At 39.4% G+C, this 72,089-nt stretch overlaps 4 protein-coding genes and 1 long non-coding RNA gene across 6 annotated transcripts; 3 read left to right on the forward strand and 2 right to left on the reverse strand.

Annotated features, from left to right (window-relative positions):
- Positions 1 to 25,528: 25,528 nt before the first annotated feature.
- LOC121969709 lies at positions 25,529 to 29,818 on the forward strand. Its single transcript, XM_042519937.1, has 2 exons — positions 25,529 to 25,752; positions 27,575 to 29,818. The coding sequence occupies exon 2, from the start codon at positions 27,634 to 27,636 to the stop codon at positions 29,539 to 29,541; it is 1,908 nt and encodes a 635-aa protein (XP_042375871.1). The 5' UTR covers positions 25,529 to 25,752; positions 27,575 to 27,633; the 3' UTR covers positions 29,542 to 29,818.
- A 1,955-nt stretch (positions 29,819 to 31,773) lies between these two features.
- On the forward strand, positions 31,774 to 38,407 carry LOC121969718 (transmembrane protein 147-like). Its single transcript, XM_042519945.1, has 7 exons — positions 31,774 to 31,931; positions 32,843 to 32,912; positions 33,749 to 33,808; positions 33,919 to 34,033; positions 35,295 to 35,410; positions 36,574 to 36,698; positions 37,965 to 38,407. Exons 1-7 carry the CDS (start codon positions 31,855 to 31,857, stop codon positions 38,083 to 38,085), a joined length of 684 nt encoding a protein of 227 aa, XP_042375879.1. The 5' UTR covers positions 31,774 to 31,854; the 3' UTR covers positions 38,086 to 38,407.
- Positions 38,408 to 39,863: 1,456 nt separating this feature from the next.
- LOC121969738 lies at positions 39,864 to 51,108 on the reverse strand. The gene is made up of 2 exons (XM_042519967.1): positions 50,402 to 51,108; positions 39,864 to 40,148 (listed from the first exon to the last, which is right to left on the reverse strand). Exons 1-2 carry the CDS (start codon positions 50,984 to 50,986, stop codon positions 40,038 to 40,040), a joined length of 696 nt encoding a protein of 231 aa, XP_042375901.1. The 5' UTR covers positions 50,987 to 51,108; the 3' UTR covers positions 39,864 to 40,037.
- Positions 51,109 to 51,197: 89 nt separating this feature from the next.
- On the forward strand, positions 51,198 to 55,562 carry LOC121969729 (disease resistance protein RGA2-like). Its single transcript, XM_042519955.1, has one exon. It carries the CDS (start codon positions 51,198 to 51,200, stop codon positions 55,527 to 55,529), a length of 4,332 nt encoding a protein of 1,443 aa, XP_042375889.1. The 3' UTR covers positions 55,530 to 55,562.
- Positions 55,563 to 67,041: 11,479 nt separating this feature from the next.
- LOC121978700 lies at positions 67,042 to 68,654 on the reverse strand. Of its 2 annotated transcripts, XR_006111137.1 has the most exons (3): positions 68,344 to 68,635; positions 68,146 to 68,250; positions 67,042 to 67,521 (listed from the first exon to the last, which is right to left on the reverse strand). It is a non-coding gene; the product is annotated as an uncharacterized LOC121978700 (long non-coding RNA). The 2 variants fall into 2 exon arrangements; XR_006111136.1 differs by having other exon boundaries at positions 68,146 to 68,654.
- Positions 68,655 to 72,089: the final 3,435 nt, after the last annotated feature.

Below are 72,089 nucleotides of genomic sequence, written 5' to 3' on the forward strand. Positions count from 1 at the left end.
TCCTGCTAGTAGGTCTAGCCACTGCAATCTCAACTAACAAAGGCATCTCCACTGCGGTATTACCTGATGCTCAATATGTTAGCTTAGTAGAGATTCAGTCACTAATATGTTAGCTTTCTGTTTAAATATGTATACTACAAGAGAAGCTGTAGCACCTACGCTTGTCAACTTTGCATGTAGTTTAGTTTGAAGTATGCAATTAAGATTTTGGATTTGAGAAAGATTTCACATAATCTTCTATATATCTATAATGAAGACATTAATAATTTATATGATTTCCTTTTCTGCAAAATTGATGTTGTACCTTTTGTTACGAGCAACTTTTGGTTCAATTTGTTAGATTATATATTTACTTGTTTATAGTTTTTAGGATAATTTGGACTTTTTTTTATAGAATTTAGAGTTTTTTTAACTTAGCTATATAAGACCTTATACTCTATATTTCTAAGTATCAATTTTAGTATAAGGTTGGACCTTATACTATGTATTTCTAAGTATCAATTTTAGATTCAATAATATGGTTAATTTTTTCCTTCGCTTAATTTTTACATGGTATCAGAGCGATTCTCATTTTCTGACCTAATTTTTTCTACTGCCCCTGTTGTCATTGTCGTCTCCTACTGCTGCTGTCACGCCCCGGGGGAGTCCCTGTCCGAAGAAATTTCGGCGGCACCTCCCTTGTATGGGTGACAATCTGAAACTTTCTACAATGCCCTCTGGGCCACATATACCTCGACCAACACAGCCGGAATAATAACAGAAAATAAAAACACAACACAGAAACATCCACACAGTATAATAGTTGAACAACTAAAGCAATGATAAGAAGACTCAAAATCAACCCTACTCAACTACACCCACAAAGCTCAAAACATATTTTCTACTCCACTACACCCATAAAGCACGAATCCGACGATAAAATCAACTTACCTCTTCTGCCATCCAGGCAGGCATGTAGCAAAACATATCCAATCCAAACCCCTCGACAATAAAAATCCATACAAGATCCAAATGTATCAAAGTAGAACAAGTCTAAACATAGTCTAGTAAATAAAACCAAAAGACAAATAAACATCCTCGTGGACTGCAGGGGACTAGAGACTGGAACTCTCCGGACAGCATCAACCTGAAAATAACAACGGAGGAGGGTGTGAGTCCAACACTCAGCGGGTATCAACTGATATGCATAATAAAGAAAATAACAATCAGCACAAATCATGCGTACAGTCTCCTGATGCAAGAAGGATAAATGCAACTGAAACAAACAGGAGAAAACTGTACTAATCAGGACCAAGGTATAAGTACAACAGGGTCGTCAGACCGAGAGTGTCATAAATCCTGTATGCATGTTAATCATATGCATCCATATAAATGCAGCAAACACAAGCAATAAATGCATCATGCATATGATGCAAATGTACGTCATGGTCACCCCTGACGCCAGTCAGCCATGTCACACACAATGGTGAAACCGAGTGGGTAGGGCTATGACAACCGTGCACTCTATCATCACTGCTCCTGATGAGTGACCGAGTGGACGGGATGTTGTCGGAGTACACACATACTCCTACCCCAAATCATAAATGGGGGAGTGCAATGCTCTCATCTCCCGGTACACCATGACGGGGAGGGATCCCTGACGTGCTACCACGCTGCGTCACACTACCCATAAGCGGACCAACGGAGCACCAAACAGAGCAAAACTGACGTGCTACCACGCTGCGTCACGCTACCCATGAGCGGACCAACGGAGCACCGACAGAGATGAAACTGGCGATGTGCTCAACAATAATGGAGCAGACGATCGCGCAGCATGCAATCATGCAAATGGTGCATGACACTAAGCATGGCAAAAATCCTGAACAGCATAACAATATTCATACATAAATATAAAATGTGTACCATAGGAAAATGAATCAAATCAAGGTACACAGACCAAATAAGATATCAAAAACCCTAGGCCCTGAACATGATAAATAACATGGTTGTGTCACTACCTCTATAAATATGCATAATCAGGTAAATACTAACATGAGGTGCATGACAAATAAACAAACAAGCATGTAACAGGTCAAGTAGTGATCAACCGAAACAGATAAGAAAACACAATCGTTGCTATTTGTTAAAGACATTATTATGCATATCAAGTGACATAAAGTCAAAGTACTCGCCTCCAATGTAGATCGAGCTAATCAACCTCTATGTCGATGTGCTCGTCCTGAATCTGAATCATGTAATAATCGTACATGTATAGTTTTATTTAGCTAAATTCAAATGAATTAAGTAGCTAAAGAAAATGCCCAACCTAATTAGGGAGAACCCTAATCAACATAAACATAATTCCACTAATTAGGAATCCTTATAGTAATATACCAAAATCTACATCTACATCACTGTTGTAGGTAAAAGGATCATTACCTGACCTTCTTCTCCGGCGATGACAGAAAGCAACAGTAGCTAAAACTGGTGAAGTTGCTGTCCACCAAACCATATGCTCTAAATTAACAATCACACACCCAACCAGGTACCCAAATCAACCATTCCACATCCACTTACCTAAATCAGTAGTCAGGGCTGGTGATTACCTCGAACTCGGCCGCAAGGAGCGTGTGGGAAGCTTAGCTCCGTGAGTGTGACCAAGGACAGAGGGATGAGGTCAATAGGAGATCCCTAATTTCCTTCGACAACTCCTCCCTTCTAGTGACAACAGCCCCCGGCAGCAGTTGTTTCCACAGCGATCGAATGGAAGGCAGTGTGTACGCAAGACTAGGGCACGGGCGACTCCGGCTAGGGCACAACAAGCACGACAACACCACTGCTCCGGTGAGGGGAAACGCTGCCCAGATGTCAATCGGCGCAGGGAGGAGATGGCGCGATGCTGCTCAGCACGATTTGGGGATCTCCGGGACAACCAAAAGAAGGGCAGAGGATGCTAGGGCATAGGGGACTGTCGGCGGCGCCACTGGGATCTCCACGGCGAGGGGCAACGGTGTCGGTGGCGTCGTCGGGCAGTGATGAGAGGTAGGCGGACGGCGGCGCGATGAATCGAGCTAGGGCTCGGCTCCAGGTCGGAGTGGCGGCGATGCGAGGGGAAGGGAAAACAGGAGCTTGGCCGGCGTCGAGACTCGGCTTTAACCGCGAGAAACCGTCGCGCACGGCGGTTAGGGCAGATCGGCACCAGGGACGGCTCGGCGTGAGGAGGCATTGAGTGAGGGGCTCAGGCACGTGAGACACGCGAGGAGGAAAAGAAAACGAAGGAAAGAAAAGAATAAAATGTTGGAGCAATCCCAATGGTTCGTGGGACCATGTGTTTTGGTGTTTGGGCAAAGGGTTTAAGTTAGGTTTGTTGGTGCAACCTTAGGTCAAGGTTGACCTGGTTGACCCGACTCGAGTTGACTTGACTCGAGTTGTATTTTGATGTTTGACTTGGGAAGATTGTTGATGCAACCTTAGGTCAAGATTGACCTAGTTGAGTTGCATGTTGATGTTTGACTCTTGTGAGAGAGTTCTATTCTTGATATGGGACAAGAATAGATGTTTGGGAGATTATTGGTGCAACCGTAGGTCAAGGTTGACCTGGTTGACCTGATTCGGGAAAAAGTCCAAGTATAGAGACTTGGCAACGGAAAAGTCCAAGCAGGGAGCTTGGCACTAGAAAAGTCCAAGTATGGAGACTTGGCACGGGAAAAGTCCAAGTATGGAGACTTGGCACTGGAAAAGTCCAAGCAGGGAGCTTGGCACGAGAAAGTCCTAACTGGGATGTTAGGCGGTTTGGAAAGTCCGGTGAGTGAAGCCGAGCGGTGGGAAAGTCCTAAGCGGGATGTTAGGCGATGGAAAGTCCGGTGAGTGAAGCTGGGAAATGATGGGATGTTAGGCGGTTGGAAAGTCTGGTGAGTGAAACCAGGCAAGGGAAAATCAGATGGATCGGGGATGATCGGACTTCGGTGTTGGAAAGTCAAGTAGGTCAAGAGTGATCGGATACTTGGCACGAAGAGGAAAATCCGGATGGATCGGGGATGATCGGACGTCTGGGTGGGTCAAAGGGATTGACCGGACACTTGGGGAGTGCTAGCGAGTCAAGGGAGTGACCGGATGCTAGGTATGATATACCAACAGGTCAAGGTTGACCGGATGTTGGTGTGGAAGCCTTAGGTTTAGGGTGAGAAGTTTGGATCGGTCGGTGACCGATCCGGTGATCTGCGTTTGCGATCGGTCAGTGACCGATCGAATCGAATCGAGGCAGGCGGCGATCGAGCGGAGAAAAGCTCACGATCGGTCCTGGACCGATCAGGGTATGCTGATCGGTCTCCTGACCGATCAAGAGGCGAGTGCGATTCTGCATGCGTGAGAGGCGGGATCGGTCCGGGACCGATCGAGAGATCGGTCCACGATCGCAAGGTTACGTAGGCTGTCGGTCTAGGGACCGATCGCGAAGGGCCTGATCGGTCCGCCGATCGAGCTCGATCGCGACACTGATCGGTCTGCCGATCGATCCAGCCGTTGCATTGCAACGGCTAGTTTTCTCGTTGTCTTCTTCGCGGTATAAAGGATCGAGGGCATCTTCCGTGCGATTGCTCTTCTTCCTCCTTCCTGTTGCGTGCTTGAGTTTTGTTGAGCTCGTCCAAAGCTTCGCGTGAGCTTCCCGACAGTTTGAAGTTGATGCTTCATCCGGACTCCAGTCGACGAGAAAGCAAGATTGGTAGAGTGCTTGTGTATTCTTATTGTATTTCTTGCTTACTCTTTGTTCTTGTACTCTTTGTTTGCTGTTGCAAACATTTGTGGCGAGGTTTCTCCACCCACAAGGAGTATAGTGTATTAGCCGGTTCTCCGGGGACTCATCCACCGACGGATTGACTGGACTCGTCCACCTTACGGACACGCCGAGGAGTAGGAGCCCTAATCTCCGAACCTCGTTACATCCTCGTGTTAAGGTTTGGTTTTCTTCTCTTTCGTTTCTTTGTATTTTCCGCTGCGCTAACGAATTGTAGGAAGAAACGCGAGAGATTTGGGGCCGTACGACGGATCCTAACAAGTGGTATCAGAGCGAGGCCGCTCTTCATCGGATCAACACCCGTGGGAGCAAAGCTAGAGATGGATCAATTCGGAGAAGACATCACGATTCCACCCTTCTACAACGACAACTTCACATATTGGAAGGTAAGGATGATGTATTTTCTTAGGACTAATATGTTGAACTGGTTTTGTGTACAAGAAGGGTTTTCTCCTCCAATGGATAAAGAAGGAGAGCCTCTAGAGAAGAACAAGTGGACGAAGGAACAAGTCCACCAATCCACGATCAACAATGAGGTAACTAAAACAATTGAATTTTCATTACCTACTAATATTTTGTGTAAGATAGGTAAATACAACAATGCCAAGGAATTATGGGATAACTTGGCCAAGTACCATGAGGAGAGCTCCACTTCAAGCCATGAAGAGGAGCCTAGTGAGCCAAGTAGCTCACATCATGGAGGGAGCGAATTGGGAGTTGAGGGCTACTCAACATCCAAGGAAGAAGAGGAGGAGAGTTCCTCTTGCTCAAGTTCGGAGCAAGAAGAGGAAGTTTCCACCTCCGGAAGGGTTGAAGAAGAAAGCTCATCTCCATCCACAACCCTAGGTAACTCAAACACTGTGATTTCAAGCAAATTACACATAATGTGTTTTGAGTGTAGGAAACATGGGCACTACAAGAGTAAGTGTCCAAGGAGGGTTAAGAAGACTCCACCGGCACCAAAAGTCAAGGGAGCCGGAGTCCCAACACGCAAAGGCAAGAAGCACGTGGTGTGCTTTCAATGCAAGCGAAGGGGACATTATCGGAGTCAATGTCCAAGGAGGAGGCAACCTCACAAGGACAAGGGATGCACATCGATAGGGGGAGCTAAGGCAAACCCTAAGGTACCTTTTAAGGCACACTATTGCAATTCAAATAAGAAACATGCTAGTAGTTTTATTGCTATTGCAAATAATGATGAGCATGTTAACACTAGAAATCAACACATGTGCTTAGGTGCTAAACATGTTAGCCTAGGTAAGGATAACACTAGAAATACCAACCCTAGGTTTAACGCTTCTAAAATTAAGGAAAACCTAGGTAGAAATCCCAAGAAGACTAGACACATGCCTAGGAATATCTCAAGAGAAAATGACAAATTAAAACTTGAGGTATTAGAGAGGGAAAATCAAGTCTTGAGGTCAAGACTTGATAATTTAGAAAAGGCTCTTAAAAACATGGAGAAGTCATCTCTAGGGTTTAAGGGTCAAAAACCAATGTCCAAGGACAAAAAGGGTTTGGGTCACAAACCTAAGTCCCAAATGGTCAAGCCCACTTATCACAATGTTCCATTCGATTATGGAACAAAACCTAGGGCTAGGAAGACCATTACCAAGGTTACAAGGGGAGTCACCCCTATAGTTGACCTTGATGAGACCCAAATGACCAAGGCTTTAAAGCCTAAGAGGGTCATTAGGAGGGTTGCTAGGGAAGTTATCCCTAGTGAATATTTAGTGAACCCAATGAGCTCTAATAGGTATTGGGTTCCTAGGAGCATTTTCTCTACCCCATAGATGGGTTAGAGAGTGTCAACTCCAATAAGAAGGGTAGTTAACTCAACTTTGAGGAAATTGACACTCAAGGAACATTTTCAAAGTTTTTTTTGGAACCTTTGAAAATGAAATGGAATAATCTTTATCATTCACTCCTTGGAAGAGTAAAGTGTGCCAAAGTGAGAATATTTTAATCTTATTTGGCACAATTTAAGAAAACCTAGAGAAATACCATAATTGGGATTTTGGTTTTCTCTTAGGGATATATGGGCAATCTAGGGTTAGGTTTTAAGTTAGCTAAGGCTAAGGATACTTAGATAGGGAATTTAGGTATTTTATTTGTGCTAACTTGCCATGATTGGTTGCCATATGCCATGCCATGACATCATATTTATTTTATTATCATTTGAAATGCCATGATATGATAATGCTTAGGTTATCTATATGTCATGTGTTAGTTCAGTTTCAAACTTTATGCCATGACATCATGACATTGGCACATGTTTTCATTTATGATACCATTTTATGTCATGTCATCATCTCTTGCATTAATAATCAATTGAATTGATTTAAGGATGAAAAACACATTTTGATATTGAGATCAAATTTGTGTTTAGAAAATGCATGAGACCTTAGTCTAAGATACCTAAACCCATATCTCACATCAAATTGACTTGAATGTGGTTTGATACACCTTAGATGTGTGTGAGATATTAGGATCATGAGTTAGGATCAAGGTGCATAGTCCTTGTACCTAGATGAGCCTAATTCAAGAAATGGGGATCATAGGGAACGCTTGTGTACAAGTCATGTACATCTAGCCCTAAGATTATGGTCCTAAATTCAAATGGTTTTAAAAGCATTTTAAAATTGATTTGAAAAACCTTGATGAAGCTTTCCTAGTGATAGCATTCATCATTGGACATTGTGATACAAAATTGACTTAACTTTGAACTATTTCAAAGTTTTGAATTTTGTATCAAGATTAAAATAGAAACTATTTTCATAGAAAACTATTTTTCCATGATAGTGTATGTTATGAAATGTATCCTCAAAATTTCACGATTTTGGAATTTTATGGAATTTATTAGGAGTTTCGAATTTCGGAAGGAAATCGAAATTCGATTCGATGTTGGATCGGTCCGGGACCGATCCGGAAAATCTGATGGTTGCGAACCGATCCGGAGGATTGTGGATCGGTGCGGACCGATCGGTGAATCCGGGGCTTGGTGCGATCGGCGAAGGCTGATCGGTGCGGTGACCGATCGGTGGCGATCGAAGCATGGATCGGTCGGGGACCGATCCATGGGGTTCTGATCGGTCCGGGACCGATCGGTGCGTGCCGATTCGATTTTCAGCTGTTGGTCTGAAATTTCAACTGGAAGTTGGGTTTTGTGGATTTCTAAGGTTTGAAACTCTCCAAGACATTGTTGGTGCAATGGTCAAGGGGGAGTTGACCTTTAGGGGGAGTTTTTACCTAATTGTCAAGGGGAGTTGACTTTTAGGGGGAGTTTTTACTCCTAAAGACTTGAGTGATATGGAATTATCACTAAGTTGGTTGTTGAGTTTAGTATCAAGGGGGAAATTAAGAGTTTCAATGAAAGGTATGAGACTTTCATTAGGAAGAAACTCTTGACCCTGATATCCTCCTTTTCTTTTTGATGTGTGTCAAAAAGGGGAGAGTGTTCATTGGAGAATTATTGGAGGACCCAAGCTAGGTTATCGGGTTAACCTAAGCTAAGGGAAGAATGTCAAGGAATATTCGAGGAAGAACATTGGAATACTTTTTGATGTGTGTCAAAAAGGGGGAGAATTATTGGAGAACCCAAGTTAGGTTATCGGGTTAACCTAAGGGGAGAATGTCCAGAGAATGTTCAAGGAAAGAACATTGGACATTGGAAGATGGTTGGAAAACCTAAGTTAGGTTATCGGGTTAACCTAACTTGATTATGGTTTTGTCAAACATCAAAAAGGGGGAGATTGTTGGTGCAACCTTAGGTCAAGGTTGACCTGGTTGACCCGACTCGAGTTGACTTGACTCGAGTTGTATTTTGATGTTTGACTTGGGAAGATTGTTGATGCAACCTTAGGTCAAGATTGACCTAGTTGAGTTGCATGTTGATGTTTGACTCTTGTGAGAGAGTTCTATTCTTGATATGGGACAAGAATAGATGTTTGGGAGATTATTGGTGCAACCGTAGGTCAAGGTTGACCTGGTTGACCTGATTCGGGAAAAAGTCCAAGTATGGAGACTTGGCAACGGAAAAGTCCAAGCAGGGAGCTTGGCACTAGAAAAGTCCAAGTATGGAGACTTGGCACGGGAAAAGTCCAAGTATGGAGACTTGGCACTGGAAAAGTCCAAGCAGGGAGCTTGGCACGAGGGAAAGTCCTAACTGGGATGTTAGGCGGTTGGAAAGTCCTGGTGAGTGAAGCCAGGCAGTGGGAAAGTCCTAACTGGATGTTAGGCAAGGTTGAAAGTCCGTGAGTGAAGTAGGCAGAAGGAAAGTCCTAACTGGGATGTTAGGCGGTTGGAAAGTCCTGGTGAGTGAAACCAGGCAAGGGAAAATCCAGATGGATCGGGGATGATCGGACTTCCGGTGTTGGAAAGTCCAAGTAGGTCAAGAGAGTGATCGGATACTTGGCACGAAGAGGAAAATCCAGATGGATCGGGGATGATCGGACGTCCGGGTGGGTCAAAGGATTGGCCGGACACTTAGCGGGAGTGCTAGCGAGGGAGTGACCGGATGCTAGGTATGATATACCAACAGGTCAAGGTTGACGGATGTTGGTGTGGAAGCCTTAGGTTTAGGGCGAGAAGTTTGGATCGGTCGGTGACCGATCGGTATCTGCGTTGCCACGATCGGTCAGTGACCGATCGAATCGGTCGAGGCAACGCGATCGAGCGGAGAAAAGCTCCGATCGGTCCTGGACCGATCGGTGTATGCTGATCGGTCTCCGACCGATCAAGAGGCGAGTGCGATTCTCGCGTGAGAGAGGGAGGCGGGATCGATGCGGGGACCGATCGAGACTGATCGGTCCACGGCCGATCGAGTACGCAAAGGTTACGTACGCCGATCGGTCGGGGACCCGATCGGCCTGATCGGTCCGCAGGCCGATCAGATCGATCACACTGATCGGTCTGCGGACCGATCGGGGTTCTAGCCGTTGCATTGCAACGGCTAGTTTTCGTTGTCTTCTTCGCGGTATAAAAGGATCGAGGGCATCTTCTGCACGACTCTTCTTCCTCCTTCCTGTTGCTAAGTGCTGTTGTGCTTGAGCTTTCCCCGACTGGAACAGCTGCTGCTGTTAGAGTTTTGAAGCTCTGCTTCATCAGGACTCAATCGACGAGAAAGCAAGATTGGTAGAGTGCTTGTGTATTCTTATTGTATTTCTTGCTTACTCTTTGTTCTTGTACTCTTTGTTTGCTGTTGCAAACGTTTGTGGCGAGGTTTCTCCACCCACAAGGAGTATATTGTATTAGCCGGTTCTCCGGGGACTCATCCACCGACGGATTGACTGGACTCGTCCACCTTACGGACACGCCGAGGAGTAGGAGCCCTAATCTCCGAACCTCGTTACATCCTCGTGTTAAGGTTTGGTTTTCTTCTCTTTCGTTTCTTTGTATTTTCCGCTGCGCTAACGAATTGTAGGAAGAAACGCGAGAGATTTGGGGTCGGCTATTCACACCCCCCTCTCTAGCCGTACGAAGGATCCTAACAAGGTTTACCCGTGTTATTTGATATGTGTACTTGAGTTATGCAGGACTGCAGGTGACACATGTGACTCAGGTTGATGGCTTCGGGTCCGGTGAAGGATGGAGCATCCGAGGGACCGTGGACAAGGCAGCAAGGACAAGGGCCGAGGGAAGCGACTTCGAGGCATACGCGAAGGATGGCATTGGGACGAGCCGCGGGCTTGGATGCATCCGAGGGACGAGAGCCAAAGGAAGTAGGCTTGAAGGCAAGAGGTCAAGGCTGCAAAGAAGAGTCAAGTGAGTCGTGAGGGTCCGAGTGCGAGAGAAATGTACTCGGGATGGGAAACCCTAAGTTTAGGGTTGTACCAGTCGACTGGTGGTGAGCACAGAAGCTCTCTGTGCCTAAAACGGCTGGGACCAGTCGACTGATAGATAGCCGTTGAGAGAGACGTTGGGTTGGCACCAGTCGACTGGTGCAAGGACCAGTCGATTGGTAACGGGCAAATCAGCAAGGCTGATTTCCCCAAGCTCTATAAGAAGGAGCTTGGGATGGCCGGTCAACCCGACGAAATTAGACTTGGTTAAGGTCTAATTAGTAGTCTACAAGTGCTCAAGAGTTTCCCTTGTATCCAAGAGGTCTTGGTGAGTTTGTGGTGAGGTTTCTCCACCCACAAGGAGGTTTGAGCTAGCCGGAGGTCTTCCGGGGAGTAATCCACCGACGGATAGGGATCGTCCACCTTACGGACACGCCGTGGAGTAGGAGCTTTATCTCCGAACCACGTAAATCGGCACGTGTTGGTTTGCTTGCTCTTTCTTGTTCTTTGTATTTGTATTTAGCTTTCGTATTTGTGTTTGTATTATTTGTATTCCGCTGCGCAACTAACAAATACGTAGAAAGCGAGCGATTTGGGGGTGTCGTCTATCCAACCCCCCTTCAAGCCGGCCACCGATCCTCCAACAAGTGGTATCAGAGCGAGGACGCACTTCACCAGACTAACCGCCGAGAAGAGCAACACATATAAGAAGATGGCCGGGTTGATTGTCCCTCCAAAGTTTGAAGGAGGAAACCTTGGGGAGATCACATTTTGGATGATGAAGATGGAGATCTTCTTCAACACGGATTGGGACATAATGATGGTGGTCAAAGAGACATTCAAAGTCCCAAAGGACAAGAAAGGAAAGAAGCTTCGAACACGACATTGGACGGAAGAGCAAACCTCACGATCGGAGGCAAACTCAAAGGTAATAGCAATTTTAATTGATTTATTGCCTCCTAATGTGATAAGTGATGTAGGTAAATATGAGAACGCCCATGATTTGTGGAGCAAGGTGAAGATGGTTCTACGGGAAGAACCTAAACCTACACAAGAAGAAGAAGAACCCAAGGAGATGGGTTTAATTGCTCAAGTTGAGGACGAGCAAACGGAAGTTGAGCCATGCTCAACATCTGAGGAGGAGAAGGAAGATGTAGCATCATCGACATCCTCAAGGGTTGAAGAAGAATCCAAGACGGATGAAGAAGAGGTCTTGGAGGTCAACCTAGTGAGCACCTCCACCGAAGCAAAGTCAAAAGATCACATCATTTGTTTCGGGTGCAATGAGAAGGGACACTACAAGAGTAGATGTCCTATGGGTAAGAAAGAGGTACCTCCTAAACTCAATTCAATCTCTTTAGAATCTAATTTGAGTTGTAGGAAGAAGAAGGAGAAGAAGCACATTAGATGCTTCACGTGTGGAGAACTTGGACACTACCACGCAAGATGCTCAAGGAAGGGAGAGTTCAAGAAGTTGGAGCATCTAAAGAAGTGAGAGAAGAAGAAGAGGAGCTCAAGTCAAGGGGGAGCTTCAAGGGTAAGGGAGGTATACCCTAACTTGAAGGTTAATTCAAATTTAAACTCCTCCATGCATGCTAGGAAAAATAATGTTAATCATTATATGCCCATGCAAAATTTTGGTTTCAGATATCATGATCGGAATAGGGTAAATGTAGATCATAACCCTAGGAAATATATGCATGAAAAACCTAGAAATGGTAGACCTAAGGAGACCCAAGGCATTAATCCCAAGAAGGGGAGACACATGCCTATAAAGGGTAGGTCTAGGAATGTCCAAGGTGGACATGTTGACTCTAGGGTTAGGAACCTAGAAAGGGAGAATCAAGCTTTGAAGGCAAAGCTTGATGGTTTAGAGAAATTCCTTAAGAGATTCACTATTGGATCTAAGGGATTAAGTATGGTGTTGGGTAGCCAAAAACCCAACAATGATAGATCGGATTTGGGATACCGATCTAGTCCCTCCAAGGTCAAAAGGAGACCATGTGCTAGGGTGGCACATGATAAGGGCAAGGGAGAGTCATCCAAGGCCAATAAAAAGAAATATGCTAGGGTTGCATATGATTATGGCAAGGATGATGTGTCCAAGGTCAAGAAGATAAGGAGATCTTCTAAGGGACACCATTGTGGTTTAGCCACAATAGATGAGTCACCTAAGGAGGTGGCTAAGGTTAAGAGCTCTAGAGGGAGCTCAAAGAGTCAAATTGGGGCCCATGGCCAATGGATCTCAGGTGGCTTTTACTTGGGAGTCTAGAGGAGCCATGGAGTGTGTCAAATGGTTTAGAGACGGACTTGAGTCTCAAACCTGGGGATTTGGCATACATGGATTGTGTTTCATGCAAGAAATATGACATTGAGGGTCATATTGCATAATAATTGGTTATGGATGTATAGATGTCATATAAACCAATGCTAGGGATGCATTGTGGGTTGGTATGGGCAAATACATCAAAAGGAAGCCAAAACTAGGACTTTAGGTCAAGGTTCAATTGAACCATTTAGCTAGTTTTGGATTTTGTGTCAATCTTGGGATTGGTAATAGATATATTTTTCCCAAGTAGACAAGGGTACAATAGACCTCTCCACAAAATTTGGGAATTTTTGGAGGTCTAGGGAATTTCTGGTGCATTTCTGAAGGTGGCCTGAAAAGGCTGATTTTTTCAGAAATAGGGTACCAGTCGACTGGTAACAATGTTTTTTAGCACAGAATGGTTCTGTAAGCTCATTTTGACGAGGGCTCGACTGGTAACAGTAGATTTCGACCACAGAATGCTTCTGTAAGGTTCTGTCGAAGGGGGCAGTCGACTGGCACTTGGGGCAGTCGACTGATACCAACTTGAAAGTGTTTTTCAGCGCTGTTCTTGACCATGTCAACTCGTTTAGATGTATGGGATCCAAGGAGGATTAATACATGAGTTTAGGGTCAGTTTGGATGATAAGTTTTCAACAATTGGGATATTGTTGGAGAACTTTTTGGATGTTAGGCAAAGGGGGAGAATTAAGGTTTAGTTGGGAAAACCTTTAGTGCCTTTGCGTAGGGGGAGCCTTGTGATAGGTTCTTAGAAAGCCTTGTGATAAAATCCTAGCTCAACGGGGAGCTTAGGTGTAGGGGGAGCCTTGTGATAGGTTCCAATGCATATTTTTTCGGCGGTTGCCAAGTGTGTAGCCTTAGCAACGTAAGTCCATTCGGCGGTTGCCAAGTGTGTAGCCTTGGCAATGTAAGTCCATTCGGCGGAGTAAGTCCAAGTGTGTAGCCTTGGCATCGTAAGTCCATTGTATTAGCATGTTTATTTGCTATATGTTTTCCCTAACTTAAACGTATTGCCAAACACCAAAAAGGGGGGGATTGTTGGAGTAATCCCAATGGTTCGTGGGATCATGTGTTTTGGTGTTTGGGCAAAGGGTTTAAGTTAGGTTTACCCTTGTTATTTGATATGTGTACTTGAGTTGTGCAGGACTGCAGGTGACACATGTGACTCAGGTTGATGGCTTCGGGTCCGATGAAGGATGGAGCATCCGAGGGACCGTGGACAAGGCAGCAAGGACAAGGGCCGAGGGAAGCGACTTCGAGGCATACGCGAAGGATGGCATTGGGACGAGCCGCGGGCTTGGATGCATCCGAGGGACGAGAGCCAAAGGAAGTAGGCTTGAAGGCAAGAGGTCAAGGCTGCAAAGAAGAGTCAAGTGAGTCGTGAGGGTCCGAGTGCGAGAGAAATGTACTCGGGATGGGAAACCCTAAGTTTAGGGTTGTACCAGTCGACTGGATCCTGGTGGTGAGCACTGAAGCTTTCTGTGCCCAAAACGGCTGGGACCAGTCGACTGGTCCAGGGACCAGTCGACTGATAGATAGCCGTTGAGAGAGACGTTGGGTTGGCACCAGTCGACTGGTGCAAGGACCAGTCGACTGGTAACGGGCAAATCAGCAAGGCTGATTTCCCCAAGCTCTATAAGAAGGAGCTTGGGATGGTCGGCCAAGGCGACGAAATTAGACTTGGTTAAGGTCTAATTAGTAGTCTACAAGTGCTCAAGAGTTTCCCTTGTGTCCAAGAGGTCTTGGTGAGTTTGTGTTGAGGTTTCTCCACTCACAAGGAGGTTTGAGCTAGCCGGAGGTCTTCCGGGGAGTAATCCACCGACGGATAGGGATTGTCCACCTTACGGACACGCCGTGGAGTAGGAACTTTATCTCCGAACCACGTAAATCAGCGCGTGTTGGTTTGCTTGCTCTTTCTTGTTCTTTGTATTTGTATTTAGCTTTCGTATTTGTGTTTGTATTATTTGTATTCCGCTGCGCAACTAACAAATACGTAGAAAGCGAGCGATTTGGGGGTGCCGTCTATCCAACCCCCGTTCAAGCCGGCCACCGATCCTCCAACATAAAAGAAAAAAGAAATAAAAAGAAAATCAACATTTCCTCCCTTAAAAGGGGTAACCTAAACAAGCTTTCCCGACCCCGTTTTTATCCCGTAAACTCGTCCATACGAGCTCCGAAAAATCCCAGAAAAATTTCTAAAAATTCCAGAAAAATTCCCTTATCATTATTCTCCATTTTCCGGTATTTTACAGCTGCTATTGATTTTGACACCAACATCTATTTTCTGTCTTGCTACTATTAATTTTGGCGCCGACATCTATTTTCTATCGATTTCGGCACCGATGTCCTGTACTACCGATTTTGGCCCTGACGTTATTTTCTGTCGATTTCAGCGCCGACGCTCTTTTCTGCCGATTTCAATGTTGAAGCCCTATGTTGCCGATCTCGGCACTGACGCCCTTTTCTACTGATTTTGACACCGACGCCCTGTGCTATTGATTTCTACATTTGACATCCTTTTCTGCCTCGGATTCTTTGTGTGACCACGGATCGTCCTAACATCAATTTTTTGTGGATCATACAAATGTATACCTTTACAGTTTGATTATTCTGAGAATTATTCATTCTGTCATCATGCCTGATCATACAGATGCTTCATGAAAATCTTATTCATATATGTTTGAACAGTTTCAACAGTTCCTTGCATCACAACCCTCTGCCATGTCAGCTTCCTCTCATATAGGTTTGTCATCGTCTGGTATTTCATGTATATCTTCATCCTTGTAGATTTTGAACTTTGGTGCCTCCCATCACATGTCATCCAATTTGTCATCTTTTGTTTCTTTTTCTCCCAGTTCATCTATATCTATTGTGACTGCTGATGGTACTCCTATGATATTAGTAGGTGTTTGTTCAGTTGTTACATCTTCTTTATCTCTTACTAATATTTATTACATTCTGAGTCTTACTTTAAATCTTATTTCTGTTAGTCAATTATGTGAGTCAGGATACCTAATCTCTTTTTCTTCATCCAATTGTTATGTTCAGGACCCACAATCTCAGAGGTTGATTGGGACCGGTCATAGGCAAGGAGGACTCTATGTTTTAGATCAACTTAAAGTACTAAAGTTGTAGCTTCAAATGTGGATTTATCATATTTTCATTTGAGTCGTTCATCTTATGATTTTTATTTATGGCACTCTCGTTTAGGTCATGTTTCGACGTCTCATTTGTAGTTTTTAGATTCTACAGGGGTATTAGGACCTTTACAAAGTTCTGATATTTCTTATTGTAGTGGTTGTAAACTGACCAAATTTTCTGCCTTACTATTTTCTAAAAGTCTCTCTTTTTCTTCTCCTCCATTTGATCTTATCTATTATGATGTGTGGGGACTCTCTCCTATTCCTAAAAAAGGGGGTTCAAGGTATTATGTTTCATTTATTGATGATTGCACTCGTTACTCTTGGGTTTATCTTATGAAACATAGGTCTGATTATCTTACCATTTCAACAACTTCAGAGCTCTTGTGAAAACTCAATATTCTAGTGTCATAAAGTATTTTCATTGTGATTTAGGGGGTGAATACACTTCGAATCATTTTTCATAGTTACTTGCTTCTGATGGTACTATTCATCAAACCTCGTGTACAGATACTCCTGAACAGAATGGTGTGGCTGAACGAAAATGTAGGCATCTTGTTGAAACAACCCGTTCATTTTTATTGTCTGCCAATGCTCCTAGTACCTTTTGGGGGGAAGTAATTTTTACCGTTGCTCACGTGATTAATAGAATTCTAACCTCACACAATGCAGGCTTGTCACCTTTTGAAAAATTGTATGGGCATGCTCCTCTCTACTCCTCTTTGCGTGGTTTTGGTTGTACTTGCTTCGTCCTTCGTCCACATGTCGAGCGTAATAAATTAGCCTCTCGGTCTGCTCTTTGTGTATTTCTGGGTTATTGTGTTAGTCAAAAAGGATATCGTTACTTTGATCATGTTAGTAAAAAATTGTATGTCTCTCGTCATGTTGTGTTTCTTGAACATATTTCATTCTTTTCCATTCCTGCTAGTTCACATAATATGACAAAGTCAGATCTACTTTGCATTGATCATTTCAATACCGACACTGAGAAAGCTTCACCCACAACTCCTACTGGTAGCTTAACTAAATCTGGTACTTTGGTTTCCTAGATATCCACTCCACATGATCTTCCTTCTACCACTACTTAATCATCTCCTGAGATTACGGATGATCCTTCTCTCCACCGTCGTCAATCCACTCATGTCCGTAAGTGTACTAAACTACCAGATTTTGCTTACTCCTGTTATTCTCATTCTTTTGCTTCATTTGTTGCATCTATTCATTGTATTTCTGAGCCTATATCCTATAGAGAAGTTGTTTGTAACCCACTTTGGCAGAGTGTTATAGCTGAGAAACTAACTGTTTTGTATCAGAGTCATACATGAGATTTGATTTTATTGCCACCAGGAAAATATACTATTGATTCTCGTTAGGTATATAAGATCAAAACTAAATCTGATGGATCTATCGAATGATACAAAGCTCGTCTTGTTGCTAAAGGTTATTCTCAGGAGTATAACATATATTATGAGGAAACATTTGCTCCTGTTGTAAAAATGATGACTGTTCGTACTCTGATTGTTGTTGCTTCTGTTTGTTGATGGAGAATATCTCAGATGGATGTCAAGAATACATTTCTAAATGGTAATCTTCATAAAGAAGTTTATATGACACCTCCTCCTGGTATTTCACACCAGCCTGGTGAAGTTTACAGGCTTCGTAAAGTGCATTATAGTCTCAAACAAGTACCTTGTGCTTCATTTGAGAAGTTCTCTACAGCGATTACTTTGTTTGATTTTCATCGTAGTAATCATGATTCAACATTGTTTGTCAGATATACGAGTGATTACTTTGTTTGATTTTCATCCTACTAATCATGATTCGACATTGTTTGTCAGATATATGAGTGTAGATCGTACTTTTTTATCATTATATGTTGATGACATGATTATTACTGTGATGATTCTGATGGAATTACTGTAAGAGATCGGCGGCCAGCTTGAAGGGGGGTTGGATAGCTAGGCCACCCCCAATTCACTTTCTTCTCTACAAGACGTTAGTGCGTAGCAGAAATACGAAGACTAAAGTAATGAAAATAAACAAGTAAGAGCACAAATGCTAACACGATTCCTTTACATGGTTCGGAGATTGCTTGCTCCTACTCCACGACGTGTCCTTAAGGTGGACGAACCCTTAATCCTTCGGTGGATCAATCCCCGTAAATCTTCGGCTAGCTCTTACTCCTTCTCGGTGGAGTACAACCTCTCACAAAGCTCTCTTCCTCTTACAAGATGAAGACTTAGATTAGGAAGAAGAGAATGACTTGGACGCTTTGGACAATTGCTAAGGAGTTATTCAATAAGCATGAGTAACCTCCTTCAAGCCCCAAAGCTTCCTATAAATTAGAGAAGAGAGATGATTATCATATCAATTCATCTCAGCACTAGTCGACTGGCAAAATCATCAGTCGACTAGTGCTACCGTTAGAGGTAGCCAACGGCTACTTTGCAGCACCAACGGTCTGCCAACGGTCATTTACCAGTCGACTGCCAAAACTAGCAGTCGACTGGTAGTTGTTTGTTGAGTGAATAGAATGTTTCTGTTCGCAGCCAGTTGACTGCTAAAACATGCAGTCGACTGGTGCTTTCAACTGCTAAAACATGCAGTCAACTGCTAAAAGTTGCAACCGACTGGATTGCACCTTGTTACACACTTACACTCATCCTCTCCGGAGTCGACCTTGAAGTCCTCTTCCTCGTCCTTCGTCCCTCAGATGCACCCGATCCCGCGGCTCCTCTCTGTGACATCCTTCATGTTGCCTTGAAGTCCGCTTCCCTTGGCTCCACTCCGTTGCTCCTCGTCCGACGGTCCCTCGGATGTCTTCTACACCATCCTTCACCGACTTAAGGATCTGAGCCCTAGGATGAGCTTCCCAAGCTTAGCTCCACCAAGCTTCTCATGTGTGTTTCACCAAGTCCTACAAGACTTAAACACACATATCAAACACATATGAAAGTCTAACTTAAACTCTTTGACACACACATCAAAACCATGATCATACCGATCAAGCATAGGTCGATTGCACCAACAATCTTCCCCTTTTTGATGTGTGGTAATATGTTTAAGTTAAACATAAATAACAACATGAAAATTACAAGCAATATGTAAACATGAAGCATAATACCCAAGCTCCCCCTTAACATATGCTCTCAACCTTTATTTTCAAGTTTGCACACAAGTAAGTTTCTAACTTAAACCTTCCCATTTCTCCCCCTTTGACACTATCAAAAATTGTACCAAACATGTACACATACTAAGGTATCAATGTGGACTTAAAATTACCCAAAATCAGCTCTTGAAGGTGCTGAAAAAGAGCCACCAGTCGACTGCTAACTGTCGCAGTCGACTGGCACAAACCCAAATCGATTTTCAGCATTCTGAAGCCAATTTCAGAAATGCATAAAAAATTCCAAAAAATTTGAAAAATCATGAAATTTTGAACACATATTTCTTATAATGTTATTTAACAAGGAAAAATATGTTTTCATGAAAATTCATCATATTTTTGAAGTTTTGATAAAAACTCAAACACTTTGAAAAACACTCAAGTTTATATCAAATTAAATCCTAGTTTTGAATTCATATGTTTTAAAATATCTATCCACTGTAAATAAAACATAGAATTATTTTCAAAATATTTGAAATGTCCAACTATGATCTATGGGCAAGATATTCATTAATTAAACATTTACTTTCCCCATAGTTGGCCTATGATCACTAAAAATTGATACATTTCATAATTCATCAAAATGCCATAAGCATAAGTGAATTATTTGTATCTGCAGGATCGAAAAGAATTTAGATATCTCCACAATAACATGATATTATCCACTTTGGGCCTAGACCCTCATGGCTTTGCTCTTGGGCTCTCCCCAAAAGGCCTCATGCCAATGGAGATATATTTTCTCTTATAAACCCATGATCTTTCCCATGTGTTTTCAATATGGGACTATGTTTGCAACCTTGCAACCCCAACAATCCCCCCTCAAACAAAGGACCATAGTCATCCCACGTCCGATCCTCGACCCACCAGGTCTTCCTGCCCCTCGGTCCACCCGACCTACTAAGACTTCATTGCCTAGTCGCAACTAGGACTTCCTGCCTGATGTATGGTCCTCTTGATCCGAACATAGGAGTCCCCATTTTCTTTATTCGAGGTTAATATTGTACCCACATGGCTTAATCAGACCATAGCTCTTGTGCACAGTCGGCAGTTAAACTTTTTGGTAGTCCGGGCTCTGATACCAATTGTTGGATCGAAAAGAATTTAGATATCTCCACAATGGCATGATATTGTCCACTTTGGACCTAGACCCTCATGATTTTGTTCTTGAGCTCTACCCAAAAGGCCTCGTGCCAATGGAGATATCTTTTCTCTTATAAACCCATGATCTTTCCCATGTGTTTTCAATATGGGACTATGTTTGCAACATTGCAACCCCAACAGTATCATCCTAATATCTCACATTTATGGTTAGAAAGCAATGCAAGTCATTGTGAGATAAAGGTAACCTTTACTTAGCCCTTTTGATCATGAATTTCTATCAAAGTTAAGTGATCCCCCTTAAGGTCTCAAGTCAATCATTTTCAAGGATTTAAATTATGATTTTCATAGTTGACTTGACCTAAAATCCTCTAACCCTTGAGGATTGATTTTAGCACCCAATAGAAATTCTTTCTAATTGGATTAACCAAATATTCCTTGGGGATCCATTTTCTATCTATGATCTTGGTTTTTGATTGCCCCCTAGCAAGTAGACAATGGTAGGTCTTTTTATTGTTGGGTTCATTGTATCCTAACCCATTTTTCTTAAAACTTCCCCTTTGGCTCCCAATTATCATGTTTAGGGTTTTGGATCCAATTTTAAATTTTCTAAGGGCATTAGTAAGATATTCTACCTTTTTCCTTAATTTCTTATTTTTCTCTTCTAAACATGAATCATTTGAACTTGTAGAAGAAGCATGCATATCATTGTCCTTAGAACACATGGATTTTAATTTTTCATTAAGCATGCAAATGTCATTCTTCAAGGTTTTATTTTTCCTTTTTGCCTTGAACAAATCCTCATTTGTACTTTTAATAATCTTAATTAAAACATGAGGAGGAAGATTGTATACCTCACTTACCGAGACGTCCAAATCCGAAGTTTGTCCTCCCCCTTCACTTGAGCTCCCTTCTTCATCTTCACTTGAGCTCCTTCCTTCTTCTTGTTCGGATGAGGTGGAGGCTACATCATCAATTTCCATTAGAGCAAAATGGGAAACATGGTGCTCTTCTTCCTCCGATGACGATGGATTATCCCATGTTACTTTTAGGTTTTTGACTTTCTTCCCTTTTTCTTTTGACTTCTTCTTCTCTTCCTTCTTCTTTAAGAGGGGACAATTATCTCTTATGTGTCATTCTCCTTGACAATGTAGCAAATGACCCTCCTTGTTTTACTTTTGCTTCTTGAGCTTTTCTTGACATGAGATTTGTTAGTTGAAAACTTTTTAAATGCTCTTCTTATTTTCCTTACCATATACGCCTCTTGATCGCTATCCATTGAGGCGCTTGATTCTTCGGAGTCGGAGGATGGTGGAGATGAAGATTTCTTCTTCTTTCCCTTTCTCTTGTTTGCTACAAGGGCTACTCCTCTTGATCTATGAGCTTCTCCATCTAATCCTTCAACTCTTGTTTCATGAAGCTCCATTGTTGAGAAGAGTTCATCTAGAGAGGATTTCTCTAGGTCCTTTGATATGTAGTATGAATCTACAATGGAGCTCCAAGTTGTGGTTCTTGGGAAAGCATTTAGGGCTTTCATCATCATGTCTCAATTTGAAAGTGTCTCACCTACACTTGTTAGTCCATTAATAATTTCCTTAATTCTAGAATGTAAAATTGATACCTTTTCTCCTTTCTCAAGCTTGATATTGTTGAGTTGAGTTCGAAGGAGGTCTCTTTTTGCCAATTTTGCTTCTGATATCCCTTCATGAAGCTCCACTAGCTTTTCCCACAAGTCTTTGGCACTTGTATAGTTTCCAATTCTTATTACTTCTTGTTGTGGAAGAACATGTAGTAGGTGATGCATTGCCTTGAAATTTGCTAGATGCTCTTCTTTTTTCTTTTTGGTCCATCTTGTTATGTCGATTGTCTCATTGCATTCATCCTTGGGCTCTTCAAAACCACTTCTCATGATTAGCATAATGTCAAAATCGGTATTGAAAAATACCTCCATTTTCTTCTTCCACCAAAAGAAGTCCCCTTTGAATTTGGGTGGATGAATGTTTGAGCCGACCATTTTGATGAAGTGCTCTTCTCGGCGATTAGTCCGTTGAAGGGCATCCTCACTCTGATACCACTTGTAAGAGATCGGTGGCCGGCTTGAAGGGGGGTTGGATAGCTAGGCCACCCCCAATTCGCTTTCTTCTCTACAAGACGTTAGTGCGTAGCGAAAATATGAAAACTAAAGCAATGAAAATAAACAAGTAAGAGCACAAACGCTAACATGATTTCTTTACGTGGTTCGGAGATTGCTTGCTCCTACTCCACGGCGTGTCCTTAAGGTGGGCGAACCCTTGATCCTTCGGTGGATCAATCCCCGGCAATCTCCGGCTAGCTCTTACTCCTTCTCGGTAGAGTACAACCTCTCACAAAGCTCTCTTCCTCTTACAAGATGAAGACTTAGATTAGGAAGAAGAGAATGGCTTGGAAGCTTTGGACAATTGCTAAGAAGTTATTCAATAAGCATGAGTAACCTCCTTCAAATCCCAAAGCTTCCTATAAATAAGAGGAGAGAGTTGATCATCATATCAACTCATCTCGGCACCAGTCGACTGGCAAAACCATTAGTCGACTGGTGCTACCATTGGAGGTAGCCAACGGCTACTTTGCAGCACCAACGGTCTGCCAACGGTCATTTACCAGTCGACTGCTAAAACTAGCAGTTGACTGGTAGCTGTTTGCTGAGCGAACAGAATGTTTCTGTTCGGAGCTAGTCAACTGCTAAAACATGCAGTCGACTGGTGCACTCGACTGCTAAAACATGCAGTAGACTGGTGCAGTTGACTACTAAAAGTTGCAACCGACTGGACTGTACCTTGTTACACACTTACACTCATCCTCTCCGGAGTCATCCTTGAAGTCCTCTTCCTCGGCCTTCGTCCCTCAGATGCACCCGAGCCTGCGACTCCTCTCCGTGACATCCTTCACGTTGCCTTGAAGTCCACTTCCCTTGGCTCCACTTCGTTGCTCCTCGTCCGACGGTCCCTCGGATGTCTTCCACACCATCCTTCACCGACTCAAGGATCTGAGCCCTAGGATGAGCTTCCCAAGCTTAGTTGCACCAAGCTTCTCATGTGCATTTAACCAAGTCTTACAAGACTCAAACACACATATTAAATACATATGAAAGCCTAACTTAAACTTTTTGACACACACATCAAAATCATGATCGTACCGATCAAGCATAGGTCGATTGCACCAACAATTACTTCCTTGAAGTTTGAGTTGACTCATTGTTTTGCTATGAAAGACTTGAGTATACTACGCTACTTCCTGGCATTGAGATTACTTATTCCCTGAAAAGTTATCTTCTATCTCAATCAAAGTATATATATGATCTGTTTGAGCATGCTCGTCTTACTAATAATAGAGTTGTTGATACTTCTATTGAGACTAATGCCCAATATTCTCCATCTGATTGCTCACCTTTGTTGGATCCTAATTTGTACAGAACTATTGTTAAAATCTTGGTTTATCTCAACGTGACTCGTCCAGATATTGCATATACTGTTCATATGGTTAGTCAAATTGTCGCTGCATCAACTATAGTTCATTGTGATGTTGTTCTTCGTATTCTCAGGTATCTTTGGGGCACTCAATTTCAAAGACTTTTATTTCCTTTTACTTCATCTCTTGAGCTGTGTGCATACTCTGATGCGGATTGGGCTGGTGATCCTACGGATCACAAATCAACCACTGACTTTTATTTTTCTTGATGATTCCCTCATTTCTTGGAAGAGTAAAAAGCAAGATGTATTTCTAGATCTTCCACAGAATCTGAGTATCGTGCTATGACCTTAACTACTTGTGAGATAATTTGGTTGCATTGGTTGCTTGCGGATATGAGTATCTCTCTTCATCAACCTACTCCGTTATATTGTGATAATCAGAGTGCTATTCATATTACACACAATTCAGTTTTTCATGAGCGGACGAAACATATTGAAATTAATTGTCACATTACTCGTCACCATCTTCAGATTGACATCATCACATTGTCTTTTGTTCATTCAAAATTACAGATTGTTGGTATATTTACTAACACACATTCCGCTTCATATTTTCATTTCTTATCTAACGAACTCTCAATGCTTCTAGCTGTAGTATCGTGAGTTTGAGAGGAATGTTAGATTATATATTTATATGTTTATAGTTTTTAGGGTAATTTGGACTTTTTTTTAGAGTTTAGGGTTTCTTAACTTAACTATATAAGACCTTTACTCTATATTTCTAAATATCAATTTTAGATTCAATAATATGATTAATTTTTTTTATTCTCTTAATTTTTACACAATTAAACACCAAATTCTTTGCTAACACTTGCTTGAGTGTTCATTATATCCATGTCACGTTTGGAATGGTGCATGTCATGATCTTTGAAAGGATGGCAGGATTTAGGAAACTACTTATTGACTTAATTCAATTCATTTTGATACCACATCTATTTTCTATTTTTCCTACTATTGAAATAGGGTTAAGATATGATTTTGTTGTATCGAAGATATTGCAAAAAATCATCGTAGCAATCAATCAATTGCCTATGTTGGCAAACCTTAACAGACCATTGGGATTTAATCTTTTTGTTAGTAGCTAGCTTTTGAGATTGTGTAATATTCATGGTAATCTTACGCGAATAATATTGTTACGGGAATAATATTTTTCTTTCTTTTTTAAAAAAATTATGATAAATGTGGAATTAAATTCCTTTGTGACCTTATAAAGTTAAGTTAAAATAAAAAATAAAAAATTAATAATAATAATTAATAATAATGATAATATTAATATTAATAATTTATTTTATTTTATTTTAAAAAATTAATCAAATATCAAATAATTTAGTTGTAAAAATATCTAATAAGGGATAATAAACTAAATGTTAAATTAAATAATTTTTTATTACATTATTTAGGATTAAATCAAATAACATTAGATTATGTTATATTTTTTATAATCTTAATTATAAAATTAATTGATAATAGATAACTAAAATTATAGATATGACTTGAACCAAATACATATGACTTGAACCAAATACACATCCTAGAAATAATAGTTGTTACCGTATTTTAATAGTTATAGAATAGTTAGTACACGTTATAGTTCTGGTCATAATTGTTATAACAATGCAAGAAATAAAAGTACTCAAGATAATTTTTATTCGAGAGGTTTCTTAGTTAAATGTGGGATGTTCTTTTTTAATTTTTGCCCATAGAACAAGTTAGACGGCCCGAGCGAACAAAAAAAAGATACATGTTTAATGGGTCGATCGCAAATGAATTGATCCGTTAGGATAGAGTGATCAAGCTGGTCTGGCAGTCGAACCAGGGAGGGCCGAACCAAACGACAGAAGCTCGTCGGACGAGTCGAAGCCTATTCGTTGCCGGCATCGCCTCCGGTAACCCTAGTGGACTCCCCGACTTCAACCCAGGCGATCCTTCTTCTCCTATTTCTTCAGCGCGCGTTGGTTCTAGGTATTTGTCGTTGTTTTTTTTCCTTGTTAATTGTTGAGCGAGTAGGTCTGCTAGGTCATGTTGTCCTTGCCGTTCTTCAACATGAGAGGGAAACATGGATAGCAGGAGATATTGCGGAAATAAAAGAATAAAGAAGAACAATTGAATGAATTTGCTCATTGCTATCCTCGGTTGTTGCCGATCTCTATGTGCGAGGGTAGAGGGCAGCATGTGAAAATAAAATACCCAACTTGGCTATTTAGTTTGGATGGATTTCGATTTGCTTAGATACTTGAGAATTGAAGAATGAATTGCCATAGTAATGAAGGCCTCGTTACTTATGTCTACCTTAATAGTCTCACAGAAAGGGGGTAATAGTGTCGTTTGCAAATATATCAACCTGATATGATGCCAACAACAGATTTGTTTATATTGATTTTAGGTATTAATAGGTGGCAATCTAACTTTAGTTTGTTTTCCATGTGTTCAAACATATTGCTAGATGGTTGATAGATTTTGTTCCCCATTAATTAAACTTTTTTGTGATGTGTTGGAAGATTTCTTCTAGACAACACCATTTGGAGTTAACAGAACATCCTTGTTGGAGATGGAAACAACGCACCTCTTATTTATTTATTTATTTTTAATGAAGATTCACTTCATTTTGGTCTACTACATCTTTTGTGTTTGATATTTTGGTGACTGATGACTTGTGGAAATTGACAACAATTTGTTTCTTTTTGATCTTTTCAAAGTTTTGTATTTCTCACGATAAAAGAGATCACGTTTCACATGTTCAACACTTTATCATAGACACTGTACGTAGATGCAAACCAATGGACCAATAGCCCATTAAATAAAGAAGTAAAGTCCATCATATTCTTCTGCATGAACTTAGCATTTATACTAATGGCAACATTTATACTCCATTCAAAAGGCTAGCAATGAAGTTTCACATACTAACCCACATGCTTTATCACGGTTAACCTGATCACCAATGTGTTGAATTTGAGTCAATTTTATTATTTTCTGTCCCTGAACTTAAATTTCAACTGCTTGCTAGTTGAGTGAATTTTGTTTACCTGTTCTTTCAACTTAAATTTCCTCTCTTATCCTTTGCATAGATGCATACTTTTTTTCTTGTTAATCAACATTAAAAACCGTCTACAAGTATCTATTTGTTTTGATGTACATTGAAAAATGACATAATCACATAATACAATTTTGAAACCAGAGTTTTGTTTTTTCCTTGTGCTATAACCAAATAACCAAACCATTTTACACTTTTCTACATCTTGCAACATAAATTTTATAAATACTTCTCCTGCAAGATAATTTGTGATTATATTGGAGCCTGCCCGCAACCAACATGCAAGGGCGCACTTATCGAGGCTATCATAATTTTATGGTCAGAGAAGTTAAATCAATTAGAGTTATAGGTAATGAGTGCAAAAGTATTTCAGAAGAACTCATCATACTGCATAGTGTAATTAAAATATAAAAATGATTTGAAAAACCTAAGCATTACTCAAGGCATAGATTTACATGAGAATTAAATGGTGGCTAATAAGATCCAAATATCCAACCTCAAATAAGTAGAGACACACGGTTCAGTATTTAGGATTTCAGGGCATTTCTATTTGCGCATTAAAATATAAAATCCTAATACAGGATTTGGGTTGATCAGAGATTGTACCTTATTTCTACATATTCTGTCACTTAATATTTCTTTACCGAAGAAACTGCATCTGTAGTCTTATGTTAGACTTGATATTTCTATAATTGAGATTTTTTTTTAATGATTGCCAAAATAACTGATTTTATCTGATTTTGCTTATTGCAGATTTTTGGAAATTGCCACTTGAACTTAACAGAGCACCTGTATTTTATGATGTTTTGTACATGGCATCAGCGATAATCTCTTATTTGCAAAACTTATGGCCATTATCAACATTTAAGGCTGATGATCTGAAACTTTCCAATAGACTAGTTCACAAACTTTCAATCTCAGATAAGACAAAGCAATTTGTTTTTGCTGTGCGTGAACCTAATTCTGATGCTGTAGTATATATATTAGCTGCACAGAACTTGTCACTACAATCTGCCATAGATGCAGATGATCTGATCAAAGAAGTTAAGCCTAAGGCTGTTGTGGCTCAGATTTCCCCTTTGGTAGTGGCTGATGTCCAAGAAGAAGAGAAATGTCTAAAAAATGGCCAAGCGAACCATGTTCCAACCTCGTCAATTGGGGTGCTTAAAAGATGTTTCATTGAAAAACTCAACAAGGATCATTATGAAAGTGTTGCTGGGTGTCAGGTCTTGCAAGAGATTTTTGGGGTTGGATTTTATGGCCACTTCTTGTCTGCAAAGAGAGCTGCAGAGGTTATAGGTTCACATTTTATGTTACTGGAGTCACCATACGACAATAATAAAGATGCCCATACTGAAGCATCTCTAGACCACAACAAAGATGGAAGTAGAAGCTTGGGATTGTGCATTCAACCAAGCAACTTGCTACCTGCAAAAGTTACTTCAACAGCATATGCTAATTCTAAAAGATTCTGCTTAGAGAATACAATTAAGTCACAGGTGGCTAAGATGGTGACTCCATTTCCTGATTTAGCAATCTCAATAGGAGGTCAACCTAGCCATAACTTTGAAGAAGGATCAGAAAATTATCCGCCAAAGTTAGACTACAAAGTGCCTGCATTTGCACAGTCTTTCTACCCTTTGTTTGCAGATCTACATGACATATTCATCGACCTCCCATCTGTTGGAAAAGCTATGGTTTCTGTACAGATAATGCTTGCTGATATTAATGAGGGAAGGCCAGTTGATACTAAAACCTTATCAAATGTATACAGCTTCAGAATTGCAGTTGAGGGCTTAAGGATAGCGTTAAATGATGCCGCACGATGTCCAATGGAAAGAAGAGAGAAAGTCCATCCTAATGAATTGGATTTTTTTGATCTCTCATTGGAAGAGAAATCCCATGTTCTTTTTGCACACGCTTTGAGGAACCAGGCAAGAAAGTTTGGAACTGTGGTGGCTATAGTAGATACACGTTGCTTGGCTGGTCTGCGTAAGCACTGGCAGACACCTGTGCCTCCCAAGGTGGTAGACTCAACTGATTTATCTTGTACTGATTATTATGGTGATAATCTTGAACATGAAAAGGTGATAGAAAACATGAAAGGGAAGGGTCTTCTGGCAGATAAGCCTGTAGTGGCAGTTGGTGCTGGAGCTACAGCAGTTCTTGGTGCATCTTCATTGTCTAAAGCTGTTCCTGCATCCACATTAATTAAATTCGCCACTTATAAGGTTCCTGCTGCTTTCAAATTAGGCTTAGCACAACTGCAAAGAACAGCGACTATGAGCCTCAGTAACCTCGTGAATCCCTTTGCACAAGGACTTGCCAGTGCAGGAGCCAAATACTCCGCTATGAAGTTGACAGCATCAGCATCAAAAATTCGTGCTGTGACACACACTATGATAGCATCAGCTGAAAGAACAAGCTTGTTTGCTATGAGGACTTCATTTTATGAAATTATGAGGAACAGAGGTGTTCGACCTATTGGGTTTACTCCATTGGCTACCTTTGGTTGCAGCATGCTTGCATGCACTGGGCTTCTAGCTTATGGGGATGGGATCGAATGTGCTGCTGAGTCACTTCCATCTGTTCCAATGATTGCGTCTTTAGGTCGTGGTCTTCAAAGCTTGCATCAAGCATCCAGGGAAGCGACACAAACAAATGGAACCAAAATACAAGATGCTTTACAAACTCTGGTGCAGAACTTGAAGAAGATGTGAACACAATGAATAAACTTGAGATATTTCGTGGCTTTTTGGTTCATATAATAAGTGCACATGAAATAAAGTGTTTTTTTTTAAATTCTTCTGCAGAAACTTTGACTTCTATATAGCCTGTTGTGTCTTCAGTAATGTTAGCCTCTTCCAGCAAAAGTAAAATGTAATGCTTGTGGAAGTGTAGGTAGCAGAAACCAAGTCTAGGATGCATAAGTTGCTGGGAATTATCACTAATGGAACTTTGGCCAGCACAGATTCTTCTGTAAATCTTTTTTCTTTATAGGATTCGTCTGAGGAAGTTGTGTTTCTACTATAATACCGAAGCCACTTGGATTGCATCTCTTTCAGATTATCGTCATAGTGATTTAGATATAGTTCATAACAGCTAAAGTTTGTGCTAAGTCAAGTAGATTTTGCAACAAACAGATGGGTTACCAAGTCCACAGCAAATACAATTGTCTTGGAACCAAGGTAGCATGATAACTCCATTTCCATTCTCCACTTCTATCAATCACATTCTTATTCCTTTTCATGAACCAAGTGCCCCCTAAGAGAGCTTATTGAAGTTATTTTTTATTGATTAATGGAGTACATTAAATCTGCTAAATAGTTGATTTCTTTTTTAAGAATTTCATTATGTTCGATTAGTAGGATAAAATGCATAGTTTCATGTTATCAATTAAATATGTGCAAATAGTTTTTTTTTTCCAATTCTTTGCGCTATGATAGCTTCTTTGAAATCTTGTTGTAGATCTATTTGAATTTATTTTTGATTGATCAGAAGTTAAGATACTTTTGATATCCATTCCAAGTTTAAGGCTAGACACACTATTTATTAACTTGGACTACTAACTGTGATTTAGATTTTTTAGACATTTGAAATTGTATCTGTAAGGCCGTCAAAAAAAAAAAAAAAAAAATCAAAGTTCAGGATTAGTACAATTAGAACTTCAAACTTATTCACTAGATTCGCTAATTGTGTTTAGACAAGAGTAAATGCCTTCTGCTAATTAGCTCAGCCAATAAAGATACGGACAGGACATTGAAAATAAGATAATAAACAACGCAATATAATGTGCCTACCATGTATATATGGAGAAATGAAAAAAAAATCTCATTTTCTTGTAATGAAAAAAATTAGGTTGTTAATCTATGTGATTAAGGGACCTTATGCTTCTGATGGTAACCTGAAGAGATTGTTTGCGTTGCGATTGCCCGTCATTTTCAGCATAAACTTGCTAGAAGTCAATAGAAATAGAAATCATATTATATAGGTTTAACGTAGTCCTGTGTTTTGGATCATAAAAACATCATCCACGCTGATGTGTTTGATTCTTTGAATCTGATTGTTGTAAACAGTGGCATTCTCCATGCCAGAACTGAAACCTCAACAAACGAGAGATGGCTGGCAAAGACACAAATAGAAGTAGTTGAATCCAACAGAAAGAGCGCTAAGTGATGCAAAACTCACTGGCGAAGTAATGAAACCGCCATTATAGCGTGCGAGCTTAAGATACAATGAGATGGATTTATCATATCTTAAACCGTTCATTTTTGCTCTATTAAAGCATGTGATACTTGTGAGTGACTTGTATCTTAAACCGTTCATTTTTGCATTATTTAATATAATTCGAGTGACTTGTATCTGCAGGGCGTTTTTTTCGCTATGTATACTCTCATCTGTATTGTATTATTTTCGTTTCCATGAGTGCTCAATTGGTTGTAGAGGGACAGAATTATTATAATGAGATAATAATTTTTAAGGGACATGTCTTTGAAAAAAAAATTCTTTCTATTCTCTAATTATTTGATGGTCTGTTGTAAGCTAATTTATGGTTTATCTTAATTAATAGAATAAAATGGAATGCCGCTTTCGGTAGCTATTTTTTTTTTTTTTTGATAATTTGTGGAAAAATTTCAAAGAATATATTAGGAATAATTTTTATAATGATAGATTCTCTATGTTGCATGAATTACCTAGTTTGCCCCAAGTCTTGTTATGTCGCATCAATGTATTAGATTTGTTTAGCTCTATGATGGTTCACTTTTTATTTTTTATTTTTTTAACTAGTATAAAGTATTCTGATTAATTTTGAAGATAACTAATTTAGCTTCATGAAAATTTTTTATAATAATTATTTTAAAAATAATTTAGCTATTTCTATAAATCAAATTTCTTACTCAAATAAATAAAATCAAGGATGGGCCATTAAAATTTACGGCCCATTAAGTGATCGAAAAAGAAATAAAGCAGGTCGTCTTCTCGATCGCTCGGTTCGCCATCTCGAAGCGCAGCAGCGGGCGGAGGAGAGAAGGATGACGTTGTTCCACTTCTTGAACTGTGCCCTTCTCACCTTCGGCCCTCACGCCGTCTACTACACCGCTACTCCTCTGTAAGCTTCGTTTTCTCCCTCCCTCACCATCAAATTCTTTGCCTTTTTTTTAATCTCCATGACCTTAGGATCCATCGTCGATTGAATTACTATAATGGTGTAGTTTGCGCTAAGATTCAGATCTGCTCTACTCTTAGCTATTTATGGTTTTACTGCTTGATTTTTTTTAAAAAAAACTTAATTTTGTACTTGTTCGGTTTTTCGATTTGGTTGTTCTCCGCTCTGGAAAATTAAACTTCTTTGGGCTACTTGAGACGAAACAGGTGAGAGGTTGTATAGGAATCCCAGTATGTCTTTCCTCTGTGAGAATGGGGCTGGTTTGTTCCTTATAAAAGCCGAATTGACGGATTAGCCTTTTTCTTCACAAGCTAGGGTAGTCGATCTGGCCTGTTTTTTTTTTTCCTGTCCTTTGGTTTTTAATGATTAGTTATCTGTTAAATAGTTGAAGCACTTGGTAGATTGTCTTTTTTGGCAGTTAAGGTATGTGCCATGCTGTTTCAATGTAGATTTGAGATGTGGGAATGAGACTTGACGTTTCTGCAGCATCATTCTGGTCATAGAAATATAGAATGATGTTATTAATGTGGAGTTGAAGCGACTGAATTAGATACTACTTTATGCTAATTTTCAATTAATTAGATCTAAGACTGCGTACAATGGATCCTTCCCCGGGACCCCGCATGGCGGGAGTTTCGTGCACTGGGCTGCCTTTTTTTTTTTATCTTCTTTTATAAACTCGTTGACATATTTACTGTTTGTTATGCAATGATGGCCGTTTGCTTTCATTGAAAATGGAGGTCTCAGGTTTCTATAAAATAGAAGTGTTGCCACATCATTCATGGTGACTTTATTTTTTGCAGCATGCTCCTACATGTTATGAATTATGCCTTTTTCTATTTATCTTCATACAGATCTGAGTATGATACAATTGGAACTTGTGTCAAAGCTGCTATAGTTTATCTAGGAACTGCTTTAGTAAAGGTATGTGAAATTTAGTACCGTTACTTGTTAACATGTTGATAGGTGACTAAAGTGAACTTAAATCTCCTGACATAATTATACCTATACAGTTTTTTTTTTTAAAAAAATTTAGTCAATATTATTTGATTTATAGTTATGGTGTTTTTGAAAAAGCAAAACGACCTCTAAGTTCTGAAGACATATGAAAGCCATTCATAATGATAACCAAGTTGACCCACCAATTCACATCTTTCAAAATCTAAAACCTTCAAAGTGTACTTCATACCAATTCTGTAAATCTACCTTGTCGTGACCAGCTCAGCTATGCCTTGGGGGCAAGTGTACTTCATACCAAGATCCTATGAATCGTTGCTATAAAACTCATCTTTTGTTTTAGTATTCCTAGCAAATATTCCTCTATGATTATTCACTTTATGCTCGTCCATCATATTGTAAATCTAGAACAAACCACTGTCTGAGTGTTATAGTCAATACAGAAGAACCATTTAGACATTTCTGATAACATATTTTTCAGAGTGTCAGTAATTCTTGTTGCATTTGAGTTTAATTTCTTTGACATCCACTGTTGGTCTCCATTGGTTATTGTGATCTCATATTTCCTACAAATCTCATATTCTTTTGATCACTAGTTTACTTATGGTTACATAAGGCTAAGCAACTTCATGACTATCAGTCTTTCACCATTATTAATTCCTTTTCCTTAATGAATAGTTATTTGTCTTAGTTTGTATCAAGTTTCTTCACTCAGTAGTCAGTACTATAATGAAGCTTGCCACAGCTACGTCGTATTCCTGTTATTCTTTTTCTATGCTAAACTCAAGCTAATCTGTATGCAGCTTATATGCCTGGCAACATTTCTTGAAGTATCTGACAGTGACAGCTTCAATCCCTATCAGGTGGTTTTTGAGTGTATTTCATATCTTTAACACACAGCTGCATGTTAATGCATATGACATGGACTTCCTTGATGTAGTCACTAATTCCTTGTTTGAATGTGATTAATTAGGAATTACTCAAGGCACTAATTGGGTTTATAGACGTAGCTGGACTTTATTTTGCATTGACACAGCTGACTCACAGAAACATTTCTCAAAATCATAAGTTCCAGGCTGTTGGTCTTGGTGAGTAAATGCAATCAGTTGCCTTCTAGTTATTTTTGGCATTTTTTGTTTTTGTGAGAACTATAACCGTCAAAATTAGTATTGGGATTAAATGATAAAAAAAACTTACATCCTGGATTGTGAGAATTAGCGAAACAGATTCGTTATGGAAGATTACCAAGAAAACAAAAAGAACAATCAAATAATTCTGCACATAAGGACATGAGATAATAAATGATGATACCTTTAGAGGAAAAGGGAATGCCGAAGGCCAGGACCTCTATTATAGTGTGTGACTGTGAGTGTGTGTGTATGGTGAAAGTGGCTTTAAAACTGAGATAATCAGGAAACAACTTCCAAGGCCTTTACTAACTTCGTGGAAGGCACCTTTGATCATCAATCATAATAATATGTATACTATGTTTCACTTAATATTAGATTCTTAACACCTATATTATAATAAATAGTAATTCCTGATAAAATTATATTAGTAAAGCATTATATATTATCATATAAAAAATATCACATTATAATACTATTATTATCCATTTAATAGTTATCAAGTTAGTAGTTTTATTTGATAATGCCATCTTTCAAAAATATAAAACAGAAACTGCCATTAATAGTTTCCTTTCACTCCCTCAGCACCCTTACAATCACCAAAACTTGAATTTATTTTTAATTATTGCCTCTCTTCTAAGTTTATTCTTAATTATAGCATCTCTTCTAGATTTGCTTTTGTTTATATATATTTAAATCCATAAATCCTGTAATTTCTTTAAACTAGATTATAGTATGACTATCTGTCAATCTTCAAGATATTCTCTATATGCATACAAGTAGACTCAAACATCATGTTTGACTGTTTGTAATAGTTAGGTTCAACTACCTATCCTTGCATTGAGCTCTACTACAAGTATGTTAACATATGCTTATTTTAGTACCTTGTTATCTTTTAATGTAATTATATTCACTTTCCTCTTTGCTGTTAAAGAGAAAATAGTCAAAAAACTCTTTTTTCACCTCTAACAAATGGGGTTTAGATTTACAGATTCCTGAGTGCAATTTTCACCTATGACTTACCCAAATCTTTATCTGAACAGCTTTTATGCTGTCGGTGCTAGTTCATTGTTTGTATCATAATAGTGATCTGTGTACTTCCAACTATCCCTTAATTCACTAATTTCACTTGTAGATTTATTCATGCCACACAGCTCATTAGATTCACTTATAAATTCAATCATGTTGTAGTTCTGAGGATATGAAATTATTGTATTTGCAGGTTGGGCTTTTGCAGATTCCGTTTTGCACCGATTGGTACCTCTCTGGGTGGGAGCTAGAGGATTAGAGTTCACATGGGAGTATATATTTCAAGGCATTGAAGCAAATGCAGATCTGGTATATATGGTTTTCTTATTTATCTTTGTAAAGTTACTATATTCATTGTCAGCTTGATACAGAACTATAGAACTGGAATATCTAATCTGATGTTGTTCACTTTATGACATGCTCCGTTCGTTAGGACTTTGGATCAATTTTGTTGAAGGATAATAAACATGTAGTCATAAAACTTTCTGCTATGAGGTCTTTTATCCTGATGTGGTTCCATCAACTTTTCCAGTTTACAAATAGGATATGAAGTTTGCTTCGTATGGTGTAATGAAATGGAATCAGACCTGATGTGGGTAACATGTAACTGCTGCAGTGATCCTGTTGGATGGTTCACATGTGTATGGCTCACAGAGAATAATAGTGTACACGCAGGGCAATCTCTGGGGAAAAGGGATGCCCATCGACAACCGCCACATGGCCAAACATCATTAGAAGACACTTCTCTCAATAAGGCCTCTAAGGGTGGCACTATAATAACAAGTGTAGTTTTTACAGAGCTTTTTCAGCCCTAGTAGAGCCCTTTGAGAGCTACTGGTAGAGTGTGGCTTTCGTAGCTTGACTCACACTATGCATTTGATCTCCCTCCATTAAAGCTAAGCTAGACACCTTGACCCACACTCCACCTCTCAGCAACTTAGTGCCTCACTTCAGAGAACCATTGACCACCTTGGTTGAGCCACATCCACCTTAGCTGAACTATGTCCACCTCAGACCAGCCCAACCAGTCCCAGTTCCACTTCAGTCTGACTGTCTCCACTATGGCCGGACTCGACAGAGCCACATTCCACCTCTGTACTACTTGTAGTCATCTGGCTGTGAGTCCTGTATTCAGGTCCAAGACATATTAATATTACCATTAAAACTACCACAACTTGTCAAATGCCCATGATATGAATAAAATGGTGGAAAGCAATAGAATGACTGGTTCCATATATTCGGTTTTAGTAGTAGAATGAAGATTGAAGTGACTGGATAGTTAAAGCAGAGATGTACACATTTGATTATTTTTAAAAGAATGGATGATTCTTTATACTTAGCAGGTCAACTATTCCATAGGATAGTATCCAAAATAGGACAGTGATTCCATTCTCCTAATTCCACCTGCTCCAGACATGCCACATCATTTTACTAAACTCGGTGGTCTTACTCCTTTTGTTTTGTTCTATCAGGTACTAAATCTCTCTCTCGCAGCAATTGGGTCGTTGATGTGGCTCAGGAGGAACAAGCCCAAAACCTTGATACCAATCATTTATGCGTGTGCTGGTATTCTTGCAACAATGCCATCTATCACAAGGTTCTTTCCCTCTCTACTGAGTGTGTCATTTTTTATGCATACTTATTTCTATATTTCGAAGCAAAGTCAAATTGACAGTTCTAATAGCCATCTTAAGTTTTTTTTTTTCTTTTTATTTTAATTTAATTTAGTTGAAAGAATAGATAGTTTATGATCTTATTTTATAAATTTCACCCATAACTTGGTGGGCATGAATATGGTTTTGCCAAGAAAAACATATGGAAATTATGTTAGCGATACCAGCCGTAAAATGCGATTATTAAGAGAAAATTACATTTTCAGTCTTGTAATTTGTATCTTTTTCAATTTTAGTCCTGTTATGAGTTAATTTACGTTCTTAGTCATGTAACTTGTAATATTTTCCAATTTCAGTCATTTTTCCTTCAAAATTGAAATTTTTCAACGAAAAATGTCTAGTTTGTGGTTGGAATATAAAAAGCACATGGGTCATAAAAAATCAAAATCCCCAAATTCAATTTACAACTCATCATTTTTTGTTGAAAAATTTTAATTTTAGAGGAAAAAGGACTGAAATTGAAAAATATTATAAGTTACAGGACCAAAAATGTAAATTTACTCATAACAGGATTAAAATTGAAAAAAGTATAAGTTACATGACTAAAAACGTAATTTTATCGATTATTAATGTCTGCACATTCAAAAACAATGAAGATAGTCGAATCAATTCCTTGTAAGATTAAATTAATGTCATATATGGATTATAATATGTTATTAATTGTGAGCAATTGCATTCTTGAAAGTTGAATGCCAAGCTATATATTTTACACTAATACCAGGCACTGTTTATATTATACTTCATTATTATGAAAGTGAAAAATTGGTCATATGTGAAACATTTGACACATTCTTAACGTTACATTACTTTTTATTTCTTTTTTCAAGTAGATAATGTGTTTTGTATGTTGAATGTGATGACAGATTACTATGCATTCTTTCTGACTTGGTACACCTTTCCTTGTAATTGGGGCGGTGAATAAGAACATTACTTGGCTCGATGGTTGTTTATGTTCATTCAGCATGTGTGTGTGTAAAAGAAGGTTGCAAACTAGTAAACTCCTTATTTACGTTAATTCTGAGCAGCTCGAACACCATCAAGCAAGTCTTGGCTCGACTCATTTAGAACCCTACTTATAAAGTTATAATAGAGTTCAAATTTTGGAACAAGTTGCATGTTGCATTAATGGTTGAAAATGTTCAAATTTTTATTGGACAATCGCATTGAAACACTTTTTATGGACTTCCCAGCTATCTAAGAAGGGCTCTAGGGTGGCAACCTCCAAAGCTAGTGGCTTTTGAATTGAGTTCTTCATTGGTGATGGCCATCATCAGCTGGCAGCTTTTTTCTGCTTGCCATAGACCAGTATAATTATTTGCTGCACGCTCACCTGCCAAATGTTTTGCTCGAGCGACTTGGCAAACAAGGGGTAGCGCTTACGGTAGCGAGTTTTATTTCTGACTCTTTGTTTCTGCATCTTAAAAATACTACTAGTTGTCATTCTATTTCCGACGCATTGTTACTGCATCTTGAAAGTACCACTAGTTGTCATTTCTTTAGCCTGGTCATTCCAGTTATAAATCTCGCTTGCACAGAGTTTAGACTGATTCGGAATTGAATTGAATTTTGTATGGTTCTGTTGGATAAGTTGTATCTATATTCCATGTTACAATTGAGGAGATAACATTATTTACATTCCCTTTTTTCTGATGCATGTTACAAATGTTATGCAATTGTTTTATAGTACATTTGGTTTGTAGAATAGACACTGCTCATATGAATTTCCTTGGAATAATATTTCTTATGTTTGGTTGTTGAAATAAATTTAAAATATTAAATCTCATGAAATTACTATTCCTTGTTCGGAATATCTATTGCTATTAAATTCTATTTCCTTTGAAATACATATTCTCGATGAGTTAGATGGAGGCAGGATGAACAAGTTTAGCAGGTCAAAACAATCCGGATCAAACAAGCCAAAATAAGTAAAAACTAAAAATAAAATAGAGTGGAATAAGATGAATGGGTTAGATGAGTATGGCTAGGGCGAGTCATGCAAGTTTGATTTGGTAGGCCGAGGCCATTGGTCAAGCTGATCATAGAAAGTTGACTCGTGTCAAAGGCACTAGATAGGTCAGGTAAGTTGTGAGAATTAAGATGGATGAATCTATAGGTCGGGCAAATTTGGTAGAGATGGTGGGTTGAGCGCTATTGGTCTCTATGATAAATCCAATTAATTATATTGCCATTGGTCTAGGTTGGTCATGTGAATGTGTTAGAAAAATCAAAAGGCGAAGGCGTCAAATTGGTCAAACAGATCAAGTGGGTTAGGATGGACGACTTAATAGGCCAAGCAGATTGGGTAGGAGACGTGGGTCGAATGATCCAGTTAGCCAATAGGATTTAATTGTTGGACTAACTGAGTTGGCCTATAATATCGAAGGCATCGGGTAGGTCAAGCAAGCCGGAGTGAGTTCGGGTAGATGAAATCAAGTGGTCTGGTTACAACAGGCAATCCATGTGAGATTGGAATGGAAAGGGTAAAAACCAACTCTAATTATTAGAATTGTCAAAGATTTTTTTTTTATTTAAAAAAAAATCAAAGTAGCATCCTATGTATTGCAGTCAGAGCTGCTCGTACTTTAAATTTGATGGGAGCTGAGCAGTTCACCTTTAGGAATACTGATTATTAAAAAAACAAATACAGAAGTATCAGAGTTAAAACTATGAACAAAACGGAACATCCTAATACGATAAATGATGATTTGTTTGCTCCTAATATTTTTATCAATTCATCCTTAGGTTAATACGGAGAAGGTAAATCATGAATGATTATTAGTCATTAGTGCAGGTGGCAAGATATGAAAGGAGACATGTTGAGACACGCTAAGTTTCAATCCTAAAATTTTATGTGATAATATCTCGTCCTTTAATCACCGCACCGTCCCGCCCCACCCCGAAGGACAACTGCAACCCCTTCTTCTTGGTAGTAAAAGACGAATACGCTCGTCCAACGAACTGCAACCTCTTCTTGCCACATACAAAACAGACTACATTATATGCATTCATTTCCATTCCTTTTAAAGATTTCAAAAACTAGTCAAACGGAAAAAGATTATAAAATACAACAAACTGTACATCTTCCTCCTACGGCTTGACATCCAATGTCAAGGCCTCAGGCGGTACCATGAAAGAGGGCAGTTTTGTGAACGAAACATTCAACAAACTACTCAAGAAACATAATCCATCCTTGATAATAAAAGGTTTCTTTAGCCTTTTGACAAGCACAGGTTTCAGCTGCCTTCCATCCGCCATTCTTGCTGTTATCTCCAGCCAGACTTGTTCAGCCTTGGGTTTCTGTTTCCGGTGGGTTTCTGTTTCCAGGCCGATGGCTCTTCCAAACTCTTATCGTCATTTCTGTTATCACTTTCGAGCTGCAACCGCAATTTGATTAGAACCATGATTCAGTTCAACTTTGAAGCAAAGTAAACTCCCCTTGGTCCACTGGGCTTCAAAGTGAGCTAAAAAGCAGAAAGCAAAAATGGCTTGTTTCCTTGGATGGATAGGAGGGAAGTGGGAGAGGGAGTGAAGACACAAGAAAAGTAAATGAACTTAGCTTGAACTTAAGCAGTTTAAGCTAGTTGACTGAGCATGGCCCCTTGGCTACATGCTAGAGAGGGATGAATAATTCTACATAATAAAAATAAATATTTTTCTCAAAACTTTAGAAATAAAGTAATTGTATAAAAAGACATTGATTAGTAGATAAGAAAAAGAGGTATAATAATTTACTTACTTTGCAACTAGGGGATTGTTAATCCAAGACGTTTGAAAGCTCACTAATGTCTCCTTCAGGTGGAGAAGTCTCTTACAACAGTCAAAGTTCACAACTATAAAGCTAAATTCAATTAGGATCAATTACAAGTGTTGTTTTTAACTTCTGGGATCAGAGCTGTATTTATAGCCCTGATCGGGATACTTGGAAGGGTTCTAGGCAACTGGAGGGAGATAAAATTTTATCCTCGTCGCAATGGATCGCGACAACTGATATTTCGATAAAGTTTCTGGTCCGGACACTTGCACCCAAAGCGGGCTAAACCGGCTTGATCAGGGCACGAGTCTGCGGCGTCCTAGGTTCGGGCGCCCGGAATAGCTTCGGGCGCTCGGAGCACAGTCAACCTCTGGTTTACTTTTCCTTCGGGTCTTTCGCTCTAGCTCCGCTCACTTGGATGATTTTGGCCATTCGGAATAGAGTTCACCCAAATTCATTTTTTGACCTTCTCGAGCAACCTCCCGCTTCGGCTTCTCGTCCCTTGGAAACGTCGCGCGCCTCCTTTTCGTTCGCCAACGTACTCTTTCGCAGCACCTCGTCCCTCGGACGCACCGAGCCCATCGACTCTCTTCCATGTCGTCCTTCTCGCTAGCTGTGTCTTTCGCTTGACTTCCTATGCTCTTAAGTTCCTGCACACTTAGACATAAGAATATGAAAACACAACAGGACCTAACTTGATTTGGTTGATCACATCAAAACTACTACGGTGATTGTGCGGTAAGGCGGAGCCCATCTGGCACGGGTCAACGACCACGGTGGAGGTCAAAGTTAAAATGGTCAATGTCAGGGCTCAGAGGCTCAACCGCGTCGCCCAAGCGAGAGGGGCTACATAGGCCGATCTGAGGAACCACTGTCCGATCGGCCATCTGGAGGAAACGTCTAGTCAACCCAATCGGTAGTAGAGCGGGCCGAGCGAGCCACCCGTCTAGCTCAGGGTATGCCATTGACAATGAATAATGAACTGGTATAATAAAAGAGGAAAAAACAGATACATCATAAGGGGAAGAGAAAATAAAAGAGAACACTGCATCTATCATTGAATGTAGAGAAGTCAAGACAAAAATACCTTCTGTTTGCAATTAATATCATTAAACAAGGGCATATGAAGGGTCACTAAAACAGGTATAAAAGAGTATGATAGGTATGAAGAAAGACAAGTTTTGATCTCTGCCCCTATTATTTTTGATTCCTCTCCTTCTGTTTCTAACTTGAGCGTTGGAGGGTTAACGCCAGGGACCCCTTTCCTGATTTGGTTTGTTTTGTAGATAGGAGTGAGGTCTTCATCCAGTCAGCGGAACTACCACCTCCCCGACTTTCCAACTTCACGCTCTTGGACATGATCATTTTGGCGTTATTTGTGGGAATGTAGCCTACATCCAAACGAGAAGATGGAAGACACTGGACGAATCACAACGGTGACGCTGACACAAGAGGAACTTGACACGCTGATATAGGCCCGAGCAGCGAAGATAGTGGAACAACAGCAACAACAGGCGGTGGCAGAGCGCCAGCAGGTATTATCTGAATGTCAAGTGCAAGAGCCTGCAAACTCCGCAGTAGGCCGCTAGGCTGAGTGACGGGATCGAGACATTCGGGAACCAAACAAGAGGTCGATCGGCACGTATGGGGAAGTCCCTCATGCGCCGGTCCCATTCCACCAAGCGTCATTATGGACTCCACGGAAGAGAGGAGCCGAGCAGAAAGAGATCGGGGATTATCCTCGGATTAGGCACCCACTTGAGACGCAAGGAAAAGGAAGGCACCTATAGAGGATGATTCACCTGAATGAGTTAATCAACAGTTTTCGGAGGGGATTCTAAACAACCCTCTGTCGAAGCATTGCACTCCATTGACGATCGAAGAATATAATGGAGTGACCGATCCTGACGACCACTTGGCCAAGTTTGATAACGCGGCCACATTTCACCAGTACACAGATGGGGTGAAATGTCGAGTCTTCCTCATCACGCTATCTGGATCGACTCAACGTTGGTTTAAACGGTTGCCGAGCGGCTCGATCCGCGGTTTCAAGGACTTCCGAGCGATCTTCCTGCATCACTTTGCTAGCAGTCACCGTCATCAGAAGATGAGTGTAAATCTATTCTCACTGAAACAGGGGCCCCGAGAAGCATTAATGACCTATATTCAGTGCTTCAATCAAGTGGCGATGGACATCCTGACAGTCTCCTTGGACGTGTTGGTAAACGCCGTCACCCAAGGATTCATTGAAGGAGAGTTCTTTCGGTCGCTCATTCGAAGGCCGCCAAGGGACTTTGGCCACCTACAAAAGAAGGCCAACGAATACATTAACGTGGAAGAAGCTTAGCCGGCAAGGAAGAAGGAGACGCATATCGAGCTTGCAGGAGTATTTGAACAACATCGGTCGAACAACCATCAACCTCTCAAGGGGCCTCGATCAGGAGGAGCCCCGCCACACGAGCCTAGGACACATGCTGTACAGCATGTGGCGGCCACTCGTCCAAAGGTTGCGAAAGGCAAGGTGTGGACGCCGATGTTCTACTCCTTCCGCTAGTCGGCGACGCATAACACCCGAGACTGCATAACCTGGCAGCTAGCAGGCCAGTCCTGCGGGGATATCGCCATCGATCACCATCACCTGGTCGATGACAAAGGCGTTGATCAACTGCTAGAAGGGAGGGAGAAAGGACAACGCCCAAACCACGCCACCATCAACCTCAGCTTTGGAACAATCGAAGTACCACTCGATGCGTCGCCGAGCAAAACGAACCGTCGACACGGGAGGAAGATGTTGTTGCGGTTAGCACTAATGGTCTAACTCAGATTTTGATGAATGACAAAGTAAGTTAAATTAGTTTTGTTGTGATCTAACACTTTAACTGAGTGTGCAGGAGGAATCTAGCTAGGTCGACGGGTCGACCGGATAGCTAGTGAGAAGCCCAGATAGGTCGACGGGCCGACCAAATAGTTGGCAAGAAGTCCAGATAGGTCGACAGGCTGACCTGATATCTGGCACAAAGCCCAACTAGGTCGACGGGCTGACATGATAGCTGGCACGAAGTCTAGACTAGTCGATGAGCTGACCAGATGTCTGACAAATGGTAAGTGAAGGTAAGTCACTGGAGGAGAGTGATTGTGAGGACGCGTCCCAATTGGGGACATTAAGCGTCGTTCCAGTCTAGGACCATTTAGGATCCCTAAACTGAGACCTTGACTAGTTCCTGGTTCTGGGAGAACATGAACTAATTACTCTTTTTATTATTTGTTTATTTGTCCTAACATATGTCTTGCAGGGTTAGTGAACTAATATTGTTTTGCAGGACAAAAGGAAGAAAATGGCCTTCGGGTGAACAGTGCCCGAAGGCGCCTTCCATGGTTATGGAAGGCGCCTCGGTACTATTCATAGAAGACACCTTCTATGACTATGGAAGGCGCCTCAGTACTGTTCATAGAAGGCGCCTTCCATGGCTATAAAAGACACCTTCCACAAGATAAATTTTGATCGATTCGTAGATAAGGTGCAGCGAAGTCGAGATAAATTTTTATCCCATTGGAGGCGCCTTCAAGGCCTTTGGAATGTGCCTTCCAAGCCCTTTATAAGGCTTATTCGAGGAGGCTTTGAGACATTAACCACATACGAGCTATTGCACGCACCTTTAAGCCTCCGACTGCTTCCTGTTGCTGCTACGACACTACCAAGAAGTTGCTGAGCCTGACGACTGATCCGAGAGAAGTTCTGATCGCGCTCGATAAACAGACATCAACACAAAGTGCATCATTTTCATTCCTTTAAGAGTGTTGGTAATAGTTATTTTTTTTGTACCTAATTTCTATAAAAGGGTAAGTGCAATTTGTTGCACTTAACCTAATTCTTGTGTACTCGACTCTCTCTTCCGGGGGTACCGGAAGAGATTTTTAGTAGATTGTCCATCAATAGGTCTGCAAAACTTGGGCCTTGGAGTAGGAGTCGCCGAAGGCTTCGAACCAAGTAAAAACCTACTCCAAGTGGTATCTCCTAGGTTGTCATTGCATCAAAAAGGGAGAGATTGGTGGTACAATTAGTACTAACGGTCTAACTCAGATTTTGATGAATGACAAAGTAGATTAAGTTAGTTTTGTTGTGATCTAACACTTTAACTGAGTGTGCAGGAGAAATTCAGCTTGGTCGACGGGCTGACCGAATAGCTGGTGAGAAGCTCAGCTAGGTCGACGGGTCGACCAGATAGCTGGCAAGAAGTTCAGATAGGTCGACAGGCTGACTCCAGCTTTTCCTTCAACTTGGCCCGCTCTTCATCTTTGGCGTCTAGTTTGGTCTTCGTGGCGGAGTGTTCGGCTGACCTACTCTCCCTCTCGGCGTTTAGCGAGGCCTCCACATTCTCCAGGTTTTGAGTCAGCACCTGACACTCCTTCTTTTTGATCTCCAAGTCCTCGATGGCCCGGAGCTTCCTGGTGTTGACCAAGTTAAGCTTGGACTTGAAGGAGCTGACCTGTTTATCAAGCCGAGCCAATTGAGCAGCCTACTCACCGCCTTTGCTCTTCTCCGCCTCGAGCTGCTCGGAGCTCTTACTCATATCAGCCCTTAATTGAGCCATCTCAGCGCTCATTTACTCCAGCCGCGCCTGAGAAGTCGCTGACTGACCGCTTGGGGCGTGCAACTGTTTAATATTTTACTCCAAAAAGGCGAGTCTTTAGCACATGACCAGGTTTTCTACTCAATACTGCGAGGAAGTAAAAAAAATTATTAGGGCTGACCGGTGACAAATAAGAACATACAAGTAAAATACTTACCCCAGTGGACATCTGGGTATGACTATCAGCGAGCGCTCCTAGAGGCGTGACTGTCGTATAGGCTCGGGCGTCGGCCCATATCTGTGTGACCGACCCCTAGATAATTATTTGGTACTTCGGGGCTCGGGATTCAGCGTTGTCAGAGTCGCACCACTCATCTGTAGGAAGATGAATGACCGACGTTATATGTCGTTGGTCACTCAGAGCAGACGGGGCTAAAGTTGCTCTGCCGGTCGATTGAGATGTTGACGTCGATCGGATGTAAGACTTCTGAGCCTTTAGCAGAGGTGGAGGTGGTATGAAAGCAATCGTCGGTGCACAGATTGTTCCTTGTGGCAACTCGGACAAAGACGACGTCCGATCGGATGAAAGTGAAGTATGTGGGACGATCGTCGCTTGCTCGGGCGCGGGTGTGGAGGTTTCACCCCGCTCGGATGGAAGACATGGGCTGGTCCTGGTTGGAGTCTGTATAGTGGAGGAGGTGGATCGGGCGACAATATCCGCGCGGTGCCTCTTTCGGCTTATCAACGACTCCCCAGAAGAAGCCAATTCCGAGGTCTCATTGACCAGAATCATCAGAAGCTGTTCAGGCGAAGGATTCACTGCGCCAACCGCTTTACCACCAACTGTACGACTAGCTACTTCTTCATTTCCTTGAGCTGGGGCTCCTGTGCTCTCTTCGAGCGGATCTTTGTGGGAGCCAACTGGTTGCAAGCTGCGACTCTCCAGCTCAGCCACGACCGCAACATTAATGTATGCATTCGCAAGCTTACACTTACCGGTCAGACACGCTCGCAATATAATTTGAGCTGCACAGAAGGAGGAAAAATCAGTTACATTCAAAGGTTGGGGAAAAGACATAGCATACCTAGGCTGGACGGAAGCCTTGTGCGGATCGGGCTCAGGACGAACATGTAGAGGACACCCTCCAACAACAACTTGAGGATACGATATTCCTGGTTGGCCAAGCTGGAAGCTACATGGAGGTAGTCCGATCGACTCTTATATTTCTTGAGCTCAGGAGGGTTCGACACCTTTAATTGCCAGCTGGTCAAAAAGTCCAGTCGCTCGGGAAAGCAAACAAAGAAGTAGTAGTCCTTCCAATGCTTGTTGGAGGATGACATCTTGTCAAAGAAGACTAGGCCCACTCGGGCTTGGAAGAGAAAAATCCCCGGCTCGGACAATTTAGGGTAATAGAAATAGTGGAAGAGTCGAGGAGTAAGAGGAATGTCGTGTAGGCGGAATAGAACGACAACTCCGCACAACAACCGAAAGGAGTTCGACACCAGTTGATAGAGAGAAATATGAAAATATTTACAAACAACAGAGAAGAAAGGATGGATCGGGAACCGTAGATATAAAATTTTTCACAAAAGATTAAAATTATTTTAAGTAAAAATAAATTCTTTTCGGTATAAATACATATTTTTAAAAAATTAAAAAAATAGTTATTAACCTAGAAAAACCGTGAAATATTTTTTGAGAATGTATAATAGTAAGTAATTTTCTAGAAAAAATAAATTTTAAAGAATTAAATTTTCAAAAAATTTTAATATTAAAAAATTTTGTTTGGATAAATAATTCATAGAAAATTCACCAATGACCAAAAATTTTCAGAAAAATTTTCTGAAAATTTTCTTAGCTAGAGAAAAAGATAAAGTTTAATAGAAAAATAAATTTTACAAAAAATAGCACTGGTAAATATTTTTAAATCGAAAGAATATGATTTTTTTTAAAAAAATTTATAGAAAAATAATACAACGGTCAAAAAATTTGAATTTTTTTATAGATGAGTAATGAAATTCTCTTTCTTGAAAAAAAAATTTAATTTTAATTAATTTCTAACCGAAATTATATAGAATAATTTATTTGATAATTATAAGTAAGAATATGAAATCAAATTAAAAATAAAATATGCATAATGATTTTTCAATTTAAGCATGATTTTGGAACCCAATATACGTTTTTTCTAATTGGGTTAATCAAAAATTTTTTAGAGATATATTTTGTTGATAATTTTCTGATTTGACTCTTATGATATTTAAATGTCAGTTTAGTCCTTAATAATTTTTGAAATTAGAAATGGTTATATTTGAACATGCAGAATTCTTTATGTTTTCTTTCTATTTTTAATTTCTTGTTTTCAATTTTTATCTTGTCGAAATCCTCTAGTCGACAAGATGTTGCCAAGTTTAATTTTAACTCTTCATTTTCTTTTTTTAATTTACAGGTATTTTTTGATAATATTTTTATAAACTGAAATAACTTATTAGGAGGTAGAGATCGTACATGACTTATCTTGTTGATTCCGTAATCTGAAGCTACACCTGAAGTGATGTTTTCTTCTGATGTTGCTTCCCCTTCATCGATGCTCTCGATACTCATTTCAGATGAACTTGCTCCGTCTTCATCTTCTTGGTGATTTACACTAGCGCAAGTTCGACAATGACTTTGATATCTGACTCGGACGTCGTTTTGTCCCACGTCGTCTTTAGATTTCAATGCTTTGTCTGGACTGATCTTTTGTCCTTGCTCTTGTCCTTGTCCTTGCTCTTTAATTTAGGGCAATTATCTTTCACGTGTCATTCTTCATTGCAGTGGTAGTATCTTACTTTTCTTTTTCTTCTGTTTCCTATCCTTGATTAAATTTATTAGTTTTAAATAATTTTTTAAATTTCCTTACCATGAATGCAGTTTCGTTATCGTCGAGGGACGTTTAGGATTCTGGTTCATCCATTTTTACTTTTAAGGCAATGTTGTGCTTGGGCTCCTTCTTTAGATCTGTACATCTAGTTTCATGAATTTCAAATATAGAAAATAACTCTTCTAAAGTACTTACCTCTATATCCTTAAAGATGTAATAAGCATCTACTAAGGATACCCATTCAGAAGTCCTAGGAAAGACGTTAAGCGCGTACCTTAGCAAATCTTGGTTGGTTACCTTTGCTTCGAGATATGTGAGTCTGGTGATGAGTTCCTTGATCCTTCAGTGAAGGTGTGTAACGGTTTCGCCTTCTTTTAATCGGAGGTTGCTGATCTTGTTCCGGAGTAAATCCCATCTCGCTAGTTTTGCCTCCGAGGTTCCTTCATGTAGTTTTAGGAATTTCTCCCAGAGCTCCTTGGCTGACTTGTAGGCTTCGATCCGGTTGACTTCTTGAGATGGTAAAACGCTAAACAGATGAAACTCTGCTTTGCCGTTTGCCACGAAGTTGGCTTGCTCCTTTTTCGTCCATTGATATTCTTCTTTGTCCTCTGGTGCTACAAAACCAAATTTCATAATTAATAATAAATCAAAATCTATCTTAAAGAATACCTCCATCTTTTTCTTCCAGTTCGCAAATTCCCCCTCGAAATTTGGTGGATAGATATTCGGTCCGACCATCTCTTGTACTTCGGTCAGTGGTTAGTCCTTCTGAAACGTTCTCACTCTGATATCACTTGTTGGTCCCTTGGTTGCTGACTAGAGGCAGTGAATAGCCCTGCACAATAAAAATAAACAGCTTTCTCGGAACTTTAGAAATAAAGCACCTGTATAAAAAGAAACTAATTAATAGACAAGAAAAAGTGACATAACAATTTACTTGGTTTGTAATTAGGGGATTACTAATCTAAGACGTTTGAAAGCTCACTAATGTCTTCTTCAGGTGAAGAAGCCTTTTATAGCAGTTAAAACTCACAACTACAAAGTTAAACTCAATTAGGATCAATTACAAGTGTTGTTCGAGCTTCTGAGATCAGAACTGTATTTATAGCCTTGATTGATGCCCCTGGAAGGGTTCCAAGTGCCTGAAAGGGGATAAAATTTTATCCTCGCTGTAATGGATCACGACAGCTGACATTTTGATAAAGTTTCTGGGGCGCCTGGACCCGCTCCGGGTGCCCGGACTGGGCTGAACCGGCTCGACCAGGGAGCGAACCTGGGGCGCCTTGGATCCCGGCAGTGCGGGCACCCGGAGCACAGTCAACCTTTGGTTGACTTTTCCTCCGGGTCTTCCATGTCAGCTCCGCTGGCTTGGGTGATTTCGGTCATCCGAAATAGGGTTCACCCGAACTCATTTTCCAGACTTCTCGAGCAACCTTCCGCTTCGGCTTCTTGTTCCTCGGAAACACGACACGTCTCCTTCTCGTCTGCCAGCGTACTCTTTCGCAGCGCCTCGTCCCTCAGACGCACCGATCCCGTCGACTCTCTCCCGTTCCGTCCTTCTCGCTAGTTGTGTATTTCACTCAACTTCTTGTGCTCCTAAGTTTCTGCACACTTAGACACAAGGATATCAAAACATAACATGACCTAACTTGACTTGATTAATCACATCAAAACTACCACGGGATACTTACAATCAAGACATGTTAGTTTAATCTCTAATGATGAGTTAAAGGCCAACAAATGTGGTAAAAGGTGATTCACTTGTCTCAACGTCCTCGCTAATCCGTCTCTATGCTAACACAGAGGAAGTCAATTATAGAGGAAGACATATTCGAACACGTTGAATTTTAATCTCATAGCCTAATGTGATAACACCTTATGTCTTAATCATTTCATCGCCCTGTGAGAACGAGTTAAAGGCCAACAAAAAAAAAATTAGCCCTAAGATAATCAATTTGTCCTCACATAATATTTCTAGCGACCACCAAGATAAATCGAATTTCGACCCATGATCTAATATGATAATATCTCATGATTTAATCAACTTATTACCCTGAGAGAATGAATTAAAAGCCATTAAAAAAATAATAAATTCAATTATTCTGATGGACTATCCTGAAATTTGTTTATTGCTACTATGATAAATCGGAAGCGCATCCTATTTATAATTTCATCCCTGGGATTATGGTGTCGCGGTAGGATATTCATGTTGTCTCCCAGGTACTCGTGGTTTAAACTAGCTATGACGTATTTGTAGAAATTTTTCCTCCAAATGGAAGGCGTAATTAAAGGATGTTGGGCTTCTGGGTTGGCCACCGCATGCGCTTCCCGATTTACTCTGGTGGTCGATGAAAAACTTCTGTGGGACCAGATCGATCACCCTAGAAATAATTAATGAAATTAACTGGAATTATCATTTTTTTTTTTATAGGTCGAAAATTTACTTCAGCCGAATGAGGTGACGTCCGATCCCCAACTCCACCACCACTTGCAACTCTCAATTCGAGCGGCCGCAACAATTCCAGCTCCCCTACGGCCGGCCTGAACCTCGAGATCCCATCGCCGGCGATCAAATCCGACGCAAGCTCAACAACCGCGCGCCGTACACCTTCCGCCACTCGATTCCCTCCGTCCGACCCGGAGGCGGAACCCGTACCTCTGCCCAAAGGAGACCTTGGCGATCCTGACCTTCGCCTCCGGATCCCACCCGTGCTTAGCCACGAGAGCCCGCGCCAAATCCCCAGGAAAGTGCGGCGGAGGGGGAGGAGGGAAAGGGGAGAAATCCAAGGAGAGCGAGAGGGAGGAGCTGAAGGGGACGGATAGTGCGTCGTTGAATCGGTGGCGATGACGAGGAGGAGGACGACGTTGAGCGGAGGAGGAAACGTCGTCGCCATTTCAATTTCCCCTAAAATTTCGATGACGATGGCGTTAAAAAGCGACCGCGGTTGACGCTGACGGTAACGTGACCGTGTGGCGGTATCATGACCGCCTAACATCATGCTGCTCCGCCACGGGTGATCCACAAGCATCGCTCATCGTCAAACGACCATGGAATGGATGCATATAGTTATCAATAAAAAATCGATGACTTCTCCCCGTCTTTCCGGCGTTCCTCTCGTCCATCGATCTTCTTCTTCTTCCTCCTTTTTCTTTTTCTACTCTCTCCTTCTTCCCTTACTAGGTTTACGTAGTTAGTCTCTTCATCTGCCGGCAAAGTCTCATCATAGCCTCTTCGCTCAAATGTCGACAGCGTTAGCGATCGGCGGATGGTTCGCCCAAGGCTTCATCCAGACCCTCCTCGACAAGGCCAGCGATAGCGCCGTCCAACGCCTTGCCGGGCTCCGCGGCCTCGACGGCGACCTAAGGCGACTCCGGGCGTCTCTTTTCAAGATACACGCCCTTCTGGACATGGCTGAGAGGAGGCGGTGCAACAGTAGCAACCTGGTCGAGTTGATGAAGCAGCTCAAAGACGCCTCTTTTGACGCAGAGAACTTGCTCGACGAGTTTGAGTACCAAAATCTGAAGCACAAGATCGAAGGCCAGGCGAGTGATTTCTTTACTCTCGCCTTTAATGCCGCAAAAAATTTTTTCTCCGCCGACGGCGATGGTTTTGGAAGCAGGTTGAGGGCGATTCAGGAAAAACTCTGTGAGATTGCTGCCGATATGATAGATATCATGCAACTGCTTTCGATGGATGATGCAGGCAGACAATCCACTGGGAAGTTGGTAAGGAGAGAAACAAGCTCCTTCTTGACCGAAGAGATAGTATTTGGCCGAGACAATGAAAGAGAGAAGGTCATTGCATTGTTGTTGGGCTCAGCCGAAGGTTCTGAATCTAGTAACCATGTTTTCTCCGTGTTGCCTCTGGTCGGCATCGGCGGCGTTGGGAAAACTACACTTGCACAGCTTGTCTACAACGACGATAGGGTTGGAAACTATTTTCAGCTCAAGATTTGGATTTGTGTATCTGATGATTTCGATGTGAAGAGACTGACCAAAGAGCTGATAGAGTCCACTACGAAGGAGGAACAATCTGGTCTGACAAACTTGGACACTCTTCAGTCAAGGCTTAAGGAGAAGATTGAGTTGAAGAGGTTCTTGCTTGTCCTTGATGATGTGTGGAGCGAGAACAAGGATGAGTGGGACAAATTGTGTGCTCCTCTAAGCTTTGGAGCACATGGCAGCAAGATCATAGTGACTACTCGACATACGAAGGTCGCTAGCATAGTTGGCACAGTGAGCACAATCTTTCTTCATGGCTTAGAAGATGATGCTCTCTGGGAATTGTTCAAAAAACATGCATTTGCTTCTCAAATTGTTGTTGAGGAGCATCCAGAGCTTGTGATCATTGGTAGGGAGATTGCTAGCAAGCTGAAGGGCTCACCACTAGCAGCAAAAACACTTGGGAGTTTGTTGCGATCAGATTTGAATGAACAACACTGGAGGACTATAATGGAGAGCGAAGTGTGGCAACTGCCCCAGCAGGAAAATGAAATTTTGCCAGTTCTACAATTGAGCTATCATTATCTTTCTGGACATCTTAAGCAGTGCTTTGCTTTTTGTTCAGTATTTCGAAAAGATTACATATTTTGTGAACACACGTTGGTTAGTATCTGGATGGCAGAAGGATTCATTGCACCTCAAGAAAATATGAGGATGGAAGATGTAGGAAGCAGTTGCTTCCATGAGCTTGTTAGCAGGTCTTTCTTTCAAGAAACTCAACGGCGAGGGCGATTTGTGATGCACGATCTCATACATGATCTTGCCCAGTTCGTTTCTGTAGGTGAGTGTCATAGGGTAGATGGTGATAAGTTTGAGGAGATCCCTAAAACGATCTGCCATCTATCAGCAACATTAACTGCACAGAGGAAGTTGATGGAGTTCTCTGGTTATCACAAATTGCGGACTCTCATGATCAACTATCAGAACAATCAGAACCAGTTTGTGCTGAGAATTGAGACTCCTTTGGTGCCTGATGACTTGTTTAGAAGACTAAAAGATATCCGCGTCCTGAGTTTGCCGAAATGTGGCATGAAAGAATTGACTGAAACTATTGGTGAAATAATTCATCTCAGGTACCTCGATATATCCTACAATTCCGGCATTGTGAAGTTGCCGGAATCATTATGTGTCCTTTACAATTTGCAAGTGTTGAGACTATGTGGATGTCAACTACAAGGTTTCCCACAAGGTATGAGCAATCTGATCAACTTAAGGCAACTTCATGCAGCAGATGAGATAATTTCCAAAGTAAAAGAAGTGGGGAAGTTAATTTCACTTCAGGAGTTGCCCATATTCAAAGTGCTAAAGTACGATGATGGCCACAAGCTTGCACAACTTTGTGACTTGAAACAGCTCCATGGAGAACTTACAATTTCAAATCTTGAGAATGTCAACAGTGAAGAAGAAGCTAGTCTGGCTAAACTGAAGAACAAAAAATACCTGGATGCATTAAAGTTAGAATGGAAAGCAGGCCAGGAGTCTAACTTGGAGAAAGAACATGTTTCTGAGGAAGTACTTGAAGGTCTCCAACCACATCACTCCCTAAGAAGTTTGACAATAAGGAGGTATAATGGCGGCGTGTTACCTAGTTGGCTACAGGCGTCACCTGTTTTAAAATTGGAAACTCTTAAACTAGAAAGTTGTAAAAGATGCAGGGATCTTTCATGTACTGGTGAACTTCCACTTCTGAAGGTGCTTCACATAAAGGGAATGCCTCAAGTGAAACAAATAAGTCCTAGTCTGTGTTGTCACACAAAGAGCAAGTTCTTCCAACAGCTACATGAGCTGGTGCTTGAGGATATGCTGGCATTGGAGGAACTACCTGATCTTGGACAACTCCCTTATCTCAAGAGTATTCAGATGAAGGGCATGAATGCACTGAGATGCATAGGAAATGGTTTTCATGGTGCTAATGGAAGCAACTGGTTTCCGAGACTGGAAAAGCTACGGCTGCAAAACATGCAAGCAATGGAAGAACTCCCGTTTCTTGGACATCTTCCATGTCTCAAGGTTATTGACATAAGGCAAATGCCTGCTTTGAAGCATATATATCATGCACATTATGATTCTATAGAGAGGAATTGGTTTTCCACACTAGAAGTTATGGTGCTGGAGAACATGCTATCGTTGGAGGAGCTCCCATGTCTTGGACAACTTCCGTGTGTTAAGTATCTTCGACTAGATATAAAGAAGATAGCTCATGGATTCTTTAGAGTGCCTTCAGAAAATAATTGGTTACCTAAGCTAGAAAAGTTAGAGCTCAAGGGCATACCAGGATACGAGGAACTCCCTTCCCTCGAACAACTTCCACATCTCACAGTTCTTCACCTTGATGGGATGACATCAGTGAAAGCTATTCGCCAAGGCTGCACTTTCACTGCTGAGCAGATCAAGTGTTTTTCAAGGTTGGAAGAGCTTGTCTTCAGAGACATGCCAACATGGGAGGAGTGGTCTTGGGCTGAGGGTGGAGAACATTTTGCATGCTTGTGTAGACTCAAAATTGCACAATGCCCCAAGCTGAAGCAGTTGCCTCCACTCCCTGCCTGCCTCTTAGAACTTGAACTGATACATGTTGGATTGACAGAGCTTCCAGGACTATGGAAAGGAACTAATGGAAATAGCAGAAGTAAAATTTCATCTCTTACAAGGTTGCATATATCAGAATGTCCAAGTTTGAGAAATCTAGAAGAAGGATTGCTATCCAATCACCTACCACACATCAATTCAATTCTGATACTGGATTGTGTTGAACTCATGTTTCTACCAGTTAAGAAGTTTTCAGAACTCACATCCCTTGAGATGTTTTCAGTAAGGCACTGCCCCAAGCTCATGATGACACAAAGTCAGGACATTGATGTCCAGCTTCCAACCTCTATCAAGATATTAGGATTGTGCAATTGCGCATCATTTGGAAAATCTCTGCCTGGATGCTTGTACAGCCTCAGTTTGCTAACTCGATTGAGTATAAGTAACTGTCCACACATGGAAACTCTTCCAGGGGAAGCTATGCTTCATTTGAAACAACTCTGGGACGTGAGTATCAAAAGTTGTGATGAATTGAGGTCAATAGGCGGAATAACATTTCTCAGCACTCTCACGAGGTTAGAACTTGCAGATTGTCCCAAGCTTCTGCTGAATGGAATGGTTGAAGAAGGAAAATGCTTGTCTCTGCTTGAACTAAGGGTCGACAACACAGCTCTACTCAAAGTATCACCAATATTAAATTCATTACCATCCATCCATTTTCTTTATATCTTTTCCTCTTATCAAGCTGTAATGTTTGATGGAGAAGACCAAGGTCTGTTGCAAAGTCTCACAGCTATCAAGTGTTTAGAATTTGGCTTTTGCAAGAATCTCAAATCCCTGCCGACCGAGTTGCATTCTCTTCCATCGCTTAAGAGTTTGGCCCTATTCGAATGCCCTGAGATACAATCCTTACCAGAGAAGGGACTGCCTCCATTCCTAACCGACTTGCGATTCCAAGGCTGCCATTCACTGTTGACAAAGAAATTGGAAGAACACTTGCAGGAGATCAAGAACTCAGGTAGATTTGATTCAGTTTTTGCATAGACAAACAAGAGATGCATAACACAAACCTTTACCACTCATTCTTCCATGTTTTTTTTCCCTTTTTATTCTTGTTCTCTTAAATATCATTCTTCTTGGTGATTTGGAATTCACATTCTTGTTAACTTGTAGACAACTATCTCGAGTAAATGTGCCTTGCTTGAGAAAGTGTATATATGATGGACAGGTTAAACAGTTTCGTGTTGTTTTATGATTAGATTAGTAAATGCGAACTGTTCCTTTAATTTGGCCTTTGCTTGAGAAAGTGTATATATGATGAACAGGTTAAATAGTTTCGTGTTGTTTTATGATTAAATTAGTAAGTGCGGACTGTTCCTTTAATTTGGAAGTGGAGTGGATTTTTCAAGTGGTTAAAGATAAGAAAATGATGTTTTGTTGTCCTTAGTGATTGTCAAAGTAGTGGAGGGATTAATCAATGAAAGATAATTGGGAAAATCACAGAAATGATATATAAAACACGCACAAACAAACAAAAAATTCTACATATAAATAATAGCAAATAGATACTTCGGGGTGGCTGAATAGATGTAATGCAATAAGTAAAACATTCAGAAAAATAATAAGCAGACTATGATTTGAATTTCAAATGGATAAATATTTTAGAGGTTAATTTTTTAATGTGAATAAATTGTGTTTTAGATGTATTCAATAGCTGAAGAAAGAGACTACATTTAAAATAAACCGGGTGAATTGAAACCTGGATACTAGGATTAAACAAAATAATAATACTTTGGTTAGGGAATTGTTTGGAACATTGAGAAAAAAAGCTTTCACACGTTGCCACTTAGGCTTGCTACTACTGGATCATTAGTTTGACCGGTCAAACTCGTTAAATATAATTTATTTATATGTGTGAAATATTTTATATTTTTAATAAATGTATTTAATGATAATAATAATAAGTTGACTGATTAAACTATTGACTCGAAAATTCATGCTACAACTATAACTGCACTTTTAAAGTATAAAATATTAATTCGAAACAGAACATATACTTTTAAATGTATTTTTTTAGTTAAATGGTAAATTATAAAAAGCTATAATTTATATATATTTTTTAGATAATAATATATAATTTATTAAATTTATTATGTATACACATATAATCATAATATGAAAAATAGCTAAAATTTTAATTAAAATACATGATTGCGAGTGGAAACAAGGAAAACAGGAAAGATGAAAAGGAGAAACAAATAAAGTGATACTTTTCATATTCATTTTTTTTTTTTTGGAAAAAATGAAATAGAAGGAAAAAGGGAAATTTTTTCTAGATTTCTTGTGGATTGTTTTTAGCTAATGTGAGCATGAGTTTAAATCTAAATTAAAAAGAATTAAAATTAAATTTTCTTCCTAAATTATTTTTGATTAATCTTGTTAACATGAATTAAAATCTTAAGTTGTGTTGGTGTTAGTACAATTAACCTCTAATTAAGATTAACTAGATTGTTGATTTTGAATTTTAATATTTAATCAATATATTTGTTAAATGTTAAGTAGGTCGAGATTGACACAAATATATAAAATTTAAACTTAAACCTGTCATATTCCTTCTTGCAATAGCCATTTAATTTGAGAAGTTTTGCTACACCCAAAAGGTGACTTAGCAAATTGATTTGAATTTCTTGAACTAGAACGCTGAAATAATCTTAGCTTTTGTATAAGTTCACTCAGCATGAAATAAATATAACCTTTCTGACAAGTTGATCAAATTTTAATGTTTTTCCTTTTAATAATCACAAGTAAAAACATAGATAGTATCATTCACAAGGTCCTTAATCACTACTTTTAAATAGAAGACGCTTTCCACTTAAACAATATTTACTAATCTAATAATTTTCATATATTAATTTAGCTACCGAAAATTTATTTGATCATTAATTAGCCACCGAAAATTTAATCGGTCATTAATTTGTCATCAAAAATTTTATTTGGTCGCTATTTAGCGACTAAATAAAATTTCAGTCATTAATTCGGTCGTTAATAATTTTCTTATACTTGTCAACAGAGTAAAATAGATAATTTAATACTATAACCTATTTTAACATCTACTCAACACACAACTTAAAATAAAAAAAATTATAGGTAACCGTTTGTTCCTATAATTAAAAATTTAGAAATTAATTAAATAATAAATAAATAATTATTAATTGACACGTGGATAAACTAATGGATAAATGTACTGTTAAGTGTTCTTTTGCTATGTGAATGTCTTGTTCAGTTTTGGTTTTTAAAAATATTGTAGTATTTTTCACACTTTAATCATTTTGTATATCACTACGATTTTTGTTATGTTTTTTGAATTTTTTTTTTCTAAAATATATCTTTCTGTGGGAGGACTCTCTTTTAAATAAGGCAAGCATAAATTTCTATCCTCTTCATAGAGGAGTGGAGGATTCTTTGTCTTCATTCTTAAATTCAAAAATAATAATTATAAGCATTATTTAGCCCACAATAAAAATGGGAGGAATAATTAGCATTGCTTTTAGTTTAATAGATAATTATTAATTAATTAGTTAGGATTATCAGATTTATGAAGTGACTGATGTAGAGATTTCACTAAATCTTATCTAGAGATAAATCAAATCTTAATTGTTTAGGATTATCAACTTTTATGGTGAACAACAAAGTTTATATAAAATTATAGAACATTTGAATTGTAGGTAGGGGTGATTGAAACCGAATAAATTAATTTGCTTTTTCACTTAAAAGAATCGTCAGTACTTTTAAAATATCAAACAAACTAAATTGATAAAATATTAATTAAATCAGTCAAAAACTAAAATAATTAAACTTTTGATTTTTTGTTAGACTCCATATGAGAGGAGAGGGGAGTCATAAATTATAGAATTAGAAATTTTAAACGGGTTTTGATTCACCGAATTCGATTTAATCCGTTCAATCAAATTTAAAATTTTAAAATAGAGATATTTAATTAAAATAATCAATATTTTTTTTTAAAAAAATAAAATTTTAAATTAACATACTGACTTTTAATTTAATTATGTTTAACCGATCTTTTATTTGCCCCTAATTGTGTAAGGTTTTTGAATAATCACGAAGGTTAAGCATGGAGAGATTTTGTTAAAAATAAAAACCTAATTCCATCAAAGCTAAGCCACTCTCTTCATGTGATGGAATCAGATGGTGCTCAACATGAGCACGAATCTAAAAGTCTGAAATCAATAAAAATCCTAATTGTCCATGATTATTTATTTACCGTCCTAGGAATTCTTCCTCCACTATATTTTTTCTTTATTAAAAATATGACTAATAATATATATGATACAATTTATATATAAATTATTAAAATAAATTAAAGGAACTTATAAAGTGGTTTAATCTTGGGGTTTGGGTGGTATCTTAAAAACCTCATTCATGAGATTTGAAGTCACCTTTAGTTGGTCTTAATTAAAACAAAAGAAACCACAAGAGTAGACCTGACCACGGTTCGGAACCGACGGTTTGACGGTTCGGAACCGCCGGTTCGACGGTTCCAGGCAGGTCGACCCTTAACCTTAACCGCCCAAGACGGTTACGGTTCACGGTTCGTCACGGTTCGTCACGGTTCAAGATTAATATGTTAATAAAAATTAAAAATTAAAAATTAAACATTAAACATTAAAAATTAGAAATTAAAATTTATTAAAAAAAGGGCTTGCACTTATTTAAGTTGCCTACATATCCCTTTAGGGGAATCAAAGCCCACGTAGTTCTTTTACATTTTTATCCTTTTACATTTTCATTCACTTCCATTTCCTGTTCCTGTTGTATTTGTTCCTTCAGTATCAAAATCTTCAACTTCGTCATCTGAAAGTTGCATTCCTTGGATTCTTTTCTCCGCTCTGGTCCAATCGTCCAGTAATGCTTGGGCTTCCAATGAGTCGGGAGACAAAGTTGATCGTCGTTCATCTAATATGTTGCCGCCGGCACTGAACGTCTGCTCCACAGCAACAGTTGACACTGGACAAGCTAAAATTTCTTTTGCGATCACGGAGAGAACGGGAAAGCTTTGAGCCTTCTGTGACCACCACTTTAAGATATCAAAGTTTTCGCTATCTGCTTCATTAAAATCAAAAGAAGTCGTAAAATAATTCTCAAGTTCCTGTGTGGAACTTGAGGATCCTCGTGGACGTTTTGTCCGTTCTTTTAATAAGAGTTGTGCTTTTGTAAGTTTTAAATTACTACTAGTAGTTTGTTGAATTTCAGAAATATTAATTTGTGTTCCATATTTTACATAATATTGATTATAAATATCATATAAATAAATTCTAACATTATATATAATATTAACTGGATCAGGGGAAGAAGAATCTTTAATTGGAATTAAAGCGTCATAATATAAAGTTAACATTTCTTGTAAAACTTCTAATTTAAATCTAGGATCTAAAGCAAATGCAATTAAATAAATTTCAGGAATTAAATAAAAATATTTTTCCTATTTAGTTTTCATAGCTAAGATGCAAGGAGATAAAGATTCATTATTAATATGTTCATTTAAAACTAATACTATATTAGAAAAATTTTCTAAAACTAATTGAGCAGGATAATAAACACAGGAAAGTTGTTCGGTTGCATCATTAAATACTTTTAAAATTTCACAAATACTACTACAAATATTCCATTGTTGTGAAAATAAATATATATTAGCATTAGTGTTTTGTGCAAAAATGAACATAATAATTCTTTATATTGAAATGAATCTTGTAATAATTGGTATGTTGAATTCCAACGTGTTGGTACATCACGTGGAAATTTTTAGGTCTCATTCCATTAATTTTACAAAACCTACCCCATTGTTTCATTATAGATGGATGAGACCATAAATAAGAAATTGCAATTCTAATTGGTTTAATATAACTTTCTAAAATTTTAAACCATCTTGAACACATAAATTTAAAACATGGCATACACAACGAATATGAAAAATAAACCTCCAAGAATAGGTTGACAAACAAATTTTAGATCATCTATACAAGAGGTATTAGAACTCGCATTATCTAATGATATTGAAAATGTCTTATGAGTTAACCCATGTTGTTCTAAAATTAAACATAATAATTGTGCGATATTATGAGCATTATGTGATTCATCAAAAACTCTATAAGCTAATAATCTTTTTGGAGATTCCAAGAGTTATCGATCCAATGGCAAGTCACACCCATATACGAATGTGTTTGCCAATGATCACTCAAATATCGGAACATAAAGAAACTTTATTATCTAATTTACTAAATTCATCAATTAAATTCTTTTTCCTTGTTTTACTAATTTTTAATTGTACGAGTAAGTGTAGTCCTAGGAACACGTTTAGCACATGGATTAAGAGATTCTTTACAAAAATCTTCAAATGTGCATTTAGATCCAAAACTAAAAGAAAGATGTTCTACGGAAATAAATTTAGCTAATGATTCTCTTAATTTATTATCCGAATATAAAAATAAACCGGAATCGGTACTACCGCTAGTTGAAGAAAATCTTGATAATTGTGTTTGAGAACGGTCGAGTCCATATTCCGTCGGGTGCTTCGTTTCTACATGTCGTTTCAACGACCCATAGCCGCCGCCGGCTTGGAATTTGTAGGAAGCATTGCAGTGCTTACATTTTGCACGCATTTCTCCCGACGGAAGAGTGACCTTCTCAAAATGTTTAGTAAAAATAGAAGATTTTAGAGGAGGAAGTTCCTGAACCTTAGAAGTAATTGCATCGGTACTTCCTTGTGTGTCGGGTGTCGGATTCGGAAGATGCTCGATCTCATCATCGGTGGATTGAATGTTGGGGTCCTCCTCCCGCGGATTCATTATTTGCTTTCCCTTCCGAGCTCGAGATGATGCACCTCCGCGGCCTCCTTCCATTGTAATTGAAAACGAAAGCGTGTAGAGATTAGAGAATACGAAAATGAGATTAAGAGTAGAGAAGATGTGTGTGAAAAATGATGAAATAAGCTCTCTATTTATAGAGTTTTGATAGTAACGGACACTAAATCATAGTCATTGATCAAAAAACGGTCAAATGATCCTAACCGTTGAAAAAAATACCTAAAAAACCCTCCCAACGGCTACGAACCGCTGGTTAACCGGCGGTTCCAACGCTATGAACCGCCGTTTACCGGCGGTTTAAGCCCGTTAAAAAAAAAAAAAAAAAAAATTGCGGACACCCAATGAACCAGAACCGGGTCAACGGGCAACCGGCCCGTTGACCCGGTTACGGGCCCGGGCCGGGTCCGGGCCAGACCCGGCCCGGGGTCGGGTCTACACAAGAGAGAGATATACACATATATGTCGCAGGTCATCTTACCCGTGTCACCATATTGGACGAAACTTTTAATGATTTAATTTCATTCCAGATCGCATAGGACAATAATAGAGGGGCTCCTGAAGATAAGAGTTATTACCGTCGCTATAATACATGCCGAGTGAGGAGCCCAAGGCTATAGTATACAAGTCGAGGGAGGAGGTGAGAACTGCATAGATGAGCTAAGGAATTAATGGATCAAATATCAAGACGACTGCATATGCTAAGTATATTTATATTAATTTGTACGTGGTTAAAGTTATCAAAAAATATATATATACAGAACGCCTCTTGCGGACTGCTGCGGACCTGCCCTCGTGGCAGGTCCGCATCAAATTTTTTGGCCCGCATCAAATTTTAATTTATCTTTCCACGTCAGTTTTTTCCCCAACCCTAATTCCTCCTTCGTCAACTTTTTTTTCCGCTTCCTCCTTCGTCGCAACGCAGCCGCCGAAGAAACCTCCTTCCTCCTTCGTCGAAGAGTCCTCCTTCCTCCTTTGTCGCGACGCACCCGCCGCGAGGAAAACCCACAGGCGCCTTCCCTCGTCGTGCCCCCTGCGATTCCTCGCCGCCGAGCTCGAAGCTAGGGTTCCGCCCCTTCCTCCTTCGTCGCCACGCAATCGCCGAAGAGGACAACCCACAGGTGCCTTCCTCCTTCGCCGCGGAACAGCTGGGGTTTCTGATCGGCAAGCTGAAGCTAGGGTTTTTCCGCACCTTACACCCCTTCATTTGTCCTCCTCGACGGTACACTACAATACCTGGTTATTTATGCCTTTTGTAATGTACAATATCAAAAAACAAAATAGTTGAAAAAACATGTGCAAACTGCAAACTCAAATACTTGATGAGCTTGGCATACAGAGGTTTGTCCTTGTGTACAAGCATCGTGTATATATTTCAACTGCTTTGGAATGACTAATGGAATGACTAACTAGTTTAGCTTTGCAATGCAACAGAGATAGACAAATTGCTCATGCCTTGGGAGTTCAACAATTAGTTTACCCTTAGGCAGTTCTCATTAAGCCAACTAGTTTAGTTTTGCAATCCCTATCCCAAATCTTAAACGAACAGAATAGAAGAAATATAATAATTAAAATAACAAAATAATTGAAAAACGAGAGCACTATGTTTAACTAAGAGGACATCTTTAGGGACTGATCTAGTTTTTAAGGGGGTTATTTATTTCTTCTTATTAAATTTAGTTGTTTTCTCTATTAAATTGTTTGTAATTTTGACTTTATAAAAAATAACTAATATATTTTTTTATTTATTTATCTACTTATTTATTGTCAAATGTAATGCGAGGAGCTTCGAAAATGGAAGAAAATACAATTGATGATCAAGAATTCATTCCCCAAGTTGCAGATGATAGAAAGCCAAAAATTGGAATGGAATTCTCATCACTAGAAAAGGCATATTCTATAATCAATATGCACGAGAAGTTGGATTTAGTTCAAGGATAAACACAAGCAAGAAAAATAAGATAACAAATGAAGTGACGTGGAAGCAAATTGTTTGCTTTAAAGAGGGTCATACGGATCTAATGCGGTGGAGTAAACATGCAAAAGTTGATCATGTATCAAGGGAAAGAGCACGTGGCACAGTTAGAACGGGTTGTAAGTCGAATATTGCATTTGTCAAGAAACAGGCCGGATCTAATTGGGTTGTCAGTAACTTCATAGAAGCCCATAATCATCCACTCTCGACTCCATCAAAGGTGCATTTGCTACGCTCACATCGTAATGTTTCAGCAGCAAAGAAAACATTGACAAAACAGTTTTCAGAGGCCAATGTACCAACTTGTCAACAAATGCGAATATTGGAGATAGAGTATGGAGGGCCTGAGGGAGTCGGTTGCACAGAAAGAGATATTAGAAATTTTGAGAAAAATTTAAGAGATGAACAAAAGGGTATCGATGCCGAAACACTGATAGATTTTTTACATCTGAGCAAGAGAAAAATTTAGCTTTCTTCTTTGATTATGAGACTGATTCAGATAACAAATTTAGCAGGTGTTTTTGGGCTGATCATGTATCAAGGAGGACATACAGTGTATTTGGTGATGTAGTTGTATTTGATACGACATATAACACCAACAAATATGACTTGATTTTGGCACCATTTGTAGGGGTTAATCATCATCATCAGACAATTCTTTTTGGTTGCAGGTTTCTTAGTGATGAGAAAACTGAGTCTTTTGTTTGGTTGCTTACAAAGTTCTCAGAAGCCATGCCTAAAGGAGCACCAAACATTATCATCACTGATCAGGATCCTACCATGACAAAAGCAATTGCACAAGTTTTCCCTCAAACAGTGCATCGATATTGTTTGTGGCACATATTGAATAAATTCCCAAATAAATTGGACCCTTTGACTTTTCGAAACCATTATCATAGCTTAAAGAACGTCATTGTAAATTCTACAACACCTGATGATTTTGAGAAGTCATGGGAAGAAACTATCAAGAATGCTAACTTAGAGAAAAATGATTGGTTGTCCTTGATGTATGAATTGAGACACAGATGGGTGCCGACATATTTTAGTCATGTATTTTTTGCAGGAATGTCAAGTAGCCAAAGATCTGAAGGCTCACATGTATTTTTCAAGAAATATGTCTCAAATAAGAACTCATTAATGGATTTTATCACATGTTTTAATAGAGCATTGAGATATCAAAGATACAATGAGTTAGTTGCGGATCATATTGATATGAATGAGCAACCCAGGGTTAATACAACATGACCAATGGAAACTCAAATGGTTAAGCTGTACACAAAAAAGAAATGGCTGGAGTTTCAAAGTGAAATGACTGAGAGTCATAGTTATTATGTGCAACAGACATTTACAGGAGTTGCCTCAGCGGTTTACCACGTGATGAAATTTCAAAGTTCTTCTTCCTCAAAATCAAGAGTGCTCATGCATGACAAACAGAGGGATTACATATCGTGTAGCTGCTCAAAATTTGAGTTTGAGGGCATTCCATGCAGACATATGTTAGCTTTTTTTCGTATCAACCAAGTGTTTCATTTGCATGATACGTATATACTCAAACGATGGACACGAAATGCAAGAGTTGGAGCAATATATACTTTAGGGGAGCAAAATGTCATTGATGATCCAGATTCAGAAAGGTATTTGATGTCGAGACATTCGAGGTTGTCCTATAAAGCTTCCATGTTAGTTGATGATGCATCTTTAAGTAATGAAAGGACAACCTTCTTGGATGAACAATTCGATTGTATCTACAATAAAATTCAAGAGATGTCCATTAGTACAACATGCGGTGATAGAAGTCAAAGAAAAAAATCCATTGATGAGAGCCTTGGTATTATTGATCCTTCTGTAGTAAGAACTAAGGGATGTGGGAAGAGATTAAAATCATCAAAAGAGAAATCTACATCAAATTCTAGGCTTTGTCGTGGATGCGAACAACGAGGAGTATCACATGACAAGCGTAATTGTCCCAATTTGCAACAAGGGTTTGTGTCGATTCATTTTTTCATTTTTATTATATTTGTTTATTTTTATTATATTTTGTATATGACAATGGATAAATTATCAGATCAATTGAAGATAATAATCATATCAGTCTTGACGACACATATGAACTTAATTTGGGATCTATTGTGGGTAATATCAAAGTTTTAATTTGTTAAATTATAGTAGTTTATTGTTTATTGAGAAGATGATATTAATAAATCATCTTTATTGTTACAGGTTCTAGTAACATGCGCTAGGATGTAATTATCTATGGTTAGTATTCATCTAGTTCCTTTATTTGTATGTTTAATTGGTTTAGTGCATTTTTTTTTTGTATTTAATGCATATTTCTAAAAAATTTGGTATAGAATGCATACTTCTAATGCATACTGTTTCAGCTCTTTTTTGGAAGATTGCAGCTGCTTTGCCCGGGGTGGAAAACCTTTCTTCAGAAGCTGCCTTTTGGAAGAATGCTTGTGAGAGAGTTTAATATGTTCAAGGTGGCATAGTGCTTGTGAGAGTTTATTATGTTTTCACATCTTCAGAAGCTGTGATTGAAACAGATACTATAAGCTGTGATTGAAACGGATACTATAAGCTGTGATTGAAACGACTACTGGACTTTGATTTATGCTATCTCTTATTGCAAATCTATTGTAATTCCCAGCTGTGATTGAAATGGCTACTGTGACTGAAAAAATGTGCTTATTTGTTTCTCATTGTTTATTTCATTTTTTGACACTTACGTAGTGTAATTTTGTTCCCCATTTTCTATTTTGATGTACACCTGGTTTGTTGGTAAGTTATGCTATCTAGCATGATAGGACAGTGTTCCTGATTTCTCAAGAATTATAAATATAGGTGTCTGATTTCATTATATAGTGCTTGTGAAAATGAGCCTCTCCAGGTTTACTTCATCTATGTATTTTGTCAAACTATCGTAATTGGATATATTGCCTTTGGTCTATTGTGTTTCCCTCTGAGCTTTTCTAATGATGCAGTTTAGCTGACACCCTCTTGAATTTAGAGTTTGGACTTTAGTTTATGCATTTAAATTCTGAGTGTTTATCTATTTAAGGTTTATCGTCTCGTTGTGGAAGTGGAGAATATTTTGCAAGTTGTAGAGCAACCCTTGAGATTACTTCATACGACACCGATTTATCAGAAAGTAGTACTGAAGGGACATTTTTCTCATTATTTTCGAACAGTCTCCTCTAATTCTTTAGTTGCCACAACCCTTAACGTTATGCTCACATGTTGTATTGTGATGGACAAAGAACTAAGCATCAATTTCTGCATTTCACTTCCTATGCAGTCAACAGGTAAAAAGAACTACAACACAAAGTATACATTTCCAGAATGAATACATCGGCGCTGAATAGCAACTGCAGCCCTCAAGTTGGAAAACTTAGCATGGTGCGATAATGGATATTCAATCTTGCTAAAGTCTGTTATATTCTACGAGAAGCATGGATGATTTGTCATAAATGCTTTACCGACGATGCCTTGGCCTCTAAACAAGTGGTGCTCAGAGCACGCTTGCTGAAACTCCTTCATGTTAGGATCTTGCACATAGCAAGTATTATCGACAGTTGAAATACAATCCATGAAGGTTTCATCATAGTGCCAAATTTTGGCCTAATTCTTCTTCTATGATCGATTCAGCCTCTGATCAAAAGAACAGACTTGTTTTATTTCATCTCTTCAACAAGTTTAGTAATAATCAAAACACAAAATTAATATTCATCCATAAATAAAAAAAACAAATGTCGACATCATCCATAATTACATTTCTTTATCATATTACAACACTAGTACTATTTGACTAGGCCAACCAACAAACAAAACAAATATATAGCCAAAAGAATTAAGTTCACTATCACTAATATCCATACCAAAAGCGGTATATTCCAATTTCTCATATTGTGTCTAGGATAAGTAATGTGTTCACTTCCCACCCTTGACTCCACTCTTGGCAACATCCTAAAATGTATATCATTAGTGTCTTCATTTAGTCCAATATCAGACCTCACCCACTTTAACTATCCATGATGCTTACATCCATAATATAGTCTTCCTGGGTTCTTGATCGATCTAGAGACTAGCACCAATGCTCTTAGTCCGCAGTCCCTGCATCGTACAGTTTCATTTTTGGTATGGTTGATACTGCTGCTACTTGATGATGCCATTCAAGCGCAACCTAAAAAGAAAATTTGAGAAAATTAAGCTAAACAATTGCAATTTACTTAAGTAATGGGAAAACACACAATTTTATGAAAAATTTGACCAATTTGCATTAAAAGTAGCCACAATTTGCATTAGAATACCTAAATTTCTCTAAGATGAATCCACATGGATATATTCATGAAACCAAAACTGTTTACAATGACAGTGGACTTGCAATCAGTGGTCCACTTGTAAAAGAGCACAGCTACTCATTTGATAAAAGAGCACAGCAATCAGTGGTACACTGGTTTCCAGGGTATGAAAATACTACTCTGCTAAGCCTACTCGTTTGATCATGAGATGGTTTGCATATTCTTATTATTGAATTAAAAACTGATAATCTTGATTCCTTCTTGGACAAGTTCCTTCTGTAATAAGTCAGTCTGGTACCAAAGCAGTGGAAAGCTAAACTACTATGTTGCCAAAGCAGTGGAAAGCTAAACTACAGCTATACATGTTTCCAAAGCATTGCAAGGCTAAACTAGTTAGTCATTCCAAAGCAGTGGAAATATCTACACTACTATGTTGCTTGGGTTTTTTCTCCGCGCACGAGGCTGTACATTACAAAAGGCATAAATAACTAGGTATTGTAGTGTACCGTCGCTTTGCTGATCAGGAACCTTAGATGTTTCGCGACGAAGGAGGAAGGCGCCTGTGGGTTATCCTCTTCGGCGGGTGCGTCGCGACGAAGGAGGAAGGAGTGCTTCGCGACGAAGGAGGGAAGTTAGGGCTGGGAAAAAAATGATGCGGAAAGATAAATTAAAATTTGATGCGGGCCAAAAAATTTGACGTGGACCTGCGAGGGGCATGATGTCCTCTTCGGCGATTGCGTGGCGACGAAGGAGGAAGGGGCGGAACCCTAGCTTCGGGCTCGGCGGCGAGGAATCGCAGGGGGCACGACGAGGGAAGGCGCCGGTGGGTTTTCCTCGCGGCGGGTGCGTCGCGACAAAGGAGGAAGGAGGACTCTTCGACGAAGGAGGAAGGAGGACTCTTCGGCGGCTGCGTTGCGACGAAGGAGGAAGCGGAAAAAAAGTTGACAAAGGAGGAATTAGGGTTGGGGAAAAAACTGACGTGGAAAGATAAATTAAAATTTGATGCGGGCCAAAAAATTTGATGCGGGCAGGTCCGCAGCAGTCCGCAAGAGGCGTTCTGTAGCGGAACGTGTATATATATATAGTTTCGATATTCTCCACACGTCTTATGTTGTACATCCTGTGAGTATCTTAATTTTTTATTTTTATTTATATTTAATATAACTCAAATTCATTTTATTTTTATTTATATTTAATATAACTCAACTTCTAAATTTTAAAAATAAAATCTTATTGGTATAACTTGTACGTAAAAAAAATAAAAAAAAAACATAAAATGCATGGCGCTCACCTTGGATGAGCCGGCTAAATTTATATATAGGAAAATATTATTATGAGTGACAGGTTTCTATGGGCCTCTGCATTTGTTTATTTATTTATTTTAAGTTTCCAGTTATATTAATATTAATAAGATTTTTCTTTTAGAATTTACAGGTAGAATTATAATATTAAGTAAAAAAAATTCAAATTGAACAAATTTTTTATGAGTGCACGGGTGTGCAGTGTAAGGAGTGCACGCCGCAAACCTCGTGCACTCCTAAAAATTTTTTTGAATTTAAAATTTTTTATGTGCTTAATACTATAATCCAACCTTTAAATCCTAAAGATGAAACCTTAAATAGGCATAATCCGAAGCTTAAAAAAACTAAACAGAAAAAATTACATGAAGGCGAGGCGCAATGAGGCATGTAGAAACCGTTGCTCAGCATAACGTTTTCACACACACACACACACACATGATTTGATATCTTGCCCGATGCCTCCTACGTGACCGTGAGCGATGCACTGAAGTGGCGTTACCAGCTCCATTTTTTTATAATAGTAAATTTATTTTATTCTCTCTTCTTTCACCCTCCATTTAAAACCTTCACTCAACTTTTATTCTCTCAATTTTCCCACATTTAAATTTCTCTTACTCTCGATCGCCTTCCTTTGCCACTGTCTTCTGTCACTCTCGCTCTTGCCAGCAATGCCTCTCACATTGTAAGAAAAGATTGTTTTACTTGTATCAAACATGTGATCTATAATATTGGATAGAAACAATGACAACAGGATAAATTGAAATGTCAATTATTCATTACTAAATTATTCAAGAATCAATACATCATGGAAGAGTTTAAGCCAAAAGACCTATAAACACTACAACTTTAAATATAAACACTACAACTTTAAATATCATAATATTCTTCATTACTTATTTGTAGAGAATCTAATTGTTGCTTTATCTTTTCCAATATACCTTTCACTTTTCTAAATTTTTCAGTCTTTAACTTGTCTAGATGCTTCTATCCATGTATTATAAATACTCGGCTAATGCCTAATAAAGACAACATATATTTTGTCTAATATTAAATATATCATTTAGAATCACCTATAAATAATATATTAGGATTAGAGGGGGTGCAATTTCCCCTAGGTCAAAGTTGACCAGATTGATTAAACTTGAGTTGACTCAAGCTTGAGTCTTGATATTTGAGTTTTAATGTTTGAAAATATATGGAGATTATAGGTGCAATTGTCCATACCGGATATTGATGGTTAAAAATTGACTAGAAGAGTCAAGTATATCAAGGTTGACCGGATACTTGACTAGGAAGTCCTAACTAGAGGTTAGGCAAGAGGAATATTCATGTGGGTCGAGGAGGACTGCACTTCGTGATTGAAAGTCAAATGAAAAGTTGGCAAGTCCAAGTAGGTCAAATGTTAACCGGACACTTGGCAGTCGCAAGTCCAATAGGGAGTTAATATGAAACGAGGAAGTTCCGACGTAGCAAACTTCCGAATGTCATTACTTTTGATTCGAATATCGAAATGAGGTGATCTCAGATGGGGAACGAAGCTTGTTTAGAGCTTTACACATTTTACCATTTACCAATCGATTAGGTAATCGATTAGTGGGATCAATCGATCAAGTAATCGATTGATTGACGAAGCACAGTGCAAAAATATCTTTATTGATTGGGCAATGGATCAAGATCTTCCCCAATCGATTGGATAATCGATTGGGAGAGTTTGTGAGTGAACAGTGAGCTTTTAAATCGACTAAGTAATGGATTGAAGCTACGAATAGATCAACTAATCTATTGGAGCTGGCTTTCTCGTGATATCATAAGGTATGCGGAACCGATTAGTCAATCGATTGTGGGACTTCTCATAAGAGTACAGAAGCGCTCTAAATTGATCAATTAATTGATCCAGCCCATTCAATCGATCAACTGATCGATTGAATTATGATCGTTGAGTAGGTTGCGAGCTATGGATGGGTAGGATTGTTTGGATCTCACGTGACAATCGATTGGGAGTAAACCCAATTGATTGAGAGCCCTAGCTAGATCACGAAGGATAAAGCCGTTGGCGAGATTGAAATGCAAAAAATGCTTACACGATTCTACTCTGCTACTGTTCGCTAGACTTTGAGCTTGGAAGACAAGCGTTGTTGCACTTTTCAACTGGTCCAGTGGCATCTTCATCAACAAGAGATCAAGGAAGAAGAGATTTTCATTTTGTATTCTTGTATTTACTTCTTACTTCGAGTTGTTTCTTTGTGATTGAGTTATACAAGGTTTCTCCACCTCTGGATTGTTCAGAGAAGGAGTGTATTTAATAATGAAGAATGTGCTTGAGTGTGAATCCTTGGATTAGTTACGTCATCTTGAGGTGAATACCAAGTAAATCTGTTTGTTAGCATTGGTGGAGTATTCGCTTCGGTTTTCCGCTGTAAGATCATCATCGATGAAGCGAGCGAGCTATTCACCCTCGTCTAGTTCCCCTTGGTCCCAACAATTACAACTTAAGAAGAAACGATTTACCATCAAATGAAATGTGGGAATGATGTTTGATAAGTTTCCTGCAAATTATATAACCCCAAAAATTAAAATTTATCAAAAAAAGATTATTCACACTTGGACTATTACAAAAGACCTATATAAAAAAATAGTCATTCGGTATGACATGCAGAATTATGTTCCTGGCAACACTCCTGTGTAAAGGGTGATAGATTTAGCTTATCGTAATGTCCACGTCATGAACTTGATATTAATGAAATGCATCAATTCTCCTATGCATCGATAGTAGAGAGTTTGATGTATACTCAATAGTATATATGCGTCTGGATCTTGAGAACATTGTGTAACGACCCGCCTTCTACTAAATAAGCTGTGAGGCCGGACCGTCACATTTTGCTGTGTTAACTATTCCATGACCATCACTAAGTCTAGGTGCAGAAGCTGTACTAATTAAAATTTTGCTAACTATTATCATTTGTTGATTCTATATGTGCTAAGGGGTGTGATCTAAACCATTCATGACATATATTACATCCCCCAATGGTCAAGGAACTTAACTAAGAGTTTCTTACTGAAATCAGGCCTCCCAATCGATCCACGGATCGATTGGAATGGCTTGATCGATCCATTGATCGATCCAGGTGGCCACTGTATACGGAACTTAG

The sequence above is a fragment of the Zingiber officinale genome, chromosome 1B, assembly GCF_018446385.1.
Source record: "Zingiber officinale cultivar Zhangliang chromosome 1B, Zo_v1.1, whole genome shotgun sequence".
Lineage (NCBI taxonomy): Eukaryota > Viridiplantae > Streptophyta > Magnoliopsida > Zingiberales > Zingiberaceae > Zingiber > Zingiber officinale.

Excerpts from the sequence above, each read along its gene's own strand:
- LOC121969709 (XM_042519937.1), top strand. The coding sequence starts at position 27,634 with ATGGCATCAGCGATAATCTCTTATTTGCAAAACTTATGGCCATTATCA.
- LOC121969718 (XM_042519945.1), top strand. The coding sequence starts at position 31,855 with ATGACGTTGTTCCACTTCTTGAACTGTGCCCTTCTCACCTTCGGCCCT. Across the intron at positions 34,034-35,294 it reads GTTCCAGGCTGTTGGTCTTG|GTTGGGCTTTTGCAGATTCC; the intron begins GTGAGTAAATGC and ends TTGTATTTGCAG. Across the intron at positions 35,411-36,573 it reads TTGAAGCAAATGCAGATCTG|GTACTAAATCTCTCTCTCGC; the intron begins GTATATATGGTT and ends TTGTTCTATCAG.
- LOC121969738 (XM_042519967.1), bottom strand. The coding sequence starts at position 50,986 with ATGCTTGTGGATCACCCGTGGCGGAGCAGCATGATGTTAGGCGGTCAT. Across the intron at positions 40,149-50,401 it reads CGTCACCTCATTCGGCTGAA|CTCGAAAGTGATAACAGAAA; the intron begins GTAAATTTTCGA and ends TTGCGGTTGCAG.
- LOC121969729 (XM_042519955.1), top strand. The coding sequence starts at position 51,198 with ATGTCGACAGCGTTAGCGATCGGCGGATGGTTCGCCCAAGGCTTCATC.